This window comes from Herpailurus yagouaroundi, unplaced genomic scaffold (genome assembly GCF_014898765.1).
Source record: "Herpailurus yagouaroundi ecotype Mexico unplaced genomic scaffold, PumYag 426, whole genome shotgun sequence".
In the NCBI taxonomy this organism is placed as follows: Eukaryota; Metazoa; Chordata; class Mammalia; order Carnivora; family Felidae; genus Herpailurus; species Herpailurus yagouaroundi.
Window position 1 is genome coordinate 414,264 of NW_024412643.1, and position 72,089 is coordinate 486,352.

At 43.8% G+C, this 72,089-nt stretch overlaps 1 protein-coding gene and 1 long non-coding RNA gene across 4 annotated transcripts; both read right to left on the reverse strand.

The window, feature by feature from the left end:
* Nucleotides 1–4,332: 4,332 nt before the first annotated feature.
* LOC121022552 (peptidoglycan recognition protein 4-like) lies at nt 4,333–19,068 on the reverse strand. Its single transcript, XM_040463748.1, has 9 exons — nt 18,320–19,068; nt 17,660–17,748; nt 16,701–16,808; nt 15,713–15,902; nt 14,189–14,307; nt 12,794–12,946; nt 10,823–11,021; nt 7,540–7,658; nt 4,333–6,492 (listed from the first exon to the last, which is right to left on the reverse strand). Exons 2-9 carry the CDS (start codon nt 17,706–17,708, stop codon nt 6,314–6,316), a joined length of 1,116 nt encoding a protein of 371 aa, XP_040319682.1. The 5' UTR covers nt 17,709–17,748; nt 18,320–19,068; the 3' UTR covers nt 4,333–6,313.
* Nucleotides 19,069–23,482: 4,414 nt separating this feature from the next.
* LOC121022551 (uncharacterized) lies at nt 23,483–28,504 on the reverse strand. 3 transcript variants are annotated; one of them, XR_005786997.1, is made up of 3 exons: nt 28,227–28,504; nt 27,661–27,751; nt 23,483–25,837 (listed from the first exon to the last, which is right to left on the reverse strand). It is a non-coding gene; the product is annotated as an uncharacterized LOC121022551 (long non-coding RNA). The 3 variants fall into 3 exon arrangements; XR_005786996.1 differs by lacking the exon at nt 27,661–27,751; XR_005786995.1 differs by lacking the exon at nt 28,227–28,504 and having other exon boundaries at nt 27,661–27,878.
* Nucleotides 28,505–72,089: the final 43,585 nt, after the last annotated feature.

The window sequence follows — 72,089 nt, forward strand, 5'->3', positions numbered from 1 at the left end:
ATCCATGGCCACCAGACCAGAAGATGCACACCTAAAATGTGAATCTCATGACATGTATGTAAAAAGAATAAGAAGGGAGAATAGTTAAGAATGGAGTTTAATTTAGTAAAAAACAAGAATAAAAATTCCATATTGGGGTTCATAAGAGTGCTGACATAAAATGAAATAATGTCTATGGGTGCTCCATAATGAAATGGACTAATTGATAGGAATGAACAATAACATTGTCACACCACACACACACACACACATACACACACACACACCACACACATCTTCCACACACACGCCAGACATACCCACATATACCACATACTACACACACATATACACCACACATACACCACACACACATACCACACACACACGTATATACCACACACATACCACACACACCCACCCCCCACACACGCCCCATGAACCACACACAGCACACCACACACACACACACACACATGCACACACTTTAGCCACAATTTGTGTCTCCCTTTAGCATTTGCAGAATTATAGGGAATGAATGATCAATAGCATTCATTGCTATCTATCATATTTGTAGTTTCTGCAACAAACAGCAGAGATTTGTGGCTAGAAGATGACTGCTAGATGACTTAATCATCTTTAAGGTAGATTTCTGGAAAAACTATACAAGGCAATGGTGGTGCAGGGGGAGGGGCCTCAATCTAGGTTCTTGACCACATCTCCTCACTTATTCATCTGGGAAATGGGAGCACAGTGTCCTCCTTGCACCTTTTTGCAAAGGTAAAATGGGGCAATGTATGTAGAAGTGCCTGGATCTGGTTGTACAATGCCTGTGGATGTCTGGGAGGTGACCATGAAGGATTTGAATAAAATGCTGAAGAAGAAGGAGCTATGACTCATAGACAATGATGAAATAAAAATCCAAAAGATTTCAATAGATTTTAACTATGAGGAAATACTGCTATTATACTAAATCAGGACAAACTGGAGTCCCACATTTAGGTTGAAAAATGGGCCTGATGAAGGGGTAAGAGGTGGGTTAGTAGCAGTTGTGATGGAAAGACCCACTGGGCCAGTGGAGCAGATGGTGTAACCAAAAGGCAGTCTTGGAATGCATTGCTAACATTATTTTTTTATTGAAGCATAATTGACATGCAATGCTATATTAGTTTCGGGTATACAGCATCGTGATTCAACAATTATGTACATTACTCAGGGCTCCCCACAGTAAGTATAGTCAACATCTGTCACCACATGTTACTACAATATTAGTGACTATATTCCTTATGCTGTATTGGCATCTCTGTGACTTATTTACTTTAGAACAGGAAGATTGTACCTTTTAATCTCCTTTATATATTTCACCCATACCCCCCCACCAATCTCCCCTCTGCCAACTACCAGTTTGTTCTCTGTATAAGAGTCTGTTTGTTTCTTTGTTTGCTATTGCTATCACTATTACAACATGAATTCAATACTACACCACTTACACAGGATTTTTCAGGTATCACCTTATAAATTAAAGAATATTGTTGGATCAAGGGAAGTAATTGTTCCAATGAACTTTGTCTGAGTAAGGGACCCCTGGGTGTTTTTTCCACCCATTGTAAAAGGAATGTGAGCAACCTAGAGAACAGCCTGGAGAACAGAGACTCACCTCAGTGCTGGCATGCACTAGCTATGTGACCTTAAGAAGGTGACATAATCTCTCCAAGCCCAGTCTCAATTTCCTCAGCTGTCAAAGAGCCCTATAGACCTGTCTTGAAGATTAAATGAAATCATGTATATCATGTGCTCAACAGAGTCTGCATAAAGAAAAGACCACTGAGTATATTAGGCACTCAGCTATCTCAATTATCCACATATGGGTGTCCACTCTGTGGCTCTGCTGTGATCTGGTTTGACCCAGGTCAGTTTCCTTCTGATCCCCCCATCTTCACACCCTGGCTCCTTCTCCCTCTCCCATCCTCCATGTGATGAGCCAGTGGAAGGGACCCCATCCAGGACAGACCAGACAAACAAACTGCACTTGCCACTTGCTCCAAGACAAGTCATTAAACAATCACAGCACTTGTTCCCCCTTGGAATTCTCCATGTCTAAAATGTTTACCGAGCACTTACTATGCACCAGGAGGAGATAGAGACGTGAATGGGGGAAACATGGTCCCCACTCTCATAACACTCAGAATCTAGTGGGTCAGACCATATAAAACATATATACACATGGGTACACACACAGATTTATAATTATGTAAAAAATAATTACAGATGAACAGAGTGCCAAAGAAGAACTGAATAGGAGAATCCTAATTCCGGGGCCTCAAGAGATGGATTCTGAGAAGAAGGAACTCACGAGCTGAGCCTGGAGGATGAGTTAAGAAATTTCCCAGCTCGCCGCACATGCAGCCAGCTGCATCACTCTTGGGTACCAAAGTGCTCCCAGACACCCTGAGAAGGATCCTCCAGCTCCCTACCATGAAGAGGCACTTCTTACTCTAGCTTCTGCAGAAAGTCCCCCAGAAGTCCCTGCCACACCTCACAGGACCTCCCACCCCACCTACCACTCTTCCCAGATAATAACACCTTCCCTTCTCTCCCAGCCAGCATTTCTAATTAAGGCCTTGCCCTTAGTCAGACCTGCCAGGAAGAACCTGCTGGGCCAGAAACACCTGTCCCACCTCTGCTTCTGTGTGGCTCTAAGCTCTGGAAAATGTGTGCATTCCCCAGAGCCACCTGGAAGCCTTGGGGCAAAGTGGGGTGAAGTGGCAGGGGTCTACAGTCTCAGACACCTTTTGGCTGTTTCTTTCATGCTGCCATATTCTGCATGCTGGAGAAAGCAAAAGAGAAAGGGCAAAATCGGGGCAGACACAGAAGTAGAAGCACAGCAAGAGACAGAAAATGAGAAGCACTGAGGAGAGAGGGGGAGGCAGCATGAGAGAAGGAGAAAAAGAGAAACAGGCACTGGTGGGAGGAAGACATACAAAAGAGAGAGAGGAAAACACAGCCAAAGTGGGGAAGAAAGAAGCCAAAGAGATAGAGGAAGAGCCAGGGAGCACAGGTAGGGGTTAGGCAGGGGAGTGGTGCCCCCAACCCTGGCTGTGGCCTCCACAGTGAGAAGGGCACAAAAGCCTCCAAGAGTGGCAAGGGAACTTTGATGGTGAAGAATGTCTTTCCCCAACTCTCACTGATGGGGACGGGGCACTGGAAGGTGGGAGCAATGAATGGCCTGGAAAGAAGATGGAACCAGCCTGTGAGAAATCACAGGGCTGCACCAGTGGGTAGTTTCAGTCAGTGTGAAGACATGGGGATTTTCCAGTCTGAGAAATATCTCAAGCCCAGCTGAGGGAAGAGCAGCCGCCCTCCCAGGCTGGGAATGCTGCCCGTGTTCACTCAGCCCTGCCCCGGTGTGGCTCCTGCCCTTCCTTTCTTGCGCAGACAAAAAGGTGCCCTCAGTGTGCTCCTGGATATCCTGAGCCCTGACAGGTGAGGCACAGCCTGGAGAGTCAGGGTTGGGAGGGAGAAGGGGGTGAGCAGTGATGAGCAACCACAAGCCCCAGGTAAAGTTCATGGGCACTTGGGGGAGGAAAATGTGACTTCTGGTCTGAAGAAGCAAGAAGCCTTCTGGAAGAACTAGCCTGGATAAGTGTCTTAAAAGCTGGTCGAATTGCAGTAGTCAAGAGCAGGGCAGGGACAGCATGGGCAAAGGCTCCAAGATGGGCAAGCCCAAGAAGCGAGCCCATACCTTGACCACTTGGGCTCATTCTATGGGAAAAGGTAACCTGGAGTGAGATTGTAGAAAGCCCTGGTTGCCATGCTGAGTTTTTTACGTTACCCTGTCAGAAAGGAGGGACCATAAAATGATTTTGACCAGAAGTATGAAGGAAATGGTGCCATGCTCCTTCTTTTCTTTAACTCACTGAATGAACTTGAACAGGTCGTCTGGCCCTTTTGGGTTCAGTTTTTAATAAAATGTGGGGCATTAGCCAGAGTAGTATTTTATTCTGGAATCAAATAAAACTTCATTTGGCTTTTCCCCCCCAGCTTACAGTTGTTGAAAACAACTGTCAAGATGACCTTTAGAGCCCCTCACAACCTGACAGCCAGACACTGTGAAAAAGGTGTCCCTCCTTCACCATGGACTCTGTCAGACCTCCCAAGGCCTGTGCGCCCCAAGCTTCAGGCCAGCCTGCTCTCCTAGGGAGTGCCAGACTCCTGGGGGCTGCCTCAGCTGGTGCCTGCAAAGGCACATCCTTCCTGCTGCAAATAGGACTAGTAGATACTGAAGGAAAGAGAAAGTTCTTCTCTACCCTCAAGGTCTTTGCTGGACTAACAATTAAATTTACAGGACACAGATTAACAGTAGGAAAAAAACCAAAGTTTTATTAAGTGTGCACAGAGGTCCAGGAATGAAATTAAGACCAAAGAAATAACCATGCAGGCAGTTTTTACACTTTTCAGACAAATAGACAAGTCTGTGAGGTATTGACAGGATCAAGAAAACTTAACACTGGGAGCTTCAATTCGTAAGGGATTCTAAACAGATTTTGGGCCGGGGTGGTAAATTAGTAAAAAGTAACAAGCGTTGTTATACAGCTTCCTCTCTTTCGTTCCTGCTACAGGGAGGGTACGTTTCACATGGGAGATGTATTCCTTCTCTCAGGGGGGCGGAGGAGGGTCTGAGTGTCCTTCTTGCACAGGCTGTCTCTGAAGTGACTTTATTAAATGTTTATTTTTGAGAGAGAAAGAGAGTGCGCGAGTGAGCGTGCAAGTGGGGGAGGGGCAGAGAAACAGGGGAACAGGATCCCAAGAAGGCTCCTTGCTGACAGCAGAGAGGACTCTGCTAGAGAAACTAGAGAAACCTCGAGATCATGACCTGAATGGAAGTCGCCAAGTAATGGACTAAGCCACCCAGGTGCCCCTGACGTGACTTTCAGTTAAAATAATCGGTACGCCCAAGAGGCACACTTTGGGACAGCCTGCTCTTGACCCCTACACAAGCTATTGCCTGGGACAAAGTCACAGCAATAGCAACAAGAATAACCATAGCTCCACAAACTTTAATGAAAACATTATCATATGCCAACCATGAGGTCTTAGACATCAACACATTTTAATTCACTTAATCCTCACAACAATCCTCTGATGTGGTGAGGGGTACTATGAACCCCGCTTCACATGATTAAGGGGAGTTGGGAAGAAATTTTCTATACCAAGGACTCAGAAGAGCCAACTGAACAGAATGGGCTGCCTCAGAATTTGCCTTTAAAAAAGCATTTGACAGCTGAGTGCTCTGCTTTTACTCAGATTGTGTGGGTGAGACCAATAAAAGTCAATAATATGGAGGAGACAGTAATCCAGACCATGCAGTGTTGTTGATTTGAAGAGGCCTTGATGAGTTCTGGGGGAGATGGGGAAGTCTACAGCCCTGTAGACATAAGGCCAGCGGGCACAGGTGGGCAAGGGAAGGCTGCAGGCACAGGTGGCTTGTGTAGACACAGCCCAGTTGGGCCTAGAGGACTACTGTCTGCCCTCAGGGAACTTGGGGTGGACAGGACACAGGACCCTAGTGGCACCATTATAGATAAGCGACAAGAGCTGGCTCTGAGCCTCAGACTGGGAGGGGCAACAACAGAGAGAGAATGGCAGGATGGGGGACAGTCCCAGAAGGTGTCTCCAAAAAGAGGGGCTGGTGGAACAGATTGGAAAGGGAAGCAGGGACTTGACACACACATTTGTTTATTCATCCACCTCTCCAACAAACATCTATAGCACACACAAGACTCCAGACACTGCTGAGGAATCAAGGACATGGGGGCAAATAAGCCTGGAGAGCCTCACAATCCAGTGGAGAGAACAACCACACCTGTAAGCAATGAGCCCTAAGATAAGGGCTGCATCCACATGGGGACAAGTGGGTGTGTGAGCAGAGAGGGGCTTTGGGCCTTGACCTGGGTCCTGTGTGAAGCTTGGGGGCTGCTGGGTAGATGGCAGGGGAAGGTACATGGGGCAGAGGGGCAGCCAGAGAGGGAATGAGAAGTCAAACAAGGATCAGCCCATCTTCCCACCTGGCTTAGGAGCTGGGTGCCCAGGGGAGGGGAAGATGAGGAGTGAGGAAGGTGGGGCTCACTCAAAGGGCTGGTAATGCCCAGCTCCAGGGTTTGGGGCTGTTGGGGGGTGGTGCTAGCAGGAGAGAATCATCCTAACCTGAGAAAGGAGGGGCAGGATGGGGCTGACATGGAGGGGACACAAGGTGTTGAGTCAGGATGGAGGGTGAGAACAGGGGAGGCCCAGCAGCCAGGCGGGACAAGCAGTCTCAGAAGGAGCAGGGGTTCCTTCAGTGTTTGAAATGAGGCCAAGTCTTAATGATGTTGTACAAAGCTTCCCCAGGAGACAGTGTATTGACAATATCACTGTGTCCCACCAGCAGGTAGTCGGGAGTTAAATACCCCTTGTCCACTGCACACTGGATCAGGTTCTGGGCTGCCTCCAGGGCTGCAGCATTGGGTGGGGTACCTGCAAAACAGAGTTATCCATCTGTTCTAGGATTCCAGGGCACCCTGACTAAGGAAGGACCCATTCCAGAATCACCCCTAACCCACCCCTACCACCAAGCTAATATATTCCACTATTGCCATCCTGTAGACAGAAAACCAAGTCAAGACTCAGATTTCTCAGCACCAAAGTTCTTCCCAAATGAAAATAGCAGAGTCTGGGATAAAACATACAATTATTTGGGGATGTAAAGAGCCTTTGTCTGCTGTAAATATGCCTGCCTGATAGTTCCCTACTGGGGGAATTTAGCCTCCCATAGGATATTTGGCACTGTGTAGAGACATTTTTTGGTTGTCACAGCTAGGCAAGGGGTGATACAAGCATCTGGTGGCAGGAGCCAGGGATGCTGCTAAACGTCCTACAATGTACAGGGCAGCCCCTATACAAAGAATTACCTGATCCAAGATGTCAATAGTGCTGAAGCAGAGAAACCTTGCTTTGGCCATAGATATGCTTCCTGCACCTTCATATGCTCAGCCCCATCTGCAGGTACCTTCCTGGGTCACCCCTCGCCCCACTCAATGTCCATTTTAGTATCAGCCTGAACCAGCCCCAAGTGGCAAAGTCTCCTCTTCCCAGAGGTTCAGCAAAAGGCCTCGGAGTCTAAACAAACCCTGGTCAAGAGCTGGGAGCAATGACAATTCTCAGTGTACACTTTGGATGCAGAGACAGGGGCTCATTCAGGGCTGTGGCAAATAAGGCAAGGGTCCCTACATTGGTGCCATCATAAAAAATTTAGCAAAACATATGCACAAAGATATTTTCCTCTTGTCTTGTCAGAAGAGAGAGGCATTTGGTTGGATGTGTGTGGGCATTATGCCTGGGGGATGGGGGTCATTCCTGGTCACACTTAGCTTCGTCAAACATCAAATCAGAAGCTCAGTAAGTCCAAGATATGTAGGCTCTCAGTGATGCCTGAGTTTGATGCTGTTGTTGTCCACGTGAGACACACTCTTTCAGACACCATACCATGAAAGGTCATTGTCACTGCCCAAAGCATCCACTTACCCAAGAAGGTCCCCATGAAGGCAATGCCCAGGGCAATGTCATTGTAGCCAGGAGCACGGGAGCCTTGGACATTCCAGCCCACTCCTTCATAAATGACACCATCCTGCCCCACAAGGAAGCTAAAGGACCATGACAGGAGAAGGACATCAGCATGATAGGCACTCTGCGATTGTTTCATTTATTCATCCATTCACTCATTCATTCAATCACTCATGCCTTTACTTAGCAGACACTGATTAGTCATTAAATTCTAAGCACTGAGTTACAAAAAAGACAGTCTTTGCCAGAGGTGTGCTGGTAAACCAGCTGTCATCAGAAAAGGGGAAGGGCAGGAAGCCCTGGTTTATGCCCTTTATTGATTTCTGTGGTGTAAAACTCCCACCATGGCTGATTTTAATCCACCAGTGATTTAACAAAGGTTCACAAAATTCCTGGATCTCCCAGGGATCCCCTCTCATGAGCCCATCCAGGTCTAGCACACTGCTGCTTCCCCAAGGAGCTCACAGACTAGGGAGAAAAGAGTGACAGCTGCCATCCCTGCAACCTGGCTTTCCTCATACCTTGCCAGTGTTTCCCCGGTGATCTGTGGCCACCTTACCACTAAAGACAAAATACACTTCTCCAGCCCCACCTTGCTGATCCCTCTGTATCCTCAAACATTCTCTCCCCTTTACTTCCATCGCACCCCACTCTCCCAGTTGTCTTCTGTGGCTGTCCCTCATTCCTCTGCACCTTGTCTCCCTGTGTCCTTTCCTTAAATGTGGGGTACCTCAAGATGCTGCCCAGGACAAACCCATCTACCTCCTTGAAGATAACTTCAACTGCCATTGAGCAAAATTCATGTGTCCACACCTGTGCCACCTTCTTCCCCACCAGTTCCCCTTTCCAGGCTCCCCATCTTAGTGAAAGGCACCACCTCCTGCCCTTCCATTGGTCCCAGCCAGGAATATGAGTATGAGCCCACCGCTTCATCCCTCAGTAACCATGGATCGTCCACCGCATCTTGCAACCACTGTCCCTGATCAACCCTGGCATCCTCATCACCAACATTACACTAATCTCCACTGACCTCTTAGATCTGTCTGCTTCTCCCCATGACAGCCTCATCACCACCCTGGTCTTGCTTGAATTGATCTCACCACCTGCAGATTTGTCCTTTTCTGTCCCATTCCTGAAGCTGTGAATGATCTTCCTGATACAAATCTTATCTCAAACCTGCTTTTATGCCCTTGGCACACAGTGGGCACACACGCCCCAGCTTAAGTGAGAAGATCCCTCATAATATGCCCCCTTGTTTGCCTCCTTACCTTCCACCATCCCTCTCTTTGGCATCTGTTTTTATCATTATTATTATTTAAAAATTTTTAAATGTTTACTTATTTTTGAGAGAGCGAGAACGCAAGCTGGGGAGGGGCAGAGGAAGGGGGAAAGAGGATAGAAGTAGGCTGTGCACTGACAGCAGCAAGCCTGATGCCAAAGTTGGACACTCAACTGATTGAACCACCGAGGCATCCCAGCATCTATTTTTATTATGATAAACTTCCCTCAGCTTCTCAAAGACACCATTATCAGGATGGCATCCAGGACTTTCCACAGAGGTCCTTTCTCTCTGCCCAAAACACTCTTCCCCCTCCTCCGATGAGCTCACTCATTTCTTAGATCCCAGTTGATATGTCATCTCTTGAGTAGTGCTTTCTTCACACCCAATTCCCCCGCAAGCTACCAAGAGGTAAAAATGTCTCCTGTTTACACTCTGCACCATCTATAATAACACTTAATGTACTCTATTAGGCTTTATTCATTTAGTTATCTTTCTCCTTCAGCAGTTTTAGCTCCATCAAGGCAAGAACCATATCTGCGCTACATCTGCTAGTGTCCCCAGAGTGTAGCCTCATGCCACAAAGAGTAGGCACTCAGTGTTCTCAGTGAATTAATTTATAGCAAGTGGGTATTTACTCCTGACTACAGATCACCGGTGATCTTTCTCACCTCAGGGTGAGAAAATGGCAGGGTCATGAAAGTTATGGCACAAGGTATACAATAAAGGTCAAAGTCAAGAGACAGGAAACTGGCTACTGAAACCTGAATGGGAAAAGGAAAGGTCCTCTCTCAGCACCCATCACTTTCCAGGTTAGGTTCAAAACATAGAGTCAATATTCAGGTATCTATTATGATCAAAGAGAACAACCCTGTGAATAATCCTGCATTGCAGGATCTATAAAAGCACTTGACAAGTCTTAACAGATGAAAGGTGTTGGAGGAAGCTTTCTCCTATTTTGAAAGGGTTGTAACTATAACAGGATGGAGAGAGGAGAGGCCATCACCCCAAAATCACATACTAAGTAATGGTAAATCCAGCTAAGGAAGGGCCATTGCACACAGCTATGCTTCTTGCACCCTGCACAGAGTGCCTGGCCAGGAGGCAAGGAAGGACTAAAATCCAGCTCCACTAGCTAATCCATAAAGTCTCTAGAGGAAGGGCCTCCTTGATTAATGTGTACAAATATGCGATCTAGGCTAGTGCTATCTATACTAGTCCATCCTGAGACTTAACATTCAGTGTGATTGTTTCTGATGGATATGAGATGGTATCTATCCTACCTGTGAACTTGGAAAGCACGCTGCAAGAAGTTTCTATTCTCCCATTAGGTCAGTGTGCTTTTTATTAAAGGATTACAGATCTTGGCATTACAGCAATCAGAGGATATTATCTGGTGCCTCCCCCTGCCTTCAGACAGGAAGATATTCTCTATAGGCTTCACAATCTTGCATGTGTATGACTTCTAATATCTTTCCAGCAGTCTTGACCTCCATCATATCTATATACAATCTTTAAAAATGACACATTTTGAGGGGCACCTGGGTGACTCAGTTGGTAAGGCATCTGACTTTATTTCAGCTCAGGTCATGATCTCATGGTTCGTGGGATCCAGCCCCTTGACGGGCACTGCTGACAGTGGAAAGCCTGCATGGGATTCTCTCTCCTTCTCTCTCTGCCCTTCCTGCACTTGCACTCATGCTCGCTCACTCTCTCTAAAAACATATAAATAAACTTTAAAAAAATAGATACATTTTGAGAACATATTCAAGGAGAGTGACCACCCCATTAGCTATATCCTAAGTAAGGCTCACCTAGGGTTGTGTGAAAAATCAACATGGTCATAGATGGAGCACCTTTCATATGGCAGGCACTCAGTAAACATTACTTTCCTTTGTCTCCCATTCGAAGGTTCAGAGTCTGCTCTGAGGTAAAAGAAGCCTATATATCCTCAGGTCCACTTACTTATACCCAATGTCACATGAATTCAGTCTGTCTATGAAGAAGGCCTGGATATCTTGGACCAGCAGGTGGCACTCATCAGACATGATGCAGGTTCTCCCAGCGGTGTGGAAAATGACAACATACTTAGCTGGGAGGTTCATCTTGGGACAGTGCGTCTTCCTGGCTTCCCATGCAGATCGAGGGACAATGTTGGAGCAAGCTGGGGAGGGGAGCAAGAAAACATCAACGTGTGGACTCGTGCCCACTCATGCCAACCACCGCAATACTGAACATCCCCATGCCATCTGGGCATCCTGACCTAACCCTGACTGTGGAACTCAGGAAAGCCCACCTGGTAGTGGGGTATATCTGCATGGTAGGATTGGATTCAAAAGGCAGGAATCATAGACATGGGATCTAACCTTAAAATAGAACCCAGAGGAGTGTGTGAATGTTGATCCTAAGGGTACATGGATACTCATTCCCAAGAGCAAAGGGTACTTATTTATCTGTATGATTGTCTTGTGTATATGTGGATGTACATGCATAACAGGGTCTTTTGGACAAATCAGTTGAATTTTCATCTGAAAGCATGTCTTTGAGACTCACTTGTAATCCCTAAAACTCTGTCAGTGTAAGCAATTATTAATATTAGCAGATGGCTAAACCAAAGACAGAGATCAGATTTACTCAGAGCTTTCACATAATAGAGCTAATTATCTTTAAAACTTTATTAAGGGGGCGCCTGGGTGGCGCAGTTGGTTAAGCGTACGACTTCAGCCAGGTCACGATCTCGCGGTCCGGGAGTTCGAGCCCCGCGTCAGGCTCTGGGCTGATGGCTCAGAGCCTGGAGCCTGTTTCCGATTCTGTGTCTCCCTCTCTCTCTGCCCCTCCCCCGTTCATGCTCTGTCTCTCTCTGTCCCAAAAATAAATAAACGTTGAAAAAAAAATTTAAAACTTTATTAAGTCCAGGAAAAGGCCAAAAGTGGTTATTAACTACACTGTCAGTTTTGGGTTTCTTTGAAAGAGAGAGTGAGAGAGAGAGGGCTAGAGCACACCCTTGCACAGCATGAGCAGGGAAGGGACAGAGGGAGGGAGACGGAGGGAGGGAAAGAGAACCTTAAGCAGGGTCCACGCCCAGCGCAAAGCCTGATGGGGACTCAATCTCATGACCATGAGATCATGACCTCAGCCTAAATCAAGAGTCAGATGCTTAACAAAATGAACCACATAGATGCCCCTATTTTTTTTTTTTTTTTGAAGTACACTCTACTACCAACATGGTGCTGGAACTCATGACCCCAAGATCCAGAGTCACGTGCTCTACCAGCCAGTTGCCCCTTAACTATACTGGTTTTGATGTTGTAATTTGTTAAACCCCAAATATACCTTTTATCTAGTGTTTGTTACCTAAATTACACTAACCCCTTCCTCTGAAGTCAGTATAGGTGGTGACTTAAGCACTTCAATCAATCAATGTTGTTCAGGTTCTTATATTCAGAAAGATGCGCATTTGTGCTTTTGTGCTTGTCTGTGTTAGATGCCTATCCCTCTCCATGTTTTCTTCCTCCACAGTACTTTTCACCTTATAACATATCAAATATTTTACTTGCTTATTTGCTTATTTGCTTATTGTCTTTTTCTACTCTCTAGGTTGAAACTTTATAAGGCTACTGCTTATGTGTTTTATTCCATGATATCTCTTCAGTGACTAATTGTTGACTGACTCAAGAAATTAGTACACATATATTATACCAGGCTAATGCCATAGCTCTATCATTCTCGGAGTCTGAGGTATAAAGCGGTGACCTGGAGAGTCCGTCTCAAATTGTACCAGCCCCAAAGTTTCAGAGTTGGATGACCAGTTGCCTATCAGAAGGGATCCAATGAGAGCTTGGCTAAAAAAGTCACTCTCAATGGCATTTGGAAGTTATAAGGGCATGGGGTGGGGAGTAGGTTTAAAGGGAGGCCTGGTAGGGTTGAAAGTCTTACCTTTCTTAGGGCTTGCCTTCTGCAGAGGGGTCAGGCAGTTTTCACCTTTCACAAGAAGTGGCTGAACATACATGGAGGACAGGTGGCCCTTCTGGATTGCATAGGAGATCAGACCCTCCATGGCTGACAGGGCAGCAGGGCTAGGACTGTGGCCTGAAAGAGAGCTATCTGTGGTAACCTGGGTCTGGCCTGAGTTTCAGGGTATTGTGGGAGAAGGATGAGAGGCCCTGTCAGCCCCTACATAGCTGTTGGAGGGGAACTGGCTCATCCCCCAGGTTGGAAAGCCTAAAAGTCAAGGATCCACCTGGTCTAGGATGAAGACCTTTCCCAGTGACCTGATAAGACTTCATTTATTGCTCTTTCTCCGTGGAAGAGCTGGAAGGCAGTACTATGCTCTGGAGTGCTCAGCTGGCCAGGCCAGAGTTTCCCATTGGCAGGCACCCTTCCAGGCATGTGCTAACCTCTTTACCTGTATTAACTTCTTTGATCCTCACCACAAACCTCTGAGGTGGATGCTATTATTAGCCCCATATTTATAGAGAGGAACTTGAGGCTCCAAAATGTAATGTGTTCAAGACCCCAGAGGAAACAGGGTGACACCGAGATAGCAATGAGTGGTCACAAAAACAAACCAAGCTGAACACACAGTCCTCTGGCATGCTGGAAACCACCCTGAAATTAGTAAAGAAAAGTGTGGCCTTGCCTTCTGATTCTTCTCCTTGGGTCACTTCCTCTCTGGAGCTCAGGCTGTACTCTGTATAACAGCAACCAGGAAACTTGTCTGGATTTTCTCACAGAGTATTGTGAGGGGACAGTGAGAAACTAGCTGAGCAAGAATTTTAATAGTAAGAGTGCACAAACTCAGTGGAATGGTCCTGGAGCATGTATGCTAGGACATGGGCTGGGGGAATGGGCAGCAGTAAGAATAAAAGAAAGTGGAAAGGACTCAGGGATTGGAGGCCTCAGAGTGGTTTTAAAAATTATACAGAAAATCTTGGGGTAAGAGAGATGGGAGGAGGAGGTTCCTGGCAAGAAATGGGAAACAGGGCCTGGCACTGAAGAAGGGTGAGAGCCAGAGAGGAAGATGTGAGTCACTGATAGAAGAGAGCAGAAGCCCACATTCCTCCATGATGAGTGCATAATGGTGACAAGGCTGCAGAGAGAACTCTGGACAGCACCTCCACTGTGAGACTGTCAGAGGGAAAGGAGCCAACTCAGAGACTGAGAAGGAAACCAGAGCAGGAGGAAGAGAACTAATACCATTCATTCATGGAAGCCAAAGGAGAGGGGAACTCCAGGAGAGTGGATCATTGGGGAAGTAGGAGGTCGAAGAGTCAGTGCGGAAACAAAGAAGTGGGTAACTCTTTGGAGAAGGGCAGCTGGAATGACCATTACCTTCCTTGGTGCCAAAGAAAGCAAAGCCCAGGGAGATGTGGTTGTAGCCCTGGGTGTGCATGCCTTGGATGTTCCAGCCAACACCTTCATACACCCTGCCATCGTCTCCAACCAGGAAGCTGTGAAGCAGGGAGATACAGGCTGAGTGGCTGGCACCGTGGTGTATCCCACAAGAGGAACCACTTACCAACCTCCAAAGGGAGAAGTGCTCAAGCTGTGCTCACTACAGGGAATTTTCATGGACTTGTCCCAGACAATGGATAGTCCAAGTCATTTATATTCCCTTAGCATTCAGAAGCTACCCCCACACTGCCTACCTTCTTTGCTCAAATGCCTAGGTTTTATGAAAATCATCCTACACACTCAGGAGGAGGAGAGGTCCTGGTGCCATCACAGTAACTAACACAGACTCAATTACACTGTGAGATTCTTCTCAGCCTCAAACATGGCTTTCCTTCCTCTAAAATGCATGCTACCTGTGTCATCTCCACGTAAGCTGCTCATGTGATTTCTCTTACATATATCTATCTTACATAAATTTCTCAGGAAGTAGCTCCTCAGAAAAGCACATGGACACAGGCAGTTTATTTGATAAGGGGTCCCAGAAGCCAGAGTGAGGGAGCAAGGAGAGCAAGTCAGAAGCAAGAAACCCAACAAAGCATGTGCAATGCAATTGGGCTGGCTTCACAATGGCCACCTGGGGCTTAGAATCATTACCCACTCCCTACCACCCACCACCCACCACCAGACAGGGTGAACTTCCAAGGAACTGAGTACATGGACCTAAGATTGTCCCTGAGAAGGGCCAGGGGCTGAGGAAGTTATCTACAACCCCTGCCTGCCAGGGGGGTATTAACTCCCCTTCACCATCAGAGACGATGAAAATCTGAAGTGGAAAAGCAGAGAGATGCAGAGGGTACTGGAAGTGAGAAGCCATTACCATGCATAGGGACTGTCCATAACTGGGTGAGGTCAGAGATAAGCCAAGGGCACGTGGTCCTGGACACTAAAAGGGTCCACTGGAGTGGCCACTAGGGTAAGAGATGTCTCACAAAGTGGGAGCCCCCTGAATGTGGTGAAGTGGGACATGCAGCAGGCAAAGAGCCAGTTTTGAGCCAGTCTGGGCTCCACAACTTTGCAGTTGTGTGACTCTGAGCAAATCAAACAACGTCCTTGCCTCAGTCCCCTCACCTGGACCATGGGGATAGTAATGCATGCCTGACCAACCTTGGTGGAGCAAATGAATTCATGCACACAGTAGTCATTTGTAACTGTCAATGTGTTATGTGAACTAGGTTTGGGGGGGCATATACGTATAGTTATTACTTAACCTTCCTTGCTTTCTTTTAGATCTCAAAGAAAATTCAAAAGGATTTGGAATTTTGTAGGGGTTTAATATTTTACTCATTATCAACCCAATATAACCTCAACCTGGTAAGTGCAGAGCAGAGATGAGTAAGGCCAAGAGAAGTGTCACAAGCAGTATCATTGATCACGTACTCTCACATATCCCTTGTCCCTTACTTGTAGGCCACGTCACACCAGCTGTTGTTGTGCACATGATGGTCCCAGAGTTCCCACAGCCTCTGACTACATGCAGTTCGGTTGTGACACTCCAGTCCAGGGACATGGTGCGTGACAAAGAAATCCACAGGCCTGGTCAGTGGAGTGCTGCAGCCAACAGCTTCTGCCCCCCACTCCTTGTGAGAGACCACTGTGGAGACATCAGTGGGGTAACCACAAGGGTGAGGAGGTTATCACTCGGCGCATCCTGCTCCATCACTGCCTCACTAACCCCCTGGGCCATGGGTGCCATTCTGGGCTGAGTCTGCTTCTTGAGGGTAGAAGAGTCCTGGGAGGAGGCCTTCAGCAGGCAGGCACACCCTCTGCTTCTTACCTCCACATCCCTTCTGCTGTTCCCATTGCAGAGTATGCACCTGTCCAGAGAAGCCTGGATGCTCTGCTCCCTCATACAGGGCACCCCTACCTGGGACAGACTCCATCCTGCAGCTCCTGCCCTGCTCTGTTCTAGGACCCCTGCTTTCAGGAAGCAGCTCCTTCCCACTGCTTCCCCGGGGAAAGCCTGAGAGGCCCATCTGGGCAGCACTAATGCCCCCAGTGCACACTATGTTCACTGACAGTTTGCTCTGTGGCTCTGTGTCCTTTGTCCTGTTCTGAGTGCTTCCTGAAGGGACTATATCTCCTCCTCAGCCTAGGGACTCTCTCAAGGTATGGCCTGACTCTCCCTTTCAGTTGGACGACTCCCTGAGGGCAGGGTGTAGGTCTCCACCCTCAGGCGAGGGGGCCCTTAGTGAAGAGGATGAATCTCCCTGTCCTGGTTTCTGCACTCTCCCAATAACACCTGGACCCCCAAGGCCTGTGGCATCCTAGCAGGTGGTTTGCTCCGTCCACTGTCTCAGCCCCATGCATTCTCATACCAGCCACAAGGGGCAGTGCAGACCTCAGAAGCACTGGTCACAGCAGATACCCAGCTATCCTTAAGCCTCCTCACCATTGAGACCAAGTCTTCCTTTATCAATAAGCTGAGAGATGTTGCCAAACAGGTCCTGAAGGCCCTCTGATATGCGTTTGGCTTGTGTTTCATTCCAGGAGAAAGCACCTGCAGAGAAACATTCCATTTTGCATCAGTCCTCAGAGAACCCCAGTACTAGCCATCTCAGTGACAGACTCAGGCCAGATCACTGAGGCCCTTCCAGGAGACCCCATTAGGCTGTCAGAAGGACTACCTCCAGTAGCAACATGTGCATGCTTTTCTCCAACACCAACTCCAGGGAATATCCCAGAACACAGTTAAATAGCCAAGAGCAGGAAGTTGGAAATATATCCGTTTCTCATGAGCTACATCTATACACATAATTGGGGGAAAAATGCAACCTGGAAATAAATGTGTCCAAGCATCTCAAAAGGACAAGGTCCTCTTTTGTATGGATTTTACTGAATAGAAACAATGGGAAGATGATATGGAGAAGGGATTAGAATTACTTGCACAAATCAAGTCTGTTCCTCCAGGGCTGATTTGGGGGCATGTGCTGTGCCCAAGCTCCTGTGTGTGGAACTGACATCCCTATCTCCGAGGACTTTCTCTTATTGAAAAAAGCATAAACCCCTGATTGACTCTGATTGACATAGAAATCATACAGACAGAACCATTGCTCCCATTGTGCAAGTGCAAAGTCCTTCATGTGCATTATCTCATTTAATCCTCAAAAACTTTGGGAAATCATAACATTATCTCATTTTCAGCTGGGAAAATTAAGGTTTAAGGGACTGAGTAGTTTGCTTAAAATCATTGCTGGGGGCAGGTCAAGGATTTGAAATAGGTTTACAGAGTCCAAATTCTGTGTTCTAAATGCAAAGTTATTCTTTCTCCCTAAGGAGAAAGCACATTCTCTGCTGTGAGATTAGATGATCCTTCTTAGTTACCCACTGTTCCATTAAAAGAAAACTCACTCCAGCTCCCAAGACCCAGCAAGACAGGAAGCCACAGCAGCATCCTCATGTGGTCCCAGGACACGGATGAGAAAGTGTGGACCTTGGCCCTGGGAGAGACACTGACAGTTAACCCAACTGTGCTTTACTCCTCAAACAGGGCACCCATCCCAATGCATGGAACCCCTGTCTGCTTCCCTGCCAAACTATGGGCTTCCTGTGGGCCAGTGCCTGAGTGGGACTCTCAGGGTCCCCAGCACATATCAGGTGCTCCTTGGATGGGTAAACACCCTCATCCTGTTTTCCTGGGCAACTAGATTTCATTGAGTGGCTACTATGTACAAAGCCAGTATGGACACTCACACAAGCAACCTTATTTAATCCTTATACTAACTGTGCAATGTAGGATTGTTAACCCCCATTCTTATAGAAAAGAGTTGCAAGCTCCAGCAATAAGAGAACTCAGAAATCCAAACACACATGGATGTGCAGAGAATTCCTTCCCAGTTGGGAATGGTGTGAGGGTGAGGGAGGGCACAAGAGGGTACTGACAAGAGTCAGCAGGGGGTCCCCTGTTCTGGGGCAGAGGAGATATGGTCTTAACACTCCATGTGGTACAGTCCTCTTCCAAGGGAGAGGCTTCTCAACAAGAAACACACTCACAACCACACTCAGAAATACCTGTGGGTCCCGTGCTGTCCCAGTTCCACAGGTCAGGGTTCAGGCAGTTCCCCTTTCATTGGCTGGCAGTTCCTTCCTTCAGACTTGGCTTCTGGCCCTGCCCTCCTTCTCCAGCTGCCACCTCCCAGGCCTTTAGGATGCCTTTCACCAGAAGGCACTCCCTCCCTGGTAAGGGAGCACCTGGGCTCTGGCTCTCTGGAGAGAAGAAGAACACCTGGATTCCTAACAGAAGGTAGAGAGGGGGCAGAGTTCTGAGGCTCCCCACAGGTTCTGTCCACCCAGAGTAACTGGAAGAGACCAGACTCAGGCTGAAAGCAAGGCCTCACCCTGTGAATAAGCCCAGGTACCGCCTCCCTGGGAAAGGGCATGATTGCCCAAGTCTCCCTGAGCTGCTTCCTCATCCCCAGGCTTTGGGAAGCCCAGTCAACCCAATATCTGGGAATTCTTGGAATGCCCCAAATCTAGGGGTCAAACTTCGCCAACCCAAGATATGCCTCTTTGGCATATTGGTTATTCTGAGCTGGTTATTTTTTAAGGAAATACACAAGAACCACGAGAAGTTCTGAAAACCAAGAAGTCACCCTTTTGTAAGAGACACATGAATAGGGGAAATCTCCACTTGTAAGGGCGTCTCCTTCAGCACCAGGATGCAGGTATGACTGTCAATCTCCAGAAGCTGCTATCACTGGAGAAAGCAATAATTTATATATGCTTAACTTTGCCCTTGTTTGCTGTGCTTTTCCTGGGGACCTCCCACAACTGACTTCCTGTCCCCAACATCTTTTGTCTTTAGCTAATGATGGTATTTAAGGTGATGGCTTTGGCTATTTAAGGGAGTTACTCAGTTTTCCTGGGGCTCTGGGGCTCTGCCATATATCTATATCTATATCTATCTATCTATCTATCTATCTATCTATCTATCTATATCTATATCTATATACATATCTATCTCTCTCTCTCTATATATATATATGAAGTATACAATTTCTTTCTTTTTTTTTTATGTTTATTCACTTTTTGAGAGACAGTGTGAGCAGGGCAGGGGGCAGAGAGAGAGGGAGACACAGAATCTGAAGCAGGCTCCAGGCTCCGAGCTGTCAGCACAGAGCCTGACGCAGGGGTTGAACTCACAGACTATGAGATCACGACCTGAGCTGAAGTCGGACACTCAACCGACTGAGCCACCCAGGCGCCCTGGAAGTATACAATTTCTTAAGATCTCCTTGATTTTCTCCTGTTAATCTGTCTCATGTCAATTTAATTTTTAGTCCATCTAAAGAACTTTGAAAGGCAGAGGAAAACTGTTTTCATCCCCAACAAGACAAGACCTGCTCCAGGAGTGTCAAGGCTGTGGATGGGGGCCACTGACCAATACCCCACCCTGCCCTACCCTCCTTCCACCAGGGCCACATGCGCAGATGGGACGAAGGCAGAGGAACAGAAAGGTGCATTCCAGAAGGCAGCACATAATGCGCTATCATCACTAGTACTTATTTTGGCTCGTGCACCTACCACCCCCACCAAGAACGCCTGGCCCCTAACCCACTCCAAGCTCACTTCCCACGAGGTATCTCCACAAAGACCTGCACAGCTCTCACCTCCCAAGGGGTAGCCTCCTGAGACTGCATAAAGGACCCTTCTGAGGGAATGCCCCAAATCCAGACAGGTGGCCCTTAGTGGGGCTGCAGTCTTACCCTTAGGCCTGTGGGATCCAGAAAAGCCCCCTCAAGGGGGGGGGGGCACAAATGAGCCACTTCCAAATTCTGTTCTCCTCATTTAACCAACAAGACCCAGGGCCGGGGAGAAAGGCCCCAGGAGCAGTGTGAAGGAGAGCAGGGGGCTGCTTTAGCTATAGGGACCTGATCAGTTTCCCAAACTTTGCTGACTTCTATTTCTCCTTGCCTCTCCAATCCCCACCTTGACTAGTAATAAAGTTCTTGCAATGAGAAGCTCACCTCTGGCTCATCTAGTTTCACAGTTGAGGAGACTGGTCCCCTTCTACAGGTGGGCCCTGCGAACTTCAGGGATGGGATTGGAATCCTGGGTGGTGAAGGAGGGATGGGAATACTAGGCGGTGGCTGCCCAGAGGTAGCAAATAGCACTCAGGCAGCAAATTCTTAAGGCTAAGGGGCACATTCTATATGATGGCATCAGGAGGGAGGAAGAATGTGGGCTGTCCCTCTCTGGTTCTGTGCACTTAGGACTAAATGTTAAGGTTCTGAATGACCCAGGTCCAATCATCTTCCACAGCCACACTCACCTCTCTTGGCCAGAGCAGCTCCTTTTCCTGAATGTTCTCTCAACATGGTTGTCTCAGGGAAAAGTGCTTGTGTGACTGCATGGTGGGCTGAACGAGCCACACCACTTTTTTTCATGTAGCACATTTCAAGTATATTAAAAGAACAATTAACAGCCAAACCATGGAGGAGTATCTCAAATGAAGAGTGTACCTTTTACTTCAAGGAAAACAACCAATGAGATTTGTTAGCAATAACGAAATTGGAGCTTTCAAACAAAATTAGAATTTTGGAAAATTTGTGTTGGCTACCATGAGCTTGAAAATCTCCTAATACTTTAAGACTTTTCTGATAAGATCAGTGATTACATTAATTTATCTGATTTATATATGTACATATTAAATATTGAAATGTGTCAGCATTTGGAAGGTGTGGATAACTCAGTGAATCAATATTTTTCAATGACCAATATTTGAACTTACAAAATGATGCCTTTTATTCAAAAGACCCATTCAAATTTCACAATAGGCAATGGATTTTAATGTAACAGAATACAAAGGACTCATCGATAAGGTTTCAGATTCTACATTGCAACTAACCTTAAGAAACCTCTACTTGTTAAGTTTTGGTGTCTTATCAAAGAAGAATATCCGCACTGATTTTTAAAGACTATTAATATATTCCTCCCTTCCTAACTACTCATCTGTGTGAGGCTAGATTTTCTTCATATCTTCAACCAAAACAACGTAGAAAACACATCGAATGCAGAAATGGATATGAGAATCCAGGGGTCTTCTTTCACCTATGCATTAAAGAGGTATACAAAAATGTAAAAAATGATATCACCCATTTGTTTTAAAAAATAGTATTTTTCAGAGTCGCCTGGGTGGCTCAGTCGGTTAGGCATCCGACTTCGGCTCAGGTCATGACCTCACAGTCTGTGAGTTTGAGCCCTGCGTCCGGCTCTGTGCTGACAGCTTGGATCCTGGAGCCTGCTTCAGATTCTGTGTCTGCCTCTCTCTCTCTGACTCTACCCTGTTCAAGCTCTGTCTCTCTCTGTCTCAAAAATAAATAAACGTTAAAAAAATTTAAAAAAAATAGTATTTTTCATTTAAAAAATGTGTTAATATGGGTTTATTACTATTTTAAGTGAATCAGTATTTTAACTTTAAAATTTCTAATATTATACATATTAATACACATAACCCGCATAAACAAAAGCTCTGTGGTGTCAATTTTTTTTAGTGTAAAAGGGTCTTGAGAGCCAAAAGTATAAGAATTGGGATCCAAGGAATGTCATGGGCTGTCCTGTAGCTGGTAGGCCACAAGGGGGCAGCATGCTGCCCAGTAATAATCCACAGGGGTCTCCCCACATCCCTGTCCACTGCACCTCCCACTTCTTTTCTTTCCTTCTCTTCACTCTCCTGGGAGGCACAACCTCTCAATTACAGGAAGTAATCTCCTAAGTATGGGTTCCATCAAAACCAAGGCAGGCACATGTAATTCTGCAAATGTTTATCAGATGTCTCAAATGTAAAGCTTATCATCCAGGACTGGGTAAACATGAGAACCCCTTCTCTGGAGGAGTTAATAATCTAGTGAGGGAGGCTGAGTCATAGGATCACTGCCTAGGGTGATAAGGGATACGCCTAATCTCAAGGGATAATCTGCATAAACGAGCATATCTTTCCTGAAGGCAAAGCTGGAAGATACTGGACTGTATTTCCAGAGCAGTACAGGTCAGCTAGGCAGTGATTTTTCCAATAAGAGTCTCTTGGGTTCTCTAATTCGGAAGAGTACTTGACCTGATCAGGCAACAAATCCAAATAGCTGACTGTCGTCAATTTGCAGCTGCTGCCTCAGGGTGATTTTCAGGGAGTGACCTGGGGACTGTGAACTGAAATCCAGGGCCCAAGGCACTCCCTACCTTGCAAGCCCTCTGAGATGTCTTGCAAGCAGATGAGCTCTGGATGAAGCCTGTAGGCTGAGGCTGAAATCACACATTTCCCACTCTTGGTTGGCTTTCATCCATTTTTTGTTCACAGCAAGTCTCCCCCAGTTGGGGTGCATGGGCCCCCTAGTGGGAAGGAACTAACCAGCTGTGCCCCCACTGCAGCACCCTCAGGCCTCCAGTGGAGGCTTCATGGTGTGAGGACCTAGGGTTTGCTCACCATGTGGCCAGAGCAGGGCCTGTCACCAGGTAGGCACCCATAAATGCTCCATGAAGGATACAGTCTGCCATGGGGCCTGGGGTAGAGTACTAAGAGCTCTACTGCAGACTCTTAAGTCCTAAAGGAACCCTGGAATGGGGTCGGTGAAAAGTCTTTCAAATTGGCTGTTCTTAACAACTGTTCTAGCAGCTGTTTAGAACCAGGTAAAAATTCTATAGATACCTAGAGGGCCTCACCTGGAAAGACAGTGGGTTTCCTACTCCACCCATGGCAGTGCAGCAGCCTCAGTCTGAGTGTGCTGGTGGCAAGGAGAGGAGTAAATGGGAAAGTTAAAAAGGAGAAAGAAGGTGAGGGTAGGCAACCATGAGTAGGAGGGAGAGGGAGAGAGCAAGGGAGGGAAAGAAAGGGACAGAGAAAAGGCAGAGTGAAGGAGGGAGAGAAGGAGGAGAGCAAGAGGGAGGAAGGAAGGTAGAGAGGGAGAGATTGGTTCAATTCTAGCTGCTACTAATCTCAAGTGCTGAGACTCAATTATAGCACTGAAGATCATTGGGGGACGCAGTGGTCATGGAAGAGCTGGTGTGGGGTTTGGAACTTTGGTAGCTTGGATTTGAATTCAAATTATAACAGAGAAAGAGCTCCCTATGCAAGTGTGTGTGGTGCTGCCTTTTGGGCTTGGTGGCTTCCCCTTTCTGCCTGAGGAGCAGGAGGGTGAGGTAGTGTCATGAGCACACTAATAAGGCACACACAGAGAACTGTGTCTTTCCACAATGTCAGCTTTATTCGATCATAAAGCAAAGTTAATCACAATTATAAAGCACTTTCAGGGTTCCAAATTCAGTTTCACCACGTGATTAAACTTGGCTTCTTACCCAGCACACAGAGCAGAACATAAGACAAACCACACAACAAACAAGGTAATAGAAGTCGTAGAAGTCAGTCTGTCGGCACGCAGTCCTTCTGGCCTTGGTCCGGTCCAGGACAGCTCGTGGCACTTACTGCTTATTATGTTCAAGCAGTGAAGGATCTCAGTTCTGTTTGAGGATCAATTGGGCAGAGCCTTTGGAGGCAGCTGCCTTTTAGAAGTGGTCCAACATAGAGAGGTCATGTCTGAAGAGTTTGACAGTTTGCTGCAAAAATCCACCCCTTTTTAAAGGGATTTAATTGGTCTTGGCCCCCTCCTGTTTCTAAGTATTGTCAGTTCTGAGGTGTCAGCTGATGCTAGTCCTGGCAGTACCTCCCAGCTGCATTATTTTTAACTGCTTGCTTTATTGCTTGACCCAGGCCCCTGCTTGAATGAGCTCTCTACAGGTGGAATGAGGCACAGCTTTCAGGGGCACCCATGGCCTGGAGTCAGCAGCCACCCCAGGCCCCTTCCCTTTTCTGACTTCTCACTTCTGGGCCATTCCCAGGTCGGGGGGAGGGCAGAAACCCTCCCTGTAGGGGCCTCAAGGGGTCTTTTGGTCCTTGCCTTTTGAGGTGGTTGCAAAGAACAAGGACTCCTGCTGGTCTCTAATTCCCTGGCCAGGCTCTGTGTGATTATCCAAGACCCTGGGCTGAGGTGACCCAAAATAGGCAACCTCCTGTCACTGTTCATCTCTGACCCAAAAATCCACGGGTGGCCTGTGGCAGGTGTAGGCTTCCACACCCAGCCCAAATATATTTTAGAATTGAAGTTGAGCAAAAGTAGTGTGGAAAGGAATAAATAAAATTATCTCTATTTGTGGAAGGCATCCTCCTATCTAGAGAAAAATCCCAAGTACTTCACAAACAAAAATACTAGAGTCAATAAACTAATTCTGTAAAGTTGCAGAGGACAAGATAGACAAAATTCAGTTGTGTTTCTCTACACTAACAAAGACCAATCTGAAAAGGAAATTAAGAAAACAACTGCACTTATAATAGCACTCAAAACAATAAAATATCTAGAAATGAACTGATTCAAGGAGGCAAAGACCTTTACAGTGAAAACTATAGAACACTGCTGTAAGAGATTAGAGAAAACTAAAGAAACAGTAAGACATCCTGTGTTTATGGATTAGATTTTACAGAGTGAGGGGGGCAATACTAACCAAAGGGGTCTGCAGATTCAAAACAAGTCCTATGAAATGTTCTTTTTCTGCATTTTCTGTTGCTGTCAACCCCTTGCAGTACATTTCTCTTCAGGCATTGTGGTTTTCATCACTTAACAGGAGATTGGGTCTTTTTCACATTTTCCATTTACCTGTTGAACATTCTGAACTGATGGAATGCAGTTATAAGAAACACCTTAATGTCTTTCTCTGGTGATTCTCCCATCTGTGTCAGCTTTGGGTCATTTTCAGATGACTGAACTGTCTCCTCATTAAGGGTCATTTCTCCTGCTGCTTTGCATACCTCAAAATCTTGGATGGAATGGCCAGTGTGAATATTACCTTGTTTGGTTGCTGGATATTTTTTTGTGTTTTCTTTAATTTTGAGCTTTGCTCAGGGATGCATTTATTTACTTGGAAAGTTTGATATTTCTGGTGTTGCTTTAATGATTTGTTCAGTGGTCCTGAGCAGTGCTCAGCAGAGGGCTAATTAGGAGTTCCCAACATTGTGGCAAGACCTCCCTGAGTTCTGCCTGGTGAGTTAGGAGGGTTACTTTTTTCAGTCTATCTGTTGGCAACAGGCTGTATTTCCAGTGCTGAGGTACAGGCTCTGTTCCCTCTAACCCTTTCACAAGATTGCCCCCTGACTTGCTGGAGTTGCCTCCCATGGAGGCACAGAGCAGGATTGTGCTGCATACTTAGGGCCCCCCAACAGCTCTTGCTAATTGATTTTCCACAGCTCTGCCCTCCCCATCACATTGTCCTGTGGACTCTCAGCTCAGTGTCCTCAACTCCACATAGTCCACTGGCCTCTTCAGTTTCCCCTCCCTGCACCTTGCTTGGAAACTGTCTTGAGGCAGCACATATGTTGTGTCGGGCTTGGCTCACCTGTGTGTTTCCAAGTGTGGAATTGCTGTCCTCTTTTGCCTGATGCCCAGTATCTTGGAAATCTGCATTTTGTATATCTTGTGTGGTTTTGTTGAATTGTTTCAGACAAGAGAGTAAATCCAGTTCCTGTGAGTCCATAATGGTGTGGCTCCCCTAAGTGAAAACCAAAGTTGGAAAACATCAATGTAAATTCTCAATAGAGACTTTTACAGAGTGAAAGCCAGAGCCCCAGTGAAAACAAAGCCAGAAAACCCTTAAAACATATATTTACAAATCAAGGCAGCATTGTAAGGACAGGTTTTGCTTAAGCCCTAGAGCAAGCACAGGGCCCACCACATTCTGTCCCAGAGCTGATGGTGAAAACTCATCCTGTGTGTGCGTGGCCATGCCTCTTTAGAGGTGTGTCAATCTCATTGAGTCGTATTCTCCTGAAAGTCTTTTAAGGAAGGCCCAACACGAATGCAGTGGCCTGATAGGAAGTCCGGGTTTTGTCTTGAGATTTTTGGGGGGATTGTTGTACAGGTAACACCCAACCCCAACTAACTTCTCTTCCCTGGGAAGAGGAGGGCACACAACAACTTCACCAAAGTTACACTGTCTTTCCTCTTAAAGGTGGATCTGTTTTCTTTGCTGTCAAAAAATAATAAAGCACAAAACAAATTCAACAACTTTACAGCACAAAATTTGATCTCCAACTCTTTGACAACTAAAGAACAGCACAAACCCAGCACACTTCTGTCACAAAACACACAGCCAAGTGAGGAAATAACTAGCACAACAAAACGCAAGGGAGAAGCCCAGCCCTGGAAAAACTAACTACTACTTTCGGTCTTAATATTTTTCCTGACTGCCTAGCATAACCTTAATTTCCTCCCACCACCATAGCTTCACATGCCTGACACTGTGCACACACGGTCACTTGCATCCCCGCACCCCAAAACCCACTCCTGTCTCAACCATCCTTACCCCACACACACACGTCTTCCTAAAACAATCCATGCAACAGCTCTGGGACTTCCACTGCCCCGCCCAGAACCGCCTGATTTACATAAGGCCAGGCCCCTATCAGGACTCAACAGGCCTCTCCTCCTCCTCCCCCCCCCCCCCCCCCCCCCCGGGGGCGGGTTTTTTTTTTCCCCCCCCAAAACTAGCGCGGGATGATTCCGCGTGGAATTGGGAAGATCTCCAGGCCATTTCCAAAGCAGCGTCGTCGACTGCGCCAGGAGGAAAATGAGGCCCGACCTATGCGTGACCCACACTCTAGATGGGCCCTTGAGCGTGGAGACAAAGCCTGACCAGCAACCTCCCATGCGTCCTGCACTCAGCACTCCGGGGAGACCACTGCACTGTGGGGATTCGGCGCCTGGAGCCCCCTGGGACCTAACCCTAACCCTGGCCAGGGCTCTGGCCCTAAGGGGGCCCACCATGGATGTCCGAAAGAAAGAACGGATGGGGGCCAATGATCAAGGAAGATCTCCCCGTGGAAGCCACATTTTTACCATGACATTTCCACCCCGGGATGGAGCTGTAGGAGGGGATCCTGAGACGTGCTTCAGCCTGCCCACCCGCCAAACGTTTGGCTCCTTTCTTTCAAACCTACAACTGACTCGCACTTGCGCATGGGCCAGCCAACCAGCTAGCGCCCCCCTCCCCAGAAATAAATACGCAAAAACGCAAAATCTCCTTTACCAAGACCAGGGAAAAACTAACTCGAATCATTTAAATACACTCCAAATTCCATCAGGAACGTTACTGTAAGTTATCTTGCACATAAACCACAAGAAAAACTAAGAATGAACCACAAACTACAAATAAAAAAGGAACAAGTAAACGAAATATACAAAATAAGGGCCATTTTGGTGATTATTCACAAGTATCTCTGAGATGCTGGGGCAAAACTCTTAAACTAAAAGGACAAGCAAAACAAAGATACAGCAAAACACCAAAAGGCGTTTGATGTTTTAAACACCAGTTACCTCGAGAGAGCACAAGAACAGCCGAACTGCGCATACTTGAGGAAAATCACAGAGGGTCAGTAGGTCCTCGGCGGAACACACATGCCTCACTCTGGAAACATGTACGTTCCCGACCATGATCTCTCTCGCCAGATTAGCGTGACTTGCTTTCACGCCGCCCCAATGCAGCCTCACACTGTACACACACGGTCACTTGCCTCCCCGCACCCCAGAACCCTCTGCACCCACTCCTGTCTCAACCATCCTAACCCGACACACACGTCTTCTTCAGTCAATCCAAGCAACAGCTCTGGAATTTCCACAGCCCGTGGAATTCTACCGCAGAGAACCGCGCCCACCGCTGCCCCATTTCATAAGGTCTCCCCGGTTCATGCAGCAAACGGCCTCCTCTCACTCACCCCCGCCCCGCCACCCGCCCCCCACACCCGGTCTCCCTGCCCCCAGCTCCCCTCCCACCTCGGATTTCAGGTCTGATGCTTCTCCTCCTCTTCCCGCCTCCCCCCTCCGCTTCCTTCCTCTCCTTGCGGGTCTCCTCCGTCTTCTCCCCTCCACACTGATTTGCTTACCGCTCGTCTTCCCTCTCCCTCCGCCCGTCGGGGCGCCCACGCGGCGGTCAACACCGGGCCGGCTGCGCCCGCCTGAGAGTGACACGCAGGAGGACGTCCCCCAGCCGGAGAAGCGCCCACACATCTCTGTGTCTCTCTCTGCTCAGAGCCTGGTTTCAAGGAGACACAGTGCGATGGCTCCACCTGAGGGGCTCAGCCCCCAAGCCAGTCCCCCCACCCCCCGGGCCTGGACACCCGCGCTGGGGGACCGAAAGTCAGGAAGCTCTGCGCGCTCGAACCCACACCTGCCCGCTGGATCCCGCCGGCTGAGAACAGCCGCGTGCCTGCTTCTGCACAGGGGAGTTCGCAGGCGCGTCCGCGGCGCCCCCTCGTGGCCACCTTGGAGGAGGCGCACCAGGATCCCCGGGTTGAGGCGAGGGCCTGTCCCACGGAAACCTTCCTTCTGCTCTCTTAGACCCTCCTCCCCCCGCCCCCAGAGTTCACAGCAGGGGTTAGCCAGGTCTCAGGCGCCCCACTCTGCCTCCGCCTTCCCTTCCTCCATCACTGCGCGCTACCCCTTGGAGGAGATATCCGCCAGCAAAGTCCGGAGAAAGCCAGGTCTGGTAAAACAAAGCAGCACCTACTCGGAAGAGACTAGTCCTTGGGCAATTTTATGGCCCTGTCCCGCGAGCTCTGGTTTCTGATTTGCCTTTGTCTCGATTGTGCCTTGAGGTGTGTTTGACTTTTACTAAACTGCTGAAATTAGAAAAGGGCGCCTGGCTGGCTCAGTTAGTTAAGTGTTGGGCTCTTGTTTTCGGCTCAGGTCATGATCTCACGGTTTTGTGAGTTCGAGTCCCGCATCTGGCTCTATACTGACAGTGTGGAGCCTGCTTGGGATTCTCTGTCTCCGTCTCTCTCTGCCCCTTCTCCACTCGTGCTGTCTCTGTTTCTCTCAAAAATAAATAAGAAATTTTAAACTTAAAAATTAAAAACGAAAAGATTTGGGGGTAGGGGGCATCCAACATTAGTTGTCGCCTGAGTTGATGGTGTGGTGGTTGGCAGAATGATGCCCCTTGTCTAGGAGGTCCCCAGTCTAATCCCAGGACCTGTGAATATGTTACATCATACAGCAAAAGGGACTTGGCAGAGGTGCTTGTGTGAAGGACTTTGAGATAGGGAAATCATCCTGGATTATCTGGGCGGCCCCCTGGGGGGGGGTGCTTAAAACTGGAGGAGGCAGTAAAGGAGGTCTCTACCTGCTGTTGCTACTGCTGAAAATGGAGGAAGGGGCCCCCAGCCAGGAATGTAAAGGGCCTGTAAAAGCTGGAAAAGGCAAAGAAACAGATTGTTCCTTAGAGGCTCCAGAAGGGAGGCAGCCTGGTTGACACCTTGATTTTAGTCTCATAAAATTCTTGTTGGACTCCTACCCATAGAACTGTAAGATAATAAATGTGTGTTCTTTTTGTTTAATTTTAATTTCAATTAGTTAACATTAGATAATACTAGAATCTGGCATACAGTATAGTGATTCAACACTTCCATGCAACACCTGATGCTCATCATGACAGGTGCACTCCTTCATCCCCATCACCTATTTAACACATCCCCCCACCAACCATCCCTCTGGTAACCATCAGTGTGTGCTCTATAGTTAACAGTCTGGCTTTTTTTTTTTTTCACTTTATTTATTTTGAGAAAGAGCAGGAGTGGGGAAGGGGCAGAGAGAGAGGGAGAGAGAGAATCCTAATCATGCTCTGCACTGTCAACACGGAGCCAGACTCTGGGCTTGATGCCAAGAACTGTGACATCATGACCTGAATGGAAATCAAGAGTCAGACACTTAAGCAACTGAGCCACCCAGGCATCCCAAGAGTCTGGTTTTTTTTTTTGTTTGTTTGTTTGCCTGTTTGTTTGTTGGTTTCTTTCTTTTTTTTTTTTTTTTTACCATTTCCTCCCTTATTTTGTTTCTTAAATTCCACATATGAGCAAAATCATGTGGTATTTGTCTTTCTCTGACTCACTTATTTTGCACAGAATAATAACTCTAGTTCCATCTATCTGTCTATCTACCAAATTTTTTTCCCTTCAGAACTAAGATTAGGGTTCAGATTAGGGCTAGAATAAGGGTTAGGGTTAGTGATTAGTGGTTAGGGGTTGGGTTAGGATTAAATTTAGAGCTAGGAGTAGGGTTAGGGTGAGGGTATGTGCCTCCTATTCTTCAGGTAAGAGAACTCTCCAGAAGTTAGGTTTAGGGTTAGATTTAGGATTAGGGATTGAGTTTAGGAGTTACCAGTTAAGGGTAGATTTAGGCTTAGTGTCAGGGTTAAATTTAAGGTTAGGATTAGGGTTAGGGTTTGCCCTTGTGCAGTTCAGAGACATCTACAGAGAATAAAACCTTAGACTTCCGTTGGAGTAAGAATTCACATGACAATCATTCACTGATCTGAGGTAAAGGGGTTTTTATGCTCTAAAATCTATTTTAATTTAAATTTTATATAACATACATTGCAGTATTTGTTTCAGGAGTAGAATTCAGTGATTCATCACTTACATAGAACTCCCAGTGTTCATCACAAGTACCCTCCCTTATATCTATCATCCATCTATCCCATCTCCCACACACCTCCCTCCATCAACCCTGTTTGTTCTCTATTATTAACAGTCTCTTGTGGCTTCTTTTTCTTCTCTTTCCTCACTTCCCATATGTTTCCCTGTTTTGTTTCTTAAATTCTTTCTCTTATTGATTTATTTTACTTATTTCCATCCATGTTGTTATAATTGGCAAAATTTCATTCTTTTTGATGGCTGACTAATATTTCATTGTGTATATATATATATATATATATATATATATATATATATGTGTGTGTGTGTGTGTGTGTATGCCACATCTTCTTTAGCCATTCATCAGTTGATGGATATTTGGGCTCCTTCCATAGTTTGGCTATTGTTAATAATGCTGCCATAAACATTAGGGTGCATGTACCCCTTCAAATCTGTAATTTTGTATCCTTTGGGTAAATTCCTAATAGTGCAATTGCTGGATCACAGGGTAGCTCTATTTTTAACTTTTTGAGGAACCTCCATACTGTTTTCCAGAGCAGCTGCACCAGTTTGTATTTCCACCAACAGTGCAAGAGGATTCCACTTTCTCCGCATCCTCACCAACACCTGTTGTTTCTTGTGTCGTTAATTTTAGCCGTTCTGAATGGTGTGAAGTGATATCTCATTGTGGTTTTGATTTGTATTTCCCTGATGATGAGTGATGTTGAGCATGTTTCATGTGTCTGTTAGCCTTCTGGATGTTTTCTTTGGAAAAGTGTCTATTCATATGCATGTTTTGCTCATGACTGGACCAAGTGCACCCTGGCTGATGGTGTTCCTTAACTGTAGGAGAGGCCCTCTGCCTTTTGCCCTCCTGCACCAGGCCACGCCTCTGACTCCTGGACCCTCCAGCAGGTGTGGAGGAGTGGGGCCCAGGTCTCCTCAGCGGGTGGGATCTACACAACAGGGGGGTGGGCCCATCCTTCCTGATGCTTGAGGGTCCTCTTGAGGCTCCTCCTCTTGAGTGACTCCTGGAAGGCAAGGGTCACGAGACTGGGGTGCCTGGCAGAGCCCTAAGGGACTTCACCTGGAGACAAAAATGCAATAAGGTGAGTCCATTGTTAGGCCCTGCTGGTGGCTCCCTGAGCTGCAGTGAGCGCTGGGTGGTCACAGGGCCAGGGGCTCAGTGACAGCCCCTCAGGAGGATGAGCTGAGGGGAGGGGCTGCCATCCTGAGGAGCCTTTGGTGCCACCGGGTTAGAGGGAGAGCTTCCCGATCACCTTGGGTGATGATGGCCCTGCTCAGAGCTGCTGTCCGGATCCCACACTTCCGCTTTGGGAGCCAGTTCATTCCCCCGTTCACTTGGAGCAAAACAATGGCTTCTGTGACATCTCAGAAACAGAAGCACTGAGCATGAAACATGCATGTGTAGAAACAGCCTGTTGTAGGACGGAGAGGTCACGGTGCAGGGAAGTCCCTGTGAAGTTCATGTCCAACTCACTTAATGAGGAGAGGGAGGGGCAAGGCAGCTGGGAGCTCAGAGATCCCTTGAGTCTAGTGCCACCTCCTACAAATGAGGGGTGGTGGGCTCACAGAGACTGAGGGGCCAGCCAAAGCCACGGGGCCAGTTACTGACAAGCCTGGGATGAGCACTCAAGCCTTGGGCCCTTTTGCGTGGCCTGGGAGAAGACAGACATAGCCATGGACATCACTGGGGCTGCGAGATGACATTTTTTTGTGACCACAGGGCTCAAACTTTGTATGTGAATGAGGCACAGACATAGGCCTGCTTGACCTGTGAAAGCCTTTTCTAACCTGGAAGCCCAGCATCTCTCACCTTAGCAGTGGCTATTCGGATCAGGACTCAGTGGCTGGCTGGTATTTCCTCTAATACCTGACACCCGGGAGCCCGGGTACAGGGACACCTGGGACCAGATCAGGCTGCAGGTCCAAATGGGGACTGACTGTGGCCAATTTGCAGTTTTACTGCCTCAGAAAAATTTTTGGGAGGTGAGCTCCCACTACACCACTATGCAGGTGTTTGGATTCAGGCCCTGGATGCACAGGAGTGGAGCACCTTATCTAACCAAGACCTCCTGAAGGAGTGTGAACAGAGCATGGTGGTTTATGCAGGTCTGGGTTGCCAGGGAGTTGGAACAGGGCAATAGTCTGCAGATTGCAGGCATAGGAGATAGCTTTGGGGGAATAAGTGGTACGCCTATTCACAAGCCCTAGCATGGACAAATGTGCACATTTCCTCTGTAGGCAGAGCTGGAGGATAGTGGACTTCTTAATGTGAGGCAGGAGTCCTCTTATTGGTGAATCCTCCAGTAAGAGACACCTGGAACCTTAACAGGTTACAGCTGCTGCCTGAGTGATTTGGGTGGCTGGGCTTCCACCACCCTATAGACTATGCAGTCATTTGGGGCCAGGCATCAACTCCCCAGTGTCCAAGACATGCTTAAGGAGTGTATACTGGGAATCAGGGATGGCAGGGATCTGGAACAGGCAAGGGTCTATAGATGCAAGGGCACAGGATCCAGCTCTTGCAAGGCCAGGAGTGTGCCTAACTGCAAGCTCTACTCTCCACACATGTGCATGTTACCCGTGAAGGCTGGGATAGAAGAAATTGTACTGCCTTGTCAGCATCAGCCCAGCCAGTTAGCTGGGTCATCCTTTATTAAGGCACACCAGGGAGACTTGATTACTGGTAAGCCCAGGACACCATCAGACAGCCAGTCCAAATGGGTACTGACAGTCTCCAGTTTAAAGCTGCCATCTCAGGAAGATTTTTGGGGAATGAGCACTGTCCACCCTGAATGATATGCAAGTTTTGGGGACCAGCCTCAGTCCAACAGACCTGGATGGCCCCAAGAGCTAAAGGACACCTGACAGAATACATGCTACACATGCATTGGTGGCACAGGTCAGGGGAGTCTGGGATCTGAACCAGGGCATCTGTAGGGAGAGGCTGGGTTCTGTTAGTGGGTTACTTGGGGGACCTGACCACTGCCTAATTCTAAGTGCTAATCTGCACAAATGTGCATATTCTCCCTGATGACACAACTGGAGGAATATGGGCTGCCTTCTCAGGGCAGGGCAGTGTGAGATGTATTGAGATACCTTCTGGTAACAGATACCTGACAGCCTTGATTACTGGTAAGCCTGGGACCCCATCAGGCAGCCAGTCCAAGTTGGGGGTAACTGTGTCAGTTTAAAGCTGCCATTTTGGAAAGATTTTCAGGGAGTAGGCACTGCCCACTGTGGGGACTCTACAGGTTTGGGACACTGGCCTGAGCCCAACAGGCCTGGAGGGCACAGCAGCCAAACTCTGCTGGCTGACACAGTGCAGACACTCTTGGAGCACACTACTTGTCTCTCCTGGTTTAGTGTCTGAGAGGGCTTACTGAACTCCTATATCTTCTCATATCTTTACTAGCTAGACCTAACTGGCCCCGTCTGCATGTCTCCATACTTACTATCTGTATCATTTCACAAATGTTTCTTGGATTTAAGGACCCTTTGGGTCTTCTTTCTCACCTCCTTCTGCTTTTTCTACCTCCTCACCTGCTTACTTGATTCTGTCCATTCATCATCTGCTCTCTGTCAGCCTGCCCACACCTGTCTACTCAGTGCTTGCTGTGTGCCAGTCAGTACGATGGGCACTAAGTATACTGAAGTCTTTAGGAACACTTATTTACCATTATTTTTTATTTTTATTTATTCATTTTTCTTTAGGTGAGTCACTTTGCACAGGAATAATCTTTTTAAAAAAATTTATTTATTGTTTAATTTACATCCAAGTTAGCGTGTGGTGCAACAATGATTTCAGGAGTAGATTCCTTAATGCCCCTTACCCATTTAGACCATCCCCCCTCCCACGACGCCTCCAGCAACTGTCTGTTTGTTCTCTGTATTTAAGAGTCTCTTATGTTTTGTCATCCTCCCTGTTTTTATATTACTTTTGCTTCTCTTCCCTTATGTTCATCTGTTTTGTATCTTAAATTCCTCATATGAGTGAAGTCATATATTTGTCTTTCTCTGACTAATTTTGCTTAGAATAATACCCTCCAGTTCCAAGTCATATGATATTTGTCTTTTTCTAACTAATTTTGCTTAGAATAATACCCTCCAGTTCCAAGTCATATGATATTTGTCTTTTTCTAACTAATTTCCCTTAGCATAATGCCCTCCAATTCCATCCATGTAGTTGCAAATGGCAAGATTTCATTCTTTTTTTTTTTTAATTTTTTTAACATTTATTTATTTTTGAGACAGGGAGAGACAGAGCATGAATGGGGGAGGGTCAGAGAGAGAGGGAGACACAGAATCTGAAACAGGCTCCAGGCTCTGAGCTGTCAGCACAGAGCCCGACGTGGGGCTGAAACTCACGGATGGCGAGATCATGACCTGAGCCGAAGTCGGACGCTTAATGACTGAGCCACCCAGCCGCCCCAGATTTCGTTCTTTTTGATTGCCAAGTAATACTCCATTGTATATATATACCACATCTTCTTTATCCATTCACCCATCAATGGATATTTGGGCTCTTTCTGTACTTTGGCTATTGTTGCTAGCGCTGCTAGCGTAGGATAGTTCTGTTTTTAATTTTTGGAGGAAACTCCTTTCTGTTTTCCAGAGTGGCTGTACCAGTTTGCATTCCCACCAGCAGTGCAAAAGAGATTCTATTTCTCCGCATCCTCGCCAACATGTGTTGTTGCCTGAGGTGTTAATGTTAGCCATTCTGACAGGTGTGAGGTGGTATCTCATTGTGGTTTTGATTTGTATTTCCCTGATGATGAGTGATGTTGAGAATATTTTCATGTGTCGGTTAGCCATCTTGTTTACCATTATTTTAAACAGCCAACTTGGGTGTCTAGGCTTTCTACTGGTAACTAATACTAGTTGAATGTAAAGTAGAAAATTACTAACAGTTTTGGTTAGTTGAAATTAGTTATTTTGATTGAAGTGTGATTGAATCAATGGTGAAGATAGAATGATACTTTGATAGAACTTGTGTTGAGAGTATATCTATTTCTATTTTTGCCAACTGATTTTGAAATAGCAATGATGATATAGTAACTGAGTTTCTAAATACAAATTTATTGGCAATAAAATAAGAGATAAAGGAAATAGAAAATCATACTTCTCTGTTCATCCCTACTTTTGCATTATAAGTAATAATCTAATGTGAATAAAATTTAGCATTAAGGGACCAGTAGGAAGAAACAAGTATTGCCTGTGACATGATAGCTATAGGATACAATTTTAGTGACTGAAGACATTCTAAGTCTTGGGGCATCTGGGTGGCCCAGTCAGTTAAGCGTCTGACTCTTGGTTTTGGCTCAGGTCATGATCTCTCAGTTCATGAGTTCGAGCCCAGTGTCAGGCTCTATGCTGACAGTGTGGACCCTGCTTGGGATTCACTCTCTCTATCCTTCTCTCTCCACCTTTCCTGTGCTTTTTCTCTCTCAGAATAAGGAAACTTTAAAAATTGTTTAATAAAAATATCCTGTCTTTTTTATATTAAAAGTATAAATATGTGGCAAATATGGCTTCTAATCATTTGAAATGTGTGAAAGGTGAAACAAAATGGGGTGATTTATGTCAAGGGATTTTAAAATGGAGCCAGGAATCCATTAAGGAGGTCGGCCTTATGAATGTCCTCAGTGGGTGGGCCATGAACCTTTGAACAGAACCAAACTATGACTACTCCAGGGATTCTTCAGGAACACCCGCAACTTGCAAAAGTAATGGACTTTTGCTCAGTGATGGTCTTAATTCTGTTTAGCCGAGATTAGTTTTCTGCCAGCAACACCAATCACAATTATTTGTAAACAATGTATACAAGCATTTCCTTTTGTCTTTGAGAGCCCTTAACTTTGTACCCTAATGTGACACATTTTGGGTTGCTATTTGAATCTGTGCTTCGAATTGCAATTGTAAGACCCTAAATAAATGCTTCTGTTTTACTTCATTTCTGCCTCTTTTCTCAGTTGATAAATGGTAGTTAGTAAAGCAAGATATTATTACATCCAAATTATAAGAATAAATAATGATAGTTATTGGATACTGTAAGAGGATGCTGATCATGCTGGAGAATTGTTACCCTTCGACATCTCCACTATGGGCGGGGGCAAGGGAAAATGTATGTCTTCCCCCTTTCCAAGGGACACCATCATTGGAGGTGTTGATTAGATAGGAAAGTAGCTGCCATGCTTCTGTGATCCAGTCAGTGTCCACATACCCAGGACCCACTGGAAGTTTTATTATCTGTTATGCCAGAGCTGCATAAAAGTAGTCCTTTTATTCTCAGGAGGATGGAATATTTTTTTAAGAAAAGTAAACGTTTATTGTGTTTTTTTTTAAATTTTTTTTAACGTTTATTTATTTTTGACACAGAGAGAGACAGAGCATGAACAGGGGAGGGGCAGAGAGAGAGGGAGACACAGAATCTGAAACAGGCTCCAGGCTCTGAGCTGTCAGCACAGAGCCCGACGCGGGGCTCGAACCCACGGACTGTGAGATCATGACCTGAGCCGAAGTCAGATGCTTAACCGACCGAGCCACCCAGGTGCCCCAACATTTATTGTGTTTTAAAGTTATGCTTAAAAATGCTTAAACACTTCTCAGGTGGGTCATATTTTATGCTTCAAGAGAAGGGTCCTTTTCTTGTAGTACACAGTGAGATAAGTGGGCATGTATGGAAAACAATTTTGTGTCTTTACAGAGAATTACATACACAAAGGGGAAAGAATGATGCTTATTAGTAAGTCTGTAGCAGTACTATGACAATAGTGTAGGCTGACAGTTCTTCAATCTGCCTCCCTTTTATTTATTATTATTTTATTTTTAAATGTTTATTTATTTATGTTGAGAGAGAGACAGCAGGGGTGGGGCAGAGAGATAGGGAGAGAGAGAACCCAAGCAGGCTCTGCCCCAAAGAGGGGCTCAATCCCAGGACCCTGGGACCATGACCTGAGGTGAGATCCAGAGTCATGCTTAATCAACTGAGCCACCCAGGTGCCCTTAACCTTGATAGTTCTGATCAATGGTTAACTGATGCTAAAGGAGATTTGGATTGGTTGGCCTGCCATCACCTGATGTGAACACTAAGTGTGAACTTGTGTGTTTGAACACTAAGGTAGTGATTGTGTCTGGTGGGTAGTGACTGGGATTGTGAAAATATAGGAAAAGCAAAGCTGTGTTGTACAATGTGTGACCCAAAGATTAGAGTATATGGAGTCTTTCTAATGTTGGCACCAAATATTTCAAGCAAGTTGTGTTAGATTCATTATCTACTATATAAATTGTAGATATTGGATGGATTCTTGTATGGATTATAGGATTTGCATTTTTCCCTTCAGTTTAAACTCCACAATAAAAGTAGTACTATTCATATTCTTGTTTTAATATACTTTATTGGTTATATTGGTTTTTGTTATTTTTTAAAAATTTTCCCTGCTAGTATATATGCTTAGTCACATAATTTTTATGAGTTGATGGTATTCCATTTAGAGGTTTGCATTGATGTTAAACATTTCTTAGGGACCAGAATGCTAAATGGTTTGGAGAACTAGTAGTTTTTGTTTGTTTGTTTGTTTTACTTTTTAATGTTTTATTGGCTTTAAAGAAGTGCAGCTTGTTTAAACCCATTAATAAGCAAATGGACTAAAATAGAATTGTTTCAGGACCCTAAATGAATGAATTTGAATACTCTGTGGAAAGTTTTGTAAGCAATGAGTCTCTTCATTATTTGAAGAAAATTTTTTAATGTTTATTTATTTTTGAAAGAGAGAGAAAGAGACAGAGTGAGAGTGGGGGAGGGTCAGAGAGAGAGTGGGAGACACAGAATCCGAAATAGGCTCCAGGCTCTGAGCTGTCAGCACAGAGCCTGACACAGGGCTCAAACCCATGGACCATGAGATCATGACCTGAGCCAAAGTCAGATGCTTAACTGACTGAACCACCCAGGTACCCCATAAGTGTCTTCATCATTAACAACAAGTCTTATCCTTTCAAAGAGTAATAGATGTAGGAGTTAAGATGGCGAAGCAGCTCAGGGACCCTGAGTTCGTCTTGTCACTGAAACACAGCTAGATCTGCATCAAACCATTTGATGCACCTAGGAAACTGATCTGAGGATTAATGAAACAAAATGCATAATTTGAGCCACAGAAGTTGGCAGGTATGTGGTGTGGAGAGGTGAATTGGGGGAGAGAAAAGCCACGGAGCTATGGAGGGAAAAGCAGTTCCCCCAAAAGTAGCTGGAGAAAAAGAGAGAGAAAGAGTGAAAACATTCGCAGGGGTCTGGACAAGAAATCTGTTTCCCAAAACCACTGTGGGGGAGAAAGGAGAGGGTTTCAATACCATCAGTATATAAACAGTGGAGTGCAGAGTCTGAAGGTTCAGAGCTCAGGTGCTTTGGTGAGGAAGTAGGGTGAAATCCCAGGAGCAGGCATCATGGTCTCAGGAGTCCATGTGCCACATTGGAATAAGTGGTTCCCCTGCTTGGAGTGCATTTGGTAGAGGCCATATGGCTTCCCTGTGGGCCAAGGTCTCAGTGGACCCTGGAGAGTAGCCATGTTTGCTAGTATTGGGACAAAGATGCAAGAGTCCAGTGAGACCTGGCACCAGGTATGTGTTGTGATTGCCATAAACTCTGAACCTTTGCCACTGCACAATTGTGCAAACATTTCTGGGGCAAGCTGGCACCTGGCCATTGCTCAGCAAGACTCTCCCCCAGGGAATCAGCACAGGACCAAGCTGTGGGGGTCTCAGAAGTGTGGGGTTTTGAAGACACCCCTGTCTGAGATAAAACTCTGGAGAGAGGCACCATCTGGCAGGTGGACAGCTTGGAGTGGATGGAGGCCTGAGACAGAGGAGAGGTGCTTGATCACAGGTCTATGATAGTGCAAAGTTCCTATGCCAGAGACTAGGGAGCTGGGTGAGGGCATTTTCATCCCTGCACACACCCTGCCTGCACATCCACTCACACTCAAACACATGAATCCACTCCAGTAAGCTAAGCAGCACCACCAAGTGGAGAACAGAGCCATTACACCAAGCCCTGCCTAACTGCAACCTCCAGACACATCCCCCAGAAGACCAGCACAAATCCTTCCATCTGCTTCATCAATGGACTATATTGTGCTTCAAAGATTCAGTTCTAGGGAAAACTAGATATAACTTCATTTGGGTTTCATTGTGTTTGCTGGTTCATTCATTTGTTCATTTTCTTTGCTTCTGTTTTTGCTTAAATTGTTTTCTTACTTTTTTTTTTCTTTCTTCCTTTCTTTTCCCTTTCTTGGATACAGAATGAGCAAATTCTTTTTTATTTTTTTAATTTTTTAAAAACTTAATTCTATTTTCTTTATTTCATTTTATTCTATTTTACTCTTTAATTTTTTTAAGCTTCTTTTTCTTTCCTTTCTCTTTTTTCTCTATTCTATCAAGCTTCTTTCATCAAGCAGACTGAAACGCACCAGGGATATAGCTTCCTTGATCTGATTTGATTTTGTTTTGTTTGTAATTTTTAAATTTTTTTATTTCTTCTTTTATTTATTTTTTTCTTCCTCCAAATGATAAGATGGAAGAATTCACCCTAAAAGAAAGAACAGGAAGAAATGATGGCCAGGGACTTAATACAGAGATATGTAAGATGTCTGAACTAGAATTTAAAACCATGATTATAATAATACTAGCTAGGGTTGAAAAAAACATAGAAGACACCAGAGAATACCTTTCTGTGGAGGTAAAATAATGAAAATCTAGTCAGGCCAAAATTAAAAATGCTATAACTGAGAAGCAATCTCAAATCAATGCCTTGACAGCAAGGATGGATGAAGCAGAGCAGCGAATCAGTGAGATAGAAGATAAAATTATGGAAAATAATGAAGCAGAAAAGAGATGGAAACAAAGGCAAAAGTTCATGATACAAGACAGAGAACTCAGTGACTTATTAAAAAGGAATAACATTAGAATCATAGGATGATGCAGAAAGAGAAAATGGGGCAGAAGTTTTATGTGAGCAAATTATAGTAGAAAACTTTCCTAATCTAGGGAAGTTCACAGATATCAAAATCCAAGAAGCATAGAGAAGACCTATTAAATTCAACAAAAACCTACCTCACCAAGACATATCATAGTCAAATTTACAAATTACACTGACAAGGAATGAATTAAGAAAGCAGCAAGGTTGGGGGGGTAGTCCTTAACCTACAAGGGAAGCAATAAAGACTAGAAAGGACCAGAGGCCATCACCAGAAACACCAACTCTACAGATAACACAATTGCACTAAATTCATATCTTTAAATAATCACTCTGAATGTAAATAGACTAAATTCTCCAATCAAAAGACATGGGGTATCAGAATGGATAAGAAAACAAGATCCATCTATATGCTGCCTACAAGAGACTCATTTCAGACCTAAAGACACCTGCAGATGGAAAGTAAGGGTATGGAGAACCACCTACCATGCTAATGGACATCAGAAGAAAGCTAGAATACCCATACTTATATCAGACAAACTAGATTTTAACACAAAGACTGTAACAAGAGGTGAAGAAGGGCATTATAACTAAGGAGTCTATCCACCAAGAAGATCTAACTTGTAAATATTTATGCTCCCAACTTGAAAGCACCCAAATATATAAATCAATTAATGGCAAACATAGGGAAACTCATTGATAATAATACCATAATAGTAGGGGACTTCGACACCCTACTTACAACAATGGGCAGATCATCTAAGCAGAAAATCAACAAGGAAACAATGGCTTTAAACGACACACTGGACAGATATGTTCAGAACGTTTCATCCTAAAATAACAGACTACCCATTCTTCTCAAGTGCACATGGAACATTCACAAGAGTAGATCACAAACTGGATCACAAGTCAGTCCTCAACAAGTACAAAAAGATTGAGACAATACCATGTATATTTTCAGACCATAACACTATGAAACTGTAAATAAACCACAAGAAAAAACTTGGAAAGACCATGAATACTTGGAGATTAAAGAACATCCTACTAAAGAATGAATGGATTAACCAAGAAATTAAAGAGGAAATTAAAATAACATGGAAGCAAATGAAAATGAAAACACAACAGTCCAAAACTTCTGGGATGCAGCAAAGATGGTCATTAGAGGTAAGTATATAGCAATCCAGGCCTTCCTAAAGAAGAAAGGTCTCAAATACACAACCTAACCTTTCACCTAAAGGGGCAAGGAAAAGAACAGCAACTAAAGCCAAAAATCAGCAGATGAAGGGAAATAATGAAGATTAGAACAGAAACCAATGATTAAAAAAAAAAAAAAACACAGATCTACAAAACCGGGAGCTGGCTCTTTGAAAGAATTAACAAAATTGATAAACTCCTAGCCAGATTTATCAAAAAGAAAAACAAAAGGACCCAAATAAAATAGAATCATGAATGAAAGAGGAGAGATCACAACCAACACCACAGAAATACAAACAATAAGAGAATATTATGAGCAATTATATATTCTACACATATACACACCACTCATATACACACATATACCACACCTACACACACCTACACACCACCATACACAACACAAATACCACAGATATACACCACACCCACACCAATTCATACCACATGTACACCACCCACACACACCACATCTGCCACACACACACAAATCGCACACACATTCCACACACACAATTCACATATACCACACAGAAAAACATTGCATGCACAGGCCAAACACACACTACACATACACAGCATATAAATCTCACATAACCTCCCCCACACACAATACACAGTACCAGTCACCTATTAAAGATATACCTCCCACATCCCACAAATATATGACAGAAACACTACACATATACCACAAATACACTATATACACACCACACATACAAGATGTATATTACACAAACATGCATAACATACACAGAAGAGATACACAACACAGACACCACACACTAACCATACACACAGCACAAATAACATACACAAACACACATACCACACGTCACAAAACATGCACACATATACCACAAACACAAACCATGCATACACTACACACATGACACACAAACTAAACACAACACAAATAGCACACATACACTGCACAGCATACACATCACACACAATAACCAGACATAAAATACACACATACCACACAATCACCACATATAATGCATAGACATCTCACATACACCATACATATGACAAGTATATATTACTTACATATACCACTCCCTCAATACACACAAACACATAAGCTACACACTCACCTACACTACACATAATATATATACCACACATACACATCACACACACACACACACACACACACACTTCAATAAAACCACATATACACCACACAAAAAACACTTTCAACAAACAGCAACCACACATACCAAACACATACCATACATATCACATACACACCACATATACCCCAAAAACACCACAAATAACCATACACACACAGCACATATATACCACACACCAAAGATGCATCATAAACACACCACACAATACCAAACACACAACACACAAAAAACACACTTGTAACAGACTTATACCACACATACAACTCATGTATGTCACACACAACAAATGTACACCACACACACCTATGTATACACCACAATTTCACCACACTCACACATGTCACACACTGCACATAAATCACACCTACTCCACACATGCACAACACATATACTATACATCACACACATTAGCACACATATACCACACACACACACAAACTTCACAGGCATCGAAAAAATCTACAGATACAGCACACGTTTTTCCCATAAACACCACAAACATACCAAACACAGATACTCCACATTCACACCACAAGCACACCATACATACACAACATATACACCACACATTAACCATGCATATACCACACACACCACTTATACATCAAACACACATTATACATACCACATATACCACACACACCATACACTACAAAATGTGCACATTGCCAAAAACACAAACCACACATATACATCAGAAGACACACAAACCAAACATGCTACTCACAGCACACATATGCCATATGCACAATTCATATGACACATACCACACAGGTACCACACACAAACTACAGAAAAAAATGCACATACAACAATAAGCCACACGTGCATCATAATTACACCACGAACACACCACACATATATAAAACCACATGCCAAAATATACTACACATCCTACATATACAACACACTTCAACCACAATTAAACACACCACACACATCACACATACACCACACATATACCTCACACACACCACATACACACCACATATGTCACATACACAAACCACACAAACACAAACACCATAAACTAGAGATGCAGCACACATTTCACACATACACCGCACACAAAGCAGACAGAAAAACACGCTACACATGCCATACACACACTATATATACACAACACCTACACTACATGAGACACACATATGCCACACATGTACAAAACACATCACACACACCTCATATACCATATAAGCCCACTACACATAAGCTATAAAACTTACAGATATATACCACCATCACATTCAGATACATGACACATATACCACACACCACACAGACACCACACAGATACCATAGACAGAAACTCTTCACACACATCATACACACTGTACACATACCACAACACACACCACACATACACTGCATACATCACAGACACACCACACACACACACATATACATATACACAGAGAGATAACCCAAATTAACCATACACACAGAACATTTATACCACATAAAACACACTACCTGTATACCACTCATACCACAAAGACACTACACAACCCACACATACACAACTTAAAGACCATACATATGCTGCACAACTCAACACACATATTATACACACATCACACATAAAACACAGAAACACAACATGCAGATCACACATATACAACACACACCGCACATACACTACACATACACAACATATATACTCTTACAGTGCATTTAAACCATATATGAATGTCACTTATACTACACAGACACTATATACATGCCAAACACACACAACACATTATACAAACCAAAAATACATACCACACATACAACACTCATGTACCACTCAAATCCTGCACATATAAAACACAAGACCCATACATGTATATCACTAACAGCACACATACATGACACATACCACACTCGCTTCACACAACATAACACATACACCATGCATATATTACCTACATATACACCACACAAACAAAACTCATCCGCCACATGGTAACCACACATTCACAACACACTACCAACATACTATGCACACCACACATGCACAAGCACTAACCACACATATAACACATATGCATCAAACTCCACACCCACACATCACATAAACAACACACATACTTTACATACACCACACAGAAACACACATACACCTCATATACACACTGAACATACAGCACACACACAAAACATACACAACACACACGTAATAAATATACCACCAAAACACACAACATGGATACCCTGCAGACACCACACGTATAACACTTGTCCAAACACCACATGTATACCAAAGGAAAGCAACACACATACACACCATACATAAATCCTATACATCCCACACATACCGCACACACATACATACAAAACATTCAACACACACTGCACACATACAACACAGAGAAAACCCACAAACCCCACACAGGCAGCACACTCAGAGCACACATTCACCAGACATATCACACACTCACCATATACACACTATATGTAACAAACTATGCCACACAAATGCACACTAATCTCAGATATACCAACACAAACTAAACATACAACACATAGACATCAAACATACACTGTACACACACCACACATATGCCAAAACACAGCACAGATACAAAACACAAAACTACCACGCACAACATGCAACTACCACAAACACACACCACAGATAACACAAACTAACACAACTATCAAACATGCAGCACATACAACCACACATACAACATACTCATCACACATTTAACACATGCACCCCACACACAACTCACATATCACAAGCCACAGTTGCCACACTAGTGCCACATACACACTCATACCACACCTGCACCATATACATCATACATACATTACACACATACCACATATACGATACTCATTCACCTTGTTTATACCACAAAAATATCCAACATAGATCACACATGCACCACACACTCATACTTCCTCACACAAAATGACCACACACAACACATACAACACACATATACCAAAAAACCAACATATTCATACCACAGACACTCCACAAAAGTACCAGAGGCACCAAACATACACCACACATACAACACATATACACAATACACACACCAACATACTCTACAAACATGCCACACACATACCACACACAAACACATCACATACACCGTGCACATACATAGTGCACACACTATACATATATACATGAACATCACACATATTTGCACCAAATCACCACACATATACCACACAGGACAGATACACCAAACACACACCATATATCACACAAATACCACACCAACACAACACACACACCACATGCACCACATACACATTTATTATTATTATTATCATTATTCTGCACACACACATCACTTTTACACCACATACACACCACACATTTATTCCACACACAAACAACACACATACAACACATGTATACTAACCATACACACCACACATATACAATACACATGCACTGAATATACATCATGTACACACAATACATGTACCACACATACACTACATATGCAACAAACACAATGATAATTCACGCATATACCACATACATACATGTCACACAAACACCACACATACACTGTTGCAACCAGCACAACAAACACCGAGATCAGGGTCCTGAGGGTAGGGGAATGTAAGAAAAAAAGAAGAGAAAGTTTGGGAACAGGAGGATCCCCTGGGCTGATGGCCCAAGTGACGACTTTATTGTTGCTGTACACAATCTTTTATAATATAAGACTCTTATGGATCAGGTCATTCTAAGAATAAACAGGTTTCACATGATCACTGCCAGCCAAAACATTTAGTTCTGTGTACCTTGTGAACTTTCTGAATGGGTCACAAGACCTTGCTGATAGATTGCTAGCAAAACACAGTTCCCATGTTTGTTTCTATCTGACTCGGAGTAGAAAAAGGGAGGTAGCATTACTGCCAACACCTGCAGACCACAAGCTTCAGGAATTAACTTTATGATCCTTGACAAGGCTTTTGTATGCCCTTGAAAGTGGGGGAATGGGATGGGGAACCACCGGGTTGGCTAAGTCAACAGGGAACGTTGCTCGACCCGGTCTCAGCCTGGCGCTGGGGCCTGGCCCCCCACATGTCCCCCTATTGTTTGTAATTGCAACATGTGCATCCTGGCTTGGTATGTGGTAAAGGCAGTAAGACCCCATCTCCAGAAATAACACAGCAAGACAAGTATAACAGATATTATGGAAACAATTCCAATAAAGATCCAAAAGGAATGCTGAAGAATATTAAATGGATTAAACCCATTAAGTTGGTGCAGTATGGTTTCAGCGAGATCTCCAGGGTCAGGGAAACTGAGTGAGCTACTTGCAACAGCATTTCTCTCTTCTTGTAGCTGTAAGAGGTCTAAGCTAGTGTTAGCATCATGCCAAACCCCTTGTAAATGACGATGCAATTGTCCCCATGTCACATTGGTATACTCTAAAGGGGTAACACAGATATGCTTATATGCATCATGACAAATTAAAGAAAGTCTGGTACGCAAAACAGCAAACTGATCACCAAGATACATCAATGCTTCTTGTAGTGCCTCTAATTGGGCTTCCAATTTATGGTCTATTCATTCTTGGAGTGGCAAACACCTTGGATACATTATGAGCCAATTCATTTACATGGGATGCCGTTTGGGCACTTTCACGTAAGGATATTACAGATACAGTTGCAGAGGCAATTACAGTCACTGCTGCTATGAGTCCAGCAATCAAGAGTCCAAGAAACTGTCTGGTCTTGTGCAGCCGTTCACAAGCAGGACAATTCAGCAGGTATAAGTGATGACCATCTTCTTTCACTGGAGTAATGGTTCCATCTCCAACAATCAGATAGTAGGGTGGAAGAACACAGGCATGCAGTTGCAGGACTGGAGAAAGATAATAATCTGGAAAACTAAAGCTGTCATTAGTATATATTTTATAAAGAATCAGAAGGTAAATGAAATTTAATTTGACCTGTAAAATTAGCCAAGGCAAGTTGCCATTCGATGGACTGGGCAAAAGCAGCGTCCACCAGCTTCTGTGTCAGAAAGGCACATGCAATAAATTCTGGATCGTGTCCAAAGAGCTGAACAGCTCGGGATCTTCCTCTAATGACGAGAAGACAAACCATAGATAGCAAAGGATTAATGACATGCAGAGAGTGTAAGGCTAAATGTAACCATTCAAGTGGGCCATGAGATTGCCACAGAATTGCAAAGGGGATGACCTGAGGTTTTAATATTATTAGATACAAAGGCTGAGAAGGGTCAATTCTAGTGATTTGGGCCTGCTGAATGGCCTGTTCTATATGTCTTATAGCTTCTTTAGCTTCTTAAGTGAGACTTTGCGGGGATGCCGGAGAACTATCTCCTTTTAGAATATTAAACAAAGGCAGTAATTGTTCTGTGGTGACCCCTAATGTATTTCTAATCCAGTTTATATCTCCTAATAATTTCTGAAAATCATTTACAGTAGTCAAATGTCCGGTTCTAATTGATACTTTCTGAGGTCGGACAGTTGATTTGGAGATGAGATACCCTAGGTATTCAAAAGGTGCTTCCCTTTGAGCTTTCTCAGGGGCAACAATCAAATTATATGCTTTAAGGCATCTTTGAAGAGAAATAAAAGCCTCCTGTAATAATTCCTCAGTTTCAGCAGCCAAAAGTAAGTCATCCATATAATGGATACAATATACATGGGGAAAACTCTGTCTAAAAGGGGCGATTGCTCTGGCCACAAATTCTTGACATAAAGTCAGACTGTTAGCCATGCCTTGCGGTAAGACCTTCCACTGATACCGCTTAGCAGGTTCCTGTAAGTTAGTGGAAGGCAGGGAGAATGCAAAATGTTCTCCGTCGCCAGGGGCCAACGGAATGGTAAAAAAACAATCTTTTAAGTCCAAAACTAGTAATTGATATTGTAAAGGAATGGCCGATGGGGAAGGGAGTCCGGGTTGCAAAGCCCCCATGGGCTTCATGATAGCATTAATTGCTCTCAAATCTTGCAGCAACCTCCATTTATTTGACTTTTTTCTAATCACAAAGATTGGGGTGTTCCAGGGACTGGTGGAGGGAACTAAATGACCTAATTGCAGTTGTTCCTCTATGAGGTGAGCAGCAGCCTCCCTCTTAACAGTAGGTAAGGGCCATTGGTTAACCCACACTGGAGTGGAAGTCATCCACTATGAGTCATCCACTATGGAGAGGCATAGCGTGGGGAATTTCCAATGGCCCTAGGAAAAACCCAATCCGAAATGGTCTCTTTTAGGCTTGGGGACATACAGCTCAGGATTCCTCTGCAACTCCTTCCCTAAGCCTTTCCCCTCAATATAACCCATTTCCTTCATAAGGTGCATAGCAAGATTAGTCTGTTTTTGAATCGGACTGCCTTAGTCTCCAGAGTCAAATTCATTGCAGTTAATATGTCCCTGCCCCAGAGATTAAGATCTATATTCAAAACAAAAGGCTGAAAAGTTCCAGTCATACCATCAGGGAGTCTCCAATGTAAATAATCAGAGCTTTGCAATGGAGCAGAGGCATAACCAACACCTTTAATTGGAATATTAGTCACTTGAGTAGGCCATGTGACAGGCCAATTTTTTTGAGCAATAACTGAGACATCTGCACCTGTATCCACTAGTCCCTCAAAAGGGACTCCTTGGATATGCAATGTAAGCATGGGCTTTTCTACAGAGATCACTTTAGCCCAATAAAGATCTGTGGATCTGAACCCCTGATTTCCCTGATAAGGTTTAACAGCCTTATTATTGGAGGATATCCGGGGTATCAAGATCAATTGTGATATGGAAGTCTTGGGCTCAAGCACCAAAGTTCCCATAGTTAAGCTGGCTAAAATTTTGATTTCTCCAGTGTAATCTTCATCAATAACTCCAGGATAGATCATCAATCCCTTAAGAGTCCAGCTGGATCTTCCCAATAATAACCCCCAAGTATTCGTGGGTAGAGGCCCCCATATCCCTGTGGGGATGGCTTTAGGGGGCTGACCTCCTTCTAGGCAAACGGACTGAGCTGGGGTAAGATCTAGTCCTGCACTGGCGGGGGTACCGCAGTGTAGTTGGCTAATACCTGGGAGGTCTCCAGTGTTGGACACAATGGGTAGGAAGGTGCCTGTGGGAACATTGCCGCAATTGTTTGAGGGGCCTGTGGCTGGCCCCGCTTCCAGTTTCCCTGAAGAGGTTTGCCATTACAATCAGTTTTAGAGCGGCATTCATTGACCCAGTGATACCCCCGTCTACATCTGGGACAAATAATTGCCGGCTTATTATTAATGTTAGGGCCACTTGGCAAACCGGGGGTAGTTGGAATTATTTCTTTACTATGACATTGGGCCTTCATATGGCCCTTTTGGCCACATTTGAAACACACTATTCCACTTAACTTCCTTGAATTAGTTTTTGCGTTTTTACCCTGAGGCTGGGCATGCACCTGTAAGGGGTCCATTCCCTTTAAGGCGGCTGCCAAGGTAATGCCCTGAATATAAGATGGTCCAATCTCAGCACATAGCCTGATATAATCCTCCAAGGTACCCTGATTTTTCCAAGGACGAATGGCTGCCTGACATGCAAAATTAGCATTTTCATAAGCCAGTTGTTTTACAATAATGGTACCTGCCTCCCCATCAGTAACGATACGACTGACTGCAGTCAAAAGGTGCCCAACAAAATCCTGGTACTTCTCATCTGGCCCTTGCCTAATTTTAGACAATTCCTCAGTTCTGCCCCCTGTGGAGGGGAGTTTTTTCCAAGCTGTAATGGCACAGGTATTAATTTGATTATACGCAACTTCAGGATAATTCAGCTGGAGGCCCACATCATAATATTGTCCTGTACCTGTGAGCATGTTGAAATCCACTGGTATGTTAGTTCTTTTATTATACATAGCCTGTTTTTCAGCATTCTCTGCAAATTCTGCTTTCCACAAGAGGTTATCTCACACACTCAAACAAGCCTGAGCAATGGCCTTCCAATCTCCTGGGCATAATGCCTCCCTGCTCAAATTATCAAGCATAGACAGGGTAAAGGGAGGTGTTGGACCATACTGGGCTTTAGAGGGTTTCAAATCTTTCAGCAATTTAAAACTTAGGGTGGAGTACACTCTCTGTCCCCCCTGCTGAATAACAGGGTAAGCGTGAAAAGCAGAGGTGTCTTCCCCATACTGTGTTGCTTGATACAGAGTCCGCTGCAAAGGAGTAGTTCCCATAATGGGGTAAGGTTCAGTGGACTGTTGATTCTGAGTAATAGGGAGAGCCAGCCGAGGTAAGCCTCTATCTGATGCCTGAAAAGAAGGTCGTTTTAAAGGTATCTTCTGGACCAGAGGGGCCAAGAAGGCAGGCTTCCTCTGGTCTTCCAAATACGGCCCATCATCTCCCTGATTCCCAAAAGGAGAGTCATCATTATTTTCTGGATCTTGCACAGATAACTGTTCTAGGAGGGGGAGAGGAGGTAAAGGTGAAGGCACCCGTGACTGTCCTGAAAGGGCATTGAAAGTAGTTTCTGGAGGGAGAGGGGCATCTGAAGTTACTAAGGGTTGGGCTACTTCCGAGCTAAGAGAAACTATTTCAATAGAATCCTGTGGACCAAGGACCTCCTTAATACAGGTCCAAGTAGACCACAAAGTCCCTGGAACTGCAGCTCCACGAATCTTCATTTGATTTTTAAATTCCTGACCAACTCACTGCCAATCCTTTAAATCAACTGTACCCCCGTCTGGAAACCATGGGCAATAATCATGCACTATGTCAAAAAATTCCCTAAGGGCTGACTGAGAAACCTGAATTCCCTTCTCCTTCATAAGAGCCTGCAAGGCAGTTACAAAATATCCCTGTTCCATATACTGTTTCTGTCCCATAGTTTTACTCCCGTCGTCTGTGCTGCTGGCACAGTTCCCCTACCTGAATTAGACGCCGCGCGGTCCGCTTTCGCTTTCCTCCTGTTGTCTCAGGTCCCTGTTCGGGCGCCACTTGTTGTGACCGGTGCAACAAACACTGAGATCAGGGTCCTGAGGGTAGGGGGATGTAAGAAAAAAAGAGAGAAGAGAAAGTTTGGGAACAGGAGGGTCCCCTGGGCTGATGGCCCAAGTGACGACTTTATTGCTGCTGTACACAATCTTTTATTATAGAAGACTCTTATGGATCAGGTCATTCTAAGAATAAACAGGTTTCACATGATCACTGCCAGCCAAAACATTTAGTTCTGTGTACCTTGTGAACTTTCTGAACGGGTCACAAGACCTTGTTGATAGATTGCTAGCAAAACACAGTTCCCATGTTTCTATCTGACTCGGGGTAGAAAAAAGGAGGTAGCATTATTGCCAACACCTGCAGACCACAGGCTTCAGGAATTAACTTTCTCAGCCTTGACAAGGCTTTCGTATGCCCTTGAAAGTGGGGGAATGGGAGGGGGAACCACCGGGTTGGCTAAGTCAACAGGGAATGTTGCTCGACCCGGTCTCAGCCTGGCGCTGGGGCCCGGCCTCCCACATGAGTGGGAGGGGGAACCGCCGGGTTGGCTGAGTCAACAGAGAACATTGCTCGACCTGGTCTCAGCCTGGCACCGGGGCCCGGCCCCCCACAATACACCACACAACACATGCCACACAAATGCCACACAAATGCAGTATACAAGGAGCACACACACACCACACACATACCACAAACAACACATACACTATACATACAGCATGTATATACATGCTGTATACATACAACATAACAACATATATATATATACTTACTTATGCCACACAATAATCACACAATACACAATAATTATACCACATACACACCATTTACACCACATAGACATCACACATATACTTCACACACCAAACACATCGCATATGCATCACATAGAAAACACATATATTATTACATGCATACACACTCCACATACACTCAAAGACCACACATATACCAAACATACATGCTGCTCATACACTACACATACATCACATACACGACACACATCATACACTCACCACATGTATCCATGCATATGTCACACATACATTTCACACACCCTAAATACAGCACACTTATACACCATACACATATATACCACAAACACACACTACACATATACCACACAATAACCACATATTTATAATATTCATACCCACAACACATGTAACATACTCATACACATCACACCTACGTCACACACACAGACAAACCACAAATACACCACAAACATGACAAACCTACTCCACACACTCCACAGATATACCACACACTCAACATACCTACAATACACACCCCATACATATACCACACATACACACATACCACACATACCACATATACCACACACACATCATATATATATATATATATATATATATATATATATATATATATGGGTGTATACATCCATATCCATATATATATATATCACACATTACCACTCATTCCAAACACAAACACACATGCCACATACACATTAAACACAGACCACACATATATTACAAACACTCCAAACATACACCATGCTTCACAAACATATACCACAAACACACACCCACACCACACAAGAACCATACATATACCACAACACACAAATACACAACATACATACAACATACATACAACACACAAAATCGTACATACCACACACCCAGGAGATAAGTACACCACACGTTCCATACATATACCACACATACCTACCACACACAGCATAAGCAGACAACACATACATTTCACCCACACAACTCATACACCACCCAAACCAAACGTATAACATTCATAGACTACACATATACTACACACACACAGCACATATCTATGACACATACACCACACAACCACCACACATGTAATAGCAACCCACAGCACACATCACAACCCATACTCAAGACACACACCACAGACACACATAATAAACACAACACATACACCACACACACCACAGAGAATCCACACACACAGAACAAAAGTATCACATACAAACACACATACCACAGATATAGGAAACATCATCACACATACACCATGCTCATGTACACAAGCCCTACACACAATATACATACACTAAACATAGATCATAGGTATACCACACACAACAGATATATACCACACACTACACATACACTTCACAATAACCACACATATACACACACACAAACTACACATATACTACAAAACAGACTGCCATAAAAATAGCCCCTACACACACACACACACATATGTGGGGAATAAGGTTAGGAATTCCCTGAACTGATGCGTTAACAAGGCATAAAGAAATAAAAAGCCATAGGATGTACACACCCAAGTTTGGATAGACAAGATTAGGTAAATAAGATTGGGTAAATGAGGCAAAGGCTCCCAGAATAGGTAAAGTGGGGCAAAGGTCCTAGTATAAGACAAAGGTATAGGAATAGGGAATCTCAGGATGAAAACATCCAAGATGAGGTAAACAAGATTAGGTATTCAGCTTGGAAATACCCCCCAACTTAGTACAATAGCAGAAAGCTGCTTTCACAGGAAGGAAGCACCAAATTAGGTAAACCAGTAAATAGAGCTATAGACCGCTATAGGACGTCCCAGAGCAGAGCTAATTAGCAAAAGAAAGGTGTCTTATTGTGAGAGGTAGCATGCTCTGTCTTTCTTGTCCCCTAGACCAGTTTAGGTAAGCAGGGTTGGTGCCTCACATCTGCTGTAAACAGCCTTCTGCCCAGTGCCAGGATTTTGTTTTGCATTGATCCAAACCCCTAACACCGCATATCTTTAAAACCCCCTTTCCCTCACACCCTGAGTTATGTTCACAATTTCATTGTCTCTTTGTGCATGCCCATCGTCACATTTGTGAGCCTTCTGATCCTAATAAAAATGGAACAAGGACCCTTACTCAGGGCTCTTGTCTTCTCCTGGACCTTAGCCTCTCTTGCGTTTTTAATCCTGCATCCTGCTTTCTTTCTGAACAAGAGAGAACTCCAGACCCAGAGTCTACTATATGCACGCATGTGTGCGTGCACACACACACACACACACACACACACACACACGCACACTACCTATTTCACAGACATATACACCACAGAAACCACTCAAACACTACACATATACCACATTCACACACATGATACATTTACCAAATACACTACTCATACATGACACATGCAACACACACACTGCATATGTACCACACACACATGCCATAAACAAAATACATATAACATGCACACCCAAGCAAACTATACACCACACACAAACCATATACAAACACACTTTCACCACACAGACACCACACAACATCACACATAAAATACATATTTCAGACACACACCACACACACAAAGGCATGAAACACATACATCATACATACCACATGTACCACAATGTCACTAAACACACATTACACATATACCACACACATAACTCAAAGTCACCAATCCTTACCACGCATTTATGACACACTACATATAACTTGTACACACCATACATATGCCATACACAGAACATACAAACCACACATAGCACACATATACCACACAAACATAGACACACTTTCACCACACACAAACTACACATATACCAAATACCATACATACATCACATATATACCACATATGTTACTAACATGCACCACACACAACACACAAAAAATACATAAACCACACACTCACCACACACCATACACGCAAGACACACAAGACTTAAAAAACACACAAACATCACACATGCATCACACACACAACATATATACCTCACACAAAACACACATATCACTTCCAAAGAGTTAAGCATATAGCAATTTTCATTTTCTTCTACACACAGGTTTGCAAATACATATAACTTTTTAAAATAGAAGTGAAACATTTATCGAGTACATATTTATTTGGCATCAGCAATTCAAGTTCTCAAGAAAAGGATGAATTGTACTCTCACAAAACAGAACAAAATGATTTTCCATTTCCAGGTCTCCAAACACTTGTAACTTAATGAAAACTTATGTCTATTAAAGAATGCATTATACATAGTGTAGTTTCAAAGATTAAGTATATGGACTTTCCCATATGCTTCTCAACATTACTAACACTTACACCTTAATGAAAGGAATGGTACTTGAACAATGGTTTATACACAGTGTAGTGTCAATGAGTGAAGGATATGTTTGCAAACATTTATGACTTAATAAAAGATGTTACATGAAAGAAGGTATATACACAGTGTAGTTTCAGAGACTTAAGCATAGATTTATTCCCATATAATTCTACACATACATTTACAAACGCTTGTATCTTAATGAAAGGATATGTTACTTTAAGGATGGTTACAGAGTCTAGTTTCAATGAGTGAAGGATATGACTATTCCCAAATGCTTCTATATATAATGTCACAAACACGTAATTTAATAAAAGTAAATATTACTTGAAGGAAGTATTATACGCAGTGTAGTTTCAATGAATTAAGCATACAGCTATTCCCATATACTTGTACCCATATATTGCTTATATCTTAATTAAAGAAGATGTTACCTGGAAAACTGTTCATACACCATTTAGTTTCAATGAGTTAAGAACGCAGCTTTTGGGATGCCTGGGTAGCTCAGTCGGTTGAGCATCTGACTTTGGCCCAGGTCATGATCCTGGGCTTTGTGGGTTCAAGCCCCATGTTGGACTCTGGGCTGACAGCTCAGAGCCTGGAGCTTACTTCAGATTCTGTGTCTCCCTCTCTCTTTGCCCCTCCCCCACTCTCGCTGTTTCCCAAAAATAAATAAACATTAAAAAAAAAAAAAAAGAATGCAGCTTTTGCCATAGGCTGCTACACATAAGTTTCCAAACACTTGTGTCTTAGGGAAAGATGTTAATTTTAAGAAGGTTAATGCACAGCGTATATTCAGTGAGTTAAGCATACAGTTAATTCCATTTGGTTTACACAGAAGTTTACAAACACTTTTAATAAAAGTGGGTATTACTTGAAAGATGGACTATACAAATATAATTTCAATGAGATAAACACAGGGCTATTCCCAAATAGCCTTTTCAAACATACCCTTGCAAACACAAATATCTTAATGAAAGAAAATGTTACTTGAAGGAAGGTTATAAACAGTTTAATAAGTTTAATAAGTTAAGCATACAGCTAGTCATATATACTTCCACACATTCTTTCACAAATACATATATTAATGAAATAACATGTTACTTAAAATAAGGATTATACACCATGTTCTCTCAATGAGTTAAACATCAGGCTATTTTCATTTGCCTTTACACACAAGTTTATATATGCTTATATCATAAGGAAAGAAGATGTTACTTTTAAGAAGGTTTATACACAGTGTAAGTTCAAATGAGTTAAGCAGAGTACTATACCTAAATGCTTTTATACATACATACCTTAAACACTTGTATCTTAAAAAAAATTTTTAATGTTTATTTATTTTTGAGAGTGAGAGAGAGACTGAGTGTGAGAGAGGGAGGGGCAGAGATAGGGGGAGGCACAGAATCCAAAGCAGACTCCAGGTTCTGAGCTGTCAGCACAGGGCCCAACGGGGCCCACGGGGCTTGAATTCACGGACTGTGAGATCATGACCTGACTTGAAGTCAGATGCTTAACTGACACTGAGCCACCCAGGCACCCCCATTTGTATCTTAATGAAAGAAAATTTACTTGAACAACGGTTTACACACAGTGTAGTATAATTGAACTAAGCATGTGGCTGTTCCCACATGCCCCTACACATATGTTTAAAAACATAATTTAATGGAAGATTTTAGTTGAAGGGCATATTATGCACATTGCAGTTTCAATGAGGCGAACATATGGGTATGCCCATAGCTTCTACCTATAGGTTTCCAGACACCTGTATCTTTATGAAAGCAGATGCTAGTTGAAGGATGAAATATATACAGTGTAGTTTTAAAAAGCATATGGCTATTCCCATACGCTTCTACATATGTTTGCAAACACTTCTATCAAAAAGATATTACTTGAATGGAGGTTTATACACAGTGTAGTTTCATTGAGATAAGCACAGGGCTACTCCCATATACTTCTGCATATACATTTATAAACATTTGTATCTTAATAAATGGAGAAGTCAGTTGAAAGATGGTTTACATACAATGCAGTTTCAAAGAGAAAATCATAGAGCCAATCCCATATGCTTCTACACATACATACAAGCACATATATCTTTTATTTTAATATGAAATTTATTGTCAAATTGGTTTCCATAAAACACCCAGTGCTCATCCCAACAGGTGCCCTCCTCAATACCTATCACCCACCCTCCCCTCCCTCCCACCCCCCATCAACCCTCATTGTTCTCAGTTTTTAAGAGTCTTTATAGTTTGGCTCCCCTCCTCTCTAACCTCTTTTTTTTTTTTACTTCCCCTCCCCATGGTCTTCTGTTAAGTTTCTCAGGATCCACATAAGAGTGAAAACATACAGTATCTGCTTTTCTCTGTATGACTTATTTCACTTAGCATAACACTCTCCAGTTCCATACACGTTGCTATATATTTCTTTCTTTCTCATTGCCAAGTAGTATTCCATTGTGTATATAAACCACAATTTCTTTATCCATTCACCAGTTGATTGACATTTAGGCTCTTTCCATAATTTGGCTATTATTGAAAGTGCTGCTATAAACATTGGGGTACAAGTGCCCCTATGTATCAGCACTCCTGTATCCCTTGGGTAAATTCCTAGCAGTGTTATTGCTGGGTTATAGGGTAGATCTATTTTTAATTTTGGGGGGAACCTCCACACTGTTTTCCAGAGCGGCTGCACCAGTTTGCATTCCCACCAACAGTGCAAGGGGGTTCCCATTTCTCCACATCCTCTCCAGCATCTATAGTCTCCTGAGTTGTTCATTTTAGCCACTCTGACTGGCGTGAGGTGATATCTGAGTGTGGTTTTCATTTGTATTTCCCTGATGAGGAGTGACGTTGAGCATCTTTTCATGTGCCTGTTGGCCATCTGGATGTCTTCTTTAGAGAAGTGTCTGTTCATGTTTTCTGCCCATTTCTTCACTGGATTATTTGTTTTTTGGGTGTGCAGTTTGGTGAGCTCTTTATAGATTTTGGATACTAGCCCTTTGTCTGATATGTCATTTGCAAATATCTTTTCCCATTCCGTTGGTTGCCTTTTAGTTTTGTTGATTGTTTCCTTTGCTGTGCAGAAGCTTTTTATCTTCATAAGGTCCCAGTAGTTCATTTTTGCTTTTAATTCCCTTGCCTTTGGGGATGTGTCAAGTAAGAAATTGCTGCGACTGAGGTCAGAGAGGTCTAACTGAGATAGCTCTAACTGAGCACAGGAGCAGAGTGGGAGACTGTGGCCTAGGCAGGGTGCCAGCTGAGTTGGTGATGACTCCAAAGCTCCTAGGGGGAGAAAACAAAATACATTTTCAGACACACAGCAAGGGAGAAGAAATGGGTGCCAGGTGGGCTAAAACTCGACATGTCTAGTGGGAATGGGGATTCACTTGGACAGAAGATGGCTTGCTTCATTTGCCCTCGGCCCAGAAGGAGGCCAGCACCCTGCCAAAATCTCGGGCCCAGCTTATACACCAAACATCCTCTGCTGGACCCCTTCAAATTCCCTCAGCCTCAGAATGGCCTTGTATTTGTGAAACCAAATGAATTTTGACGAAGGAGCCCTGTGACAAAATCTCACCCCCAGTCACAAGAACTGCACCACACTCCCAGGTGGAAGGCAGAGAATAGGACTCTTAAGACACTGATTCTGAATGGATTGCGGGAAGAACCATGTTTCTACAAGAGATCAAAGATGTGTCAAGGTGAATAAGGAGGGCCAGAGTTCTTCAGAGCTTGGAAGATGAATTCGATGGAGATGGGAATGCCCAGGCCCTGTTCCTGGCAACCAGGCTCTAAGAAGAAGAACACCAGAGGGCTTAGGCAAAAACACCCTCTAGAGTCTCCATCTGGGAGCCCTGTCATCACCAGGCATGCCTTCTTCCTTCAGAAGGACCTAGAGAGCCCTGGGACTTGGTCAGCTTTTGTTGCATTCTGCACCATTGAATGGAGTAAGCAGTGATAGTGCTGTAGGTGGGAGTGCCCCCAGCTGTGGCCCCAAAGTGTGGAGAGGGGCATTGGTACCCTCTTCCTGTAAAGGGCTCTTTCTCTGCTGACCAGCTTCTGGAGCCTACTGCTCTTGTGTGAACTGTCTGCTTTGCAGAAGGAAGACACCTCACCCAGGCAGAGCAAGGAGGAGATCTGGCTCCACTCCTCCCACTCCTTGCTACACAGCCAACCACCAAGCTCACGGATATGAGGAGTATTCTCCTTTGGGATATCCCATGATGATGGCTATAACTGAGCACAGGATGGAATGGAAAACCGATGCCCATCCCTGGCAGCCTACTGAGTGCCAGCTCCATGGCTCCTAAGGGTGAATCAAGAGGCAGTCAGGGGCGCCTGGGTGGCGCAGTCGGTTAGGCGTCCGACTTCAGCCAGGTCACGATCTCGCGGTCCGCGAGTTCGAGCCCCGCGTCGGGCTCTGGGCTGATGGCTCAGAGCCTGGAGCCTGTTTCCGATTCTGTGTCTCCCTCTCTCTCTGCCCCTCGCCCGTTCATGCTCTGTCTCTCTCTGTCCCAAAGAAATGAATAAACGTTGAAAAAAAAATTAAAAAAAAAAAAGAGGCAGTCAGAAACACAGGGAGTCAGAGGAGATGGCTGCAGTCAGGACCAAAGGGCATTCAATATTTCCATCCAATGGAAATGTGATCAATGTGGAATGGAGATGTTTATCTCCATTTCCCCGAGGCCCAGCAAGGGAGCCAGCTCCTGGCCTATATGTCTGCCTGAGGCTCCCCATGCACAGCACTCAACTGGGCCCCTTCTGATACCCTAGGGCTCTGGATGTCCATGTAGTCCTGAAACCACGAGGCCAGGGACTCTGACTCCACCTGTTCCACAGTCACAAGGGCTGGTCCCCATTGGACATCTGCAGCCAGATATAGTACTCTAAAAGACAGAGTTTTTATGGACCCCAAGACGAACCTGGATGGATGATAAAGCAATTTTCTGAAATGGGATACACCCAGGGCCAGTGTTCTTCATGTTTAGAGGAACATGTCTAACACAATGTATTCACAATCTGGCTAGCACAGGAACCAAAAGAACTTTTGGGGTCCTTGGCTATATGAATGTTCCAAAGGATGCCCTTTGGAGCCCTGTGAGCAAGAGGCCCACATTCTCCCCTAAGTAATAGAGTAGAACTTTGAATTGTGGTGGGTTTCAGCCCATCATATTGGTAGAGAGGGTCAACAGTGGCTCTGCGATATGAAGGATGGGCTTCCATGTGATGGTCAAGAGATGGGAACGAACCTTGGTGCACTATTTATTCAAAAGACTTTTTGTGAGCTGATCATGTCATGGATCATGGTGTATTTTCAGAGGCTGTCTGTTCTTCCAAATGAGGGTGGCTCCATTCATTAGGGGCAGGGGGTCCACGTGGCTCCCATTCCTATGATACTGTTGCCTGCCCAGCACCAGGGGAGCAGGGATATGGCGGGGGGGGGGGGGTAGCTGTCCTCTGGGACCTCAGACTCTGAGAGCCCTGCATTGGGTTAGGAATGCCTTGGAAACTCACAAACCAGGGATCTCGGTTGGTGTAGGGGACAGACACAGTGTGTCACACTGTAATTTTAGGTACCTAATGCCAGGCCATTTCCTGGTGCTTCTACACAGGGTTTAAGAATACTTTTGACTACATATCCCCAAGAAGTTTTCTAAAGTCCTCTTGCAGCAAAGGGTACTTTTTAGCAGTAAAGCACAAGTGTTGGCACAGAGAGGTGGTGAGGATAATGTTACTCTATATGTCTACAAGGGACAAGAATGTCACTTGAAGCACAGTAATGCCTTGGGCACTTCAGCACGAGGCCTTTCCCTATGGCTAGTATAGAATGATTTTTAAAGTTTTAATTTAACTTCCAGTTAGGTAACATACAGTGGAATAATATTTTCAGGTGTAGAATTCAGTTGTTTCACCCTTCCACACAACCCCTGGTGCACATCACAAAGTGTACTCTTTCATTTCCATCTCTTATATAACCCAATCCCCACACCCATCTCTCCTCTGGTTACTATCAGTTTGCTCTCTAGAGTTAAGAGTATGTTTCTTCTTTTGCAACTCTCTTGTTTCCACCAGGATTATTTATTTGTTTTGTTTCTTGCATTCCACAAAGCAGTGAAATCATACGGTATAAGCCTTTCTCTGACGGACTTATTTCACTTAGCATAATATTCTTGAGCTCCATCCAAATCATTGCAAAGGAAAATTTCATTCTCTTTCATGGCTGCGTAATATACCATTGTATATGTATATACCACATCTCCATTCAATCTGCGGCCAACGGACATTTGAGCACTTTCCATAATTGGCTATTTTTCATTGTGCTGCTAAAAACACTGGGGTGCCTGTATCCCTTTGAATTCTTATTTTTGTATCCTTTGGGTAAATACCTCATAGGGCAATTGCTGGATCATAGGGCAACTCTAAGTTCTCAAGGGTAGACAATTTTTTAAATTAATTTATTTGAGAGGGAGAGAGTGAGAGATGGGGAGGAGCAGAGAGAGACGGAGAGAGTCCTAAGTGCACTCCATGCTGCCAGTGCAGAGCCCAACAATGGCTCAGTCCCATGACTGTGAGACCCTGACTTGGAGTGGGTATCAAGAGTCAGTTGCCTAACTGACCATGCCACCCAGGTGCCCCAGGGAAGTCCTGCTCTTAACATTTGATGAAACTTTGTACTGTTTTCCAGAGTGGCTGCACCAGTTTGCATTCCCACCTACAGTATCAGAGGGTTTCCTTTTCTCCCCCTCCTTGCCAACACCAGCTGTTTCTCTTGTGAAATTTAGCCCTTCTGTCAGACATGTGGTAATATCTCATGGTAGTATTGATTTGTATTTCCCTGAGGATGAGCAATGACGAGACTCTTTTCATGTGTCTTTGGGGAAAGGTTCACCTTGCATGTTCCCCTGTGTGTTCCTCTCCCTCTCCTTCTTTCCTCAATGAGGCCTCCCTCTCCTCTGCAGCACCCTTGATATATTTCTCCCCCAACCCCCCCTCTCTTGTACTTCCTACCTTCCTGGTTGTGGCTTCTTCTCTCTCTGTAGCTGTGGACTTGGTTATGTCAGCCTTCAGGTTGCTTTCTGGGGTATTTAGAATTATTTGCTAGTGATCTATCTATGTTCAAGGGATGAGACTACACGGCTGGCATGCTAGCTCTCCCAACCAGCACTAAGAATGTTTCCACAAACTGCCAATGAGATGTATGTGAAAGTCTACAGGAAAGACACTTGAGCAGTGTCATTTCAGGCAGTAAGCCACAAAGCGTGGGTGGCATTTGGTGGGTGTGGTGAGGGGTACATGTGTGCTGTGTGTGGTATACATTGGGAGTTGATGGGGTTGAGTGCATGATTCCATTCTGTATGGATGGCACGTATGTTGTATATGTGGTTTGTGCCTGCGTATTGCATTTGTGTGGTGAGTGTGGTGTGTGTATAGTATGTTGGTGGTTTGTAGGTGGTGTATGTGGCTTTCTGTGTGCTGTAAGTGTGGAATATGTGTTGTGATTATACTATATATGTCATGTGTGTATGCTCCACATATAATGGATGTTCCTGTGTGGTCTTTGTATAGCATGTGTGTTTTGTATGTGGTGCATTTGTGGTTTTTGTGATGTGGCATACCTCTGGAGTTTGTGTAATATAAGTGTGGTGTGTGTGGTGTGGGTGGTGTCTGTATGTCATATATGTATGGATTCTCATGGTGTGTTTATTGTATATGTGGTATCTGTGTAGTATAAGTACGTTGTGTGTGGTATATGTTTAGTATATATGTGGTGTATGTATGGAGTGTGTTTGTGTGGTATATGTGTGCAGGGTGTGTATGTGTGTGTGTGTGTGTGTGTGTGTGTGCTATGTGTATTACGTTTAGTAAAGAGTATGTGGAAGACATCTGTGTGATGTGTATGTGTTGTGTATGTGGTGAAAGGGAGAGGTGTTTGTGTGATATTCATGTGTCATGCAAGGTATATGTACAGTGTGTTCATTGTAGGAGTGGTGTAGATGTGTGGTGTCTGTGTAGTTTATGTGTAGAGGAGGTGGCATCTGTCTTCTGTATATGTGGTGTATGTGTGGTATATGAGAAGTGGTTTGCTTGGAAATTGTGTGCTGTAAATATGTTGAGTGTGGTAATACTGTGGGAGGGTTATAATTGTGGGTGTGTGGGCCATGTGTGATCTGTGTTGGATATGTTTGTGGCATATGCATGGTGTATATGTGGTGTGTGTAATGTATGTATGTGTACATGGTGTATGTGTGATGGAGGTGTGTATGTAGTATGTATATGGCTAATTCAGTGTGCAAGTGTGTTTTATGTGCAGGGTGTATGTGTATGCATGTTATAAGTGTCTTGAGTGTAACATACCTGTGGTTGTGTGTGGTGTGTTTTCATAAATATTTTTTTGTGTGTTGTGTGTTCATGTATTATGGTTTGTGTGATATATGTGTGGTGTTTGTGTGTAATTCGCGTGTTGTGTGGTTGCATGTTAGTTGAAAGATGGTTTCACAAAGTGCAATTTGACAGAGTTGAGTATATGGCACTTTCTGCATAGACCCTGCATGGGTTTTCAAAGACTTCTAACTCAGTGAAACAAGAAGTTAAAAGGTGGTTACCCTGAGTGTTATTTCACAGAGTCGAGTATATGGCACTTACCTTGCAGGCCTTGCATAGGTTTTCATATAGTTCTCCCTTAGTGAAACATGATATTAGTTGAAAGGTGCTTTCCCCACAGTACTCTCTCACAATGTCACTTTCCACGTCGTTCCCCGCAACGGATTTCAAACAATTCTAACCTAGTGATACAAGATGTTACTTGAAAGATGGTTTCCCCAAATTGCATCTGGACAGAGTGGAATATTTGGCACTTTCCTCATAGGCCCGCAGAGGTTTTCAAATACTTCTAACTTACTGAAACAAAATGATACTTAAAGATGGTTTCTTCACAAGATTCTTTCACAGTGGGTGGTATATGTCACTTTGCCCATCGTTCCCCACCTAGGTTTTCAAATACTTCCAACTTAGTGAAACGAGATGTTAGTTAAAAGAGGTTTTTCCCACAGTGTTGTTTTACAGAGTTGAGTATACGGCACTTACCCTGTAGGCTCCACATAGTTTTGCAAACAGTTCTCAGTAAAATAAGATATTAGTTGAAAGATTGTTTCCCTACAGTGTTTTTTCACAGAATTGAGTCTACGTCACTTTCCGCATAGGCCCCGCATAGGTTTTCAAATAATTCTAACTTAAAGAAACCAGATGTGAGTTGAAAGATCATTTCACCACACTCTTTTCTCACAGAGTTCAGGTTATGGTACCTTCCTTGTAGGCCCCACATGGGTTTATTAACAATATTAGAAAACATTGAGAAACGAGCTGACAGTTAAAAGATGGTATCTCCACAGTATTTCCTAGAGTTAGGTATGTGGCACTTTCGGTGTAGTCCTGCAATGGTTTTCAAATACTTGTAACTTAGTGAAATGAGATGTTAGCTGAAAGATAGTTTCCCTAAAGTGCTTCATGATAGTGTTGAGTATATGGAACTTTCCACATAGGCTCCTCATAGGTTTTCAAAGGCTTCTAACTTAGAGTGAAACCAGGTATTAGTCAAAAGACGGTTTCCCTACAGTGTTGTTTCACAGAGTTCAGTATATGGCACTATCTGCATAGGACCTGCATAGATTTTCAAATACTTGTAAATGAAATAAGATGATAGTAGAAAGATTTCCCCAGAGTGTTTCATAGTTTCGAGTATGAGGCACGTTCGGTGTAGGTAATACATTTGTTTTCAAACATTTTTAACTTGGTGAAACAAGATGTTAGTCGAAAGATGTTTCCCCCACAATTCTGCTTCACAGAGTTGAGGGCATACACTTTCCTTGTAGGACACACGTAAGCTTTCAATTTCTACTTAGTGAAACAAGGTGTTAATTGAAAGGTGGTTACCCCACAGTGCAGTTTCACAGAGTTGAGTATATGGCCCCTTTCTGCCAAGGCCTGGCCTCTTCTGACTTAGAGGAACCACATGTGAGTTGAAAGATGGTTGCTCCTTAGTATGTTTTCTCACAATCGAGTATATGTCACTTTGGTCATCGTTGCCAGCAAAGGTTTTCCAACACTTCTAACATGGTGAAACAAGAAGTTAGTTGAAAGATGGTTCCCCAAATGCTGCTTGACAGACTCGACTCTATTGGTACTTTCCTCATAAGCCCCCACAGGTTTTCCAAAACTTCTTACTTAGTGAAAAAAGATGTTAGTTGAAAGATTGTTTCCCCACAGTGTTGTTGAGTTGAGTGTAAGGCACTTTCCACCTAGGCCCCACATGGGTTTTCAAACACTTCCAAGTTAGTGGGACCACATGTTTGTGGAGAGATAGTTTTCCCAAAGTCCAGTGTGACAGAGGTAAGTATATGGCGCTTTCCACATAGGTCCCGCATAGGTTTTCAAACATTTCTAAATTAGAGATAGCAGATGTGAGTGGGAAGATGGTTTCTCCACAGTATGTTTTCATAGAGTAGAGAATATGTCACTTTCCTCATTGTTACTAGCAAAGGTTTTCCAACATTTCTGACATGGTGACACAAGATGTTAGTTGAAAGAGGGTTTCCCCATAGAGTCTCATCAGGCTGAGTATATGGCACTTTCCGTGTAGTCTCCGCATGGTTTTCAAATACTTCTAACTTAGTGAAACAACCTGTTAGGCAGAAGATGGTTTCCCCACAAGGTTGTGTCACAGAGTTGAGTATATGGCTCTTTCCACACAGACCCTGAATAGTTTTCAAACATTTTTAAATTAGTGAAACCAGTTGTTAGTGGAAAGATCGTTTCTCCACATTGTTGTTTCTCACAGTTGGGTATATGGCACTTATTGGTTAGACTTCTTCCAGGTTTTCAAACACTTCTAACGTAGAGACACCAGACGGTAGCTGAAAGGCGATTTCCCTACAGTATGGTTTCACAGAGTTGAGTATTGGGCACTATCCACATAAGCCCCGCATGTGTTTTCAAACACATGTAACTGAGTGAAACCAGATGTTAGGAGAAAGATTGCTCCCAACAACACACTTTCCCAGAGTTGAGTGTGTGACACTGTTGATGTAAGCTCTGCATGGTTTCCAAACACCTCTCACTTATGAATCAAGAGATTAGTTGGAAGATGGATTCCCCCCAGTGTTCTGTCACAGAGTTGACTCTATGGAGCTTCCCTCATAGGACCCACATAGTTTTCAAATAAATTTAACTTAGAGAAACCAGATGAAAGTTCGTTTCACCACACTCATTTCTCACAGAGCTGAATATATGGCATGTTCAGTGTAGACCTCGCTTAGGTTTTCATTTTTTTTCAATATATGAAGTTTATTGTCAAATTGGTTTCCATACAACACCCAGTGCTCATCCCAAAAGGTGCCCTCTTCATTACCCCTCACCCACCCTCCCCTCCCTCCCACCCCCCATCAACCCTCAATTTGTTCTCAGTTTTTAAGAGTCTTTTATGCTTTGGCTCTTTCCCACTCTAACCTCCCTTTTTTTTTTTCCTTCCCCTCCCCCATGGGTTTCTGTTAAGTTTCCCAGGACCCACATAAGAGTGAAAACATATGGTATCTGTCTTTCTCTGTATGGCTTATTTCACTTAGCATAAAACTCTCCAGTTCCATCCATGTTGCTACAAAGGGCCATATTTCATTCTTTCTCATTGCCACGTAGTACTCCATTGTGTATATAAACCACAATTTCTTTTCCACAATTTCTTTATGGTTTAAATCTTTTATATAAACCACAATGCTCTTTGTCCATCAGTTGATGGACATTTAGGCTCTTTCCATAATTTGGCTATTGTTAAGAGTGCTGCTATAAACATTGGGGTACAGGTGCCCTATGCATCAGTACTCCTGTATCCATTGGGTAAATTCCTAGCAGTACTATTTCTGGGTCATAGGGTAGGTCTATTTTTAGTTTTTTGAGGAACCTCCACACTTTTCCAGAGCGGCTGTACCAATTTGCATTCCCACCAACAGTGCAAGAGGGTTCCCGTTTCTCCACATCCTCTCCAGCATCTATAGTCTCCTGAGTTGTTCATTTTAGCCACTCTGACTGGTGTGAGGTGGTATCTGAGTGTGGTTTTCATTTGTATTTCCCTGATAAGGAGCGACGCTGAACATCTTTTCATGTGCCTGTTGGCCATCCAGATGTCTTCTTTAGAGAAGTGTCTATTCATGTTTTCTGCCCATTTCTTCACTGGGTTATTTGCTTTTCGGGTGTGGAGTTTGGTGAGCTCTTTATAGATTTTGGATACTAGCCCTTTGTCCGATATGTCATTTGCAAATATCTTTTCCCATTCCGTTGGTTGCCTTTTAGTTTTGTTGATTGTTTCCTTTGCTGTGCAGAAGCTTTTTATCTTCATAAGGTCCCAGTAGTTCATTTTTGCTTTTAATTCCCTTGCCTTTGGGGATGTGTCAAGTAAGAAATTGCTGCGACTGAGGTCAGAGAAGTCTTTTCCTGCTTTCTCTTCTAGGGTTTTGATGGTTTCCTGTCTCACATTCAGGTCCTTTATCCATTTTGAGTTTATTTTTGTGAATGGTGTGAGAAAGTGGTCTAGTTTCAACCTTCTGCATGTTGCTGTCCAGTTCTCCCAGCATCATTTGTAAAAGAGACTGACTTTTTTCCACTGGGTATTCTTTCCTGCTTTGTCAAAGATTAGTTGGCCATACTTTTGTGGGTCCAATTTTGGAGTCTCTATTCTATTCCATTGGTCTATGTGTCTGTTTTTGTGCCAATGCCATGCTGTCTTGATGATGACAGCTTTGTAGTAGAGGCTAAAGTCTGGGATTGTGATGCCTCCTGCTTTGGTCTTCTTCAAAATTACTTTGGCTATTCGGGGCCTTTTGTGTTTCCATATGAATTTTAGGATTGCTTGTTCTAGTTTTGAGAAGAATGCTGGTGCAATTTTGATTGGGATTGCATTGAATGTGTAGATAGCTTTGGGTAGTATTGACATTTTGACAATATTTATTCTTCCAATCCATTAGCACGGAATGTTTTTCCATTTCTTTATATCTTCTTCAATTTGCTTCATAAGCTTTCTATAGTTTTCAGCATACAGATCTTTTACATCTTTGGTTAGATTTATTCCTAGGTATTTTATGCTTCTTGGCGCAATTGTGAATGGGATCAGTTTCTTTATTTGTCTTTCTGTTGCTTCATTGTTAGTGTATAAGAATGCAACTGATTTCTGTACATTGATTTTGTATCCTGCAACTTTGCTAAATTCATGTATCCGTTCTAGCAGACTTTGGGTGGAGTCTATTGGATTTTCCATGTATAATATCATGTCACCTGCAAAAAGTGAAAGCTTAACTTCATTTTTGCTAATTTTGATGCCTTTGATTTCCTTTTGTTGTCTGGTTGCTGATGCTAGAACTTCCAACACTAGGTAAAACAACAGCGGTGAGAGTGGACATCCCTGTCGTGTTCCTGATCTCACGGAAAAAGCTCTCAGTTTTTCCCCATTGAGGATGATGTTAGCTGTGGGCTTTTCATAAATGGCTTTTATGATCTTTAAGTATGTTCCTTCTATCCCAACTTTCTCGAGGGTTTTTATTAAGAAACATTGCTGAATTTTGTCAAATGCTCTTTCTGCATTGATTGACAGGATCATACGGTTCTTATCTTTTCTTTTATTAATGTGATGTATCACGTTGATTGATTTGCAAATGTTGAACCAGCCCTGCATCCCAGGAAGGAATCCCACTTGATCATGGTGAATAATTCTTTTTATATGCTGTTGATTTCGATATGCTAGTATCCTATTGAGAATTTTTGCATCCATATTCATCAGGGATATTGGCCTGTAGTTCTCTTTTTTTACTGGGTCTCTGTCTGGTTTAGGAATCAAAGTAATACTGGCTTCGTAGAATGAGTCTGGAAGTTTTCCTTCCCTTTCTATTTTTTGGAATAGCTTGAGAAGGATAGGTATTATCTCTGCTTTAAACGTCTGGTAGAATTCCCCTGGGAAGCCATCTGGTCCTGGACTCTTATTTGTAGGGAGATGTTTGATGACTGATTCAATTTCTTCGCTGGTTATGGGTCTGTTCAAGCTTTCTATTTCCTCCTGATTGAGTTTTGGAAGCGTGTGGGTGTTTAGGAATTTGTCCATTTCTTCCAGGTTGTCCAGTTTGTTGGCATATAATTTTTCATAGTATTCCCTGATAATTGCTTATATTTCTGAGGGATTGGTTGTAATAATTCCATTTTCATTCATGATTTAACTATTTCGGTCATCTCCCTTTTCTTTTTGAGAAGCCTGGCTAGAGGTTTATCAATTTGGTTTATTTTTTTCAAAAAACCAACTCTTGGTTTCATTGATCTGCTCTACAGTTATTTTAGTTTCTATATTGTTTATTTCTGCTCTGATCTTTACTATTTCTCTTCTGCTGGGTTTGGGGTGTCTTTGCTGTTCTTCTTCTAATTCCTTTAGGTGTGCTGTTAGATTTTGTATTTGGGATTTTTCTTGTTCCTTGAGATAGGCCTGGATTGTAATGTATTTTCCTCTCAGGACTGCCTTCGCTGCATCCCAAAGAGTTTGGATTGTTGTATTTTCATTTTCGTTTGTTTCCATATATTTTTAAGTTTCTTCTCTAATTGCCTGGTTGACCCATTCATTTTTTAGTAGGTTGTTCTTTAACCTCCATGCTTTTGGATGTTTTCCAGACTTTTTCCTGTGGTTGATTTCAAGCTACATAGCATTGTAGTCTGAAAGTATGCATGGTATGATTTCAATTCCTGTATACTTATGAAGGGCTGTTTTGTGACCCAGTATGTGATCTATCTTGGTGAATGTTCCATGTGCACTCGAGAAGAGTGTATATTCTGTTGCTTTGGGATGCAGAGTTCTAAATATATCTGTCAAGTCCATCTGATCCAATGTATCATTCAGGGCCCTTGTTTCTTTATTGACCGTGTGTCTAGATGATCTATCCATTTCTGTAAGTGGAGTGTTAAAGTCCCCTGCAATGACCACATTCTTATCAATAAGGTTGCTTATGTTTGTGAGTAATTGTTTTATATATTTGGGGGCTCCTGTATTCGGTGTATAGACATTCATAATTGTTAGCTCTTCCTGATGGGTAGACCCTGTAATTATTATATAATGCCCTTCTTCATCTCTTGTTACAGCCTTTAATATAAAGGCTAGTTTGTCTGATATAAGTATGGCTACTCCAGCTTTCTTTTGACTTCCAGTGGCATGATAAATAGTTCTCCATCCCCTCACTCTCAATCTGAAGGTGTCCTCAGGTCTAAAATGAGTCTCTTGTCTTGTAGACAGCAAATAGATGGGTCTTGTTTTTTTATCCATTCTGATACCCTATGTCTTTTGGTTGGCGCATTTATTCCATTTACATTCAGTGTTATTATAGAAAGATATGGGTTTAGAGTCATTGTGATGTCTGTAGGTTTCATGCTTGTAGTGATGTCTCTGGTACTTTGTCTCACAGGATCCATCTTAGGATCTCTTGTAGGGCTGGTTTAGTGGTGACGAATTCCTTCAGCATTTTTTGTTTGGGAAGACCTTTATCTCTCCTTCTATTCTAAATGACAGACTTGCTGGATAAAGGATTCTTGGCTGCATATTTTTTTCTGTCTAGCACACTGAAAATCTCGTGCCAATTCTTTCTGGCCTGCCAAGTTTCAAAAGAGAGATCGGTCATGAGTCTTATTGGTCTCCCTTTATAAGTTAGAGCCTGTTTATCTCTAGCTGCTTTCAGAATTTTCTCTTTATCCTTGTATTTTGCCAGTTTCACTATGATATGTCATGCAGAAGATCGATTCAAGTTATGTCTGAAGGGAGTTCTCTGTGCCTCTTGGATTTCAATGCCTTTTTCCTTTCCCGGATCAGGGAAGTTCTCAGCTATTATTTCTTCAAGTACCCCTTCAGCACCTTTCCCTCTCTCTTCCTTCTCTGGAATACCAATTATGCGTATATTATTTCTCTTTAGTGCATCACTTAGTTCTCTAATTTTCCCCTCATACTC

What these genes read in the sequence shown, in the direction of transcription:
- LOC121022552 (XM_040463748.1), bottom strand. Translation starts at nt 17,708, where the DNA reads ATGAGGATGCTGCTGTGGCTTCCTGTCTTGCTGGGTCTTGGGAGCTGG. An exon ending in TGGTGTGACGTGGCCTACAA is followed by an intron (nt 14,308 to 15,712) that starts GTAAGGGACAAG and finishes CCTGCTTCACAG; the next exon opens with CTTCCTGGTTGGAGACGATG. An exon ending in TCATGTGACATTGGGTATAA is followed by an intron (nt 7,659 to 10,822) that starts GTAAGTGGACCT and finishes ATGGTCCTTTAG; the next exon opens with CTTCCTTGTGGGGCAGGATG.